The 56,696-nt window shown below is 29.4% G+C and overlaps 5 protein-coding genes across 10 annotated transcripts; 2 read left to right on the forward strand and 3 right to left on the reverse strand.

Moving 5' to 3' along the window:
- Positions 1–17,442: 17,442 nt before the first annotated feature.
- kairos lies at positions 17,443–34,114 on the forward strand. 4 transcript variants are annotated; one of them, XM_035088397.1, is made up of 6 exons: positions 17,443–17,521; positions 17,707–17,923; positions 18,728–18,838; positions 31,237–31,480; positions 31,911–32,234; positions 32,966–34,114. In XM_035088397.1, the coding sequence occupies exons 4-6, from the start codon at positions 31,253–31,255 to the stop codon at positions 33,851–33,853; spliced, it is 1,440 nt and encodes a 479-aa protein (XP_034944288.1). In that variant the 5' UTR covers positions 17,443–17,521; positions 17,707–17,923; positions 18,728–18,838; positions 31,237–31,252; the 3' UTR covers positions 33,854–34,114. The 4 variants fall into 4 exon arrangements, with proteins under 4 accessions (XP_034944288.1, XP_034944289.1, XP_034944290.1 ...); XM_035088398.1 differs by lacking the exon at positions 17,707–17,923; XM_035088399.1 differs by lacking the exon at positions 17,707–17,923 and having other exon boundaries at positions 17,450–17,574.
- On the reverse strand, positions 26,578–29,671 carry LOC118070000 (defensin-2). Its single transcript, XM_035088401.1, has 2 exons — positions 29,506–29,671; positions 26,578–27,488 (listed from the first exon to the last, which is right to left on the reverse strand). Exons 1-2 carry the CDS (start codon positions 29,609–29,611, stop codon positions 27,277–27,279), a joined length of 318 nt encoding a protein of 105 aa, XP_034944292.1. The 5' UTR covers positions 29,612–29,671; the 3' UTR covers positions 26,578–27,276.
- Positions 34,115–35,557: 1,443 nt separating the features above from the next.
- On the reverse strand, positions 35,558–37,125 carry LOC118070030 (peptidyl-prolyl cis-trans isomerase-like). The gene is made up of 3 exons (XM_035088446.1): positions 36,807–37,125; positions 36,084–36,437; positions 35,558–35,970 (listed from the first exon to the last, which is right to left on the reverse strand). The coding sequence occupies exons 1-3, from the start codon at positions 37,008–37,010 to the stop codon at positions 35,893–35,895; spliced, it is 636 nt and encodes a 211-aa protein (XP_034944337.1). The 5' UTR covers positions 37,011–37,125; the 3' UTR covers positions 35,558–35,892.
- Positions 37,126–37,148: 23 nt separating this feature from the next.
- On the forward strand, positions 37,149–44,312 carry LOC118070029 (cell division cycle and apoptosis regulator protein 1-like). 3 transcript variants are annotated; one of them, XM_035088443.1, is made up of 15 exons: positions 37,149–37,543; positions 38,061–38,185; positions 38,284–38,555; positions 38,649–38,927; positions 39,124–39,390; positions 39,466–39,691; positions 39,764–40,041; positions 40,665–40,920; positions 41,722–41,787; positions 41,884–42,084; positions 42,168–42,347; positions 42,417–42,758; positions 42,820–43,195; positions 43,259–43,605; positions 43,686–44,312. In XM_035088443.1, exons 1-15 carry the CDS (start codon positions 37,486–37,488, stop codon positions 43,971–43,973), a joined length of 3,561 nt encoding a protein of 1,186 aa, XP_034944334.1. In that variant the 5' UTR covers positions 37,149–37,485; the 3' UTR covers positions 43,974–44,312. The 3 variants fall into 3 exon arrangements, with proteins under 3 accessions (XP_034944334.1, XP_034944336.1, XP_034944335.1); XM_035088445.1 differs by having other exon boundaries at positions 39,163–39,390; XM_035088444.1 differs by having other exon boundaries at positions 39,127–39,390; positions 43,686–43,973.
- Positions 44,313–45,681: 1,369 nt separating this feature from the next.
- Positions 45,682–48,803, reverse strand: LOC118070001 (putative ankyrin repeat protein RF_0381). Its single transcript, XM_035088402.1, has 2 exons — positions 48,548–48,803; positions 45,682–48,389 (listed from the first exon to the last, which is right to left on the reverse strand). The coding sequence occupies exons 1-2, from the start codon at positions 48,591–48,593 to the stop codon at positions 45,682–45,684; spliced, it is 2,754 nt and encodes a 917-aa protein (XP_034944293.1). The 5' UTR covers positions 48,594–48,803.
- Positions 48,804–56,696: the final 7,893 nt, after the last annotated feature.

Below are 56,696 nucleotides of genomic sequence, written 5' to 3' on the forward strand. Positions count from 1 at the left end.
GTTCTTCACTCGGCGTAGAATAAACGAGGTTCTCCGAACATTTTGTGTTCTTACTCGTCTTATCTTTTTTAGCACGTTTTTTGCTATGATCATTGTCCAAATTTTCACGATTTGCCACTTTCCTTTTTTTCCTTTCATCGAAAGCAGGCTGTTCCTCATTACTTTCTTCATTGAGTTTTCGACTGATATTTATTATATGCTTTCCCTCCATGTGCGAATATCTCTTTTTTTTGTTTTTTGAGTACTCAAATCGCTTTTTGATCGTCCCCATTTCTCAATTTGAAATGGATTTGATGCTGCCTCTGGATAGAGAGAAGTATCCGGCACCGTTAGTTTTTTTTGCGTTTTTATTGTTTCAATGTCTTCCTCAGCTATTAAATATTTATTATATTCTTGTAGTGCCCTGCATACGTCACCGATTGTATTGAGTTTACGACCTTTCAAAATTCTTTCCTTATATGCTTTATTGTGGGATTCGACATACGCATTTGAAACTCGTGATATTTTGGTATCAACGAGATCAATCATAAGTCCACTCCATATTGGACAATACGGCATATAATGTGTCGTAAGATATTGTGCGAACTCTGGTGCATAATAAGGATTAGTAATTTCTTCATATTCTCCTTCTTTGACTATAATTGCTTCCTTTGCGATCGTTAGTCTCTTCCAATAATGCTCATAGAATGGTGAGTTTGCGTATATAGCTTTACTCTTGCCATGTATTTGGATGAATTGACTTTCTATCTCATCTTCTTTTTCATCTCTTTCTTTACTTTCTGATAATATTTCTTCCAAATTCATTTTCTCATTATGTTTCTTAAGATTCAAGAAGTTTAAAAGCTGCTTTCATGGAATTTTCATTTTTCGTCAAGAGAATTTCTAAAATATCTCTAAATACTACATTCATTTTTTCAATGTCTTTACAGAGCATTAATAATGCAACGCAATCTAAAATAAATAATTTAATTTTGGTTAGTTCTGGAAATTCCTTTCTTATTGTCCTTTTGACACGATGCATGGTATGAGCACAACAACTCATTAGTATTGTTATTTTTGTAGGAATAATATTTCTTGTAACATAATTATATGCAATTTCTAAATATTTCTTTACATCCATACCATTCCACTCGAACAATATCGAATTCATCAGAGCCCAACTCCAATCGGTTACGATTGCCCGTATTGGCCAAGTATTGTTTTCTCGCATACTAAATGCTTTGTATTTCTTTAAGAATACAGATATAGATGCAATATCATGCTGTGATGTTATCATCTGTGCTAGTGGAATGGTTGCTCTAGATCCTCGATATACCAAACAATAATAAAATATGGCTCCTTTTTTAATCCATTCCGGATTTCTGACATTCGCACCGGTTGAGTCTAGGTGAACAACTACCGGTTTTGATATATCTATTACATCTAATTGGGCCTTCGAGTACAATAAGATTTGTAATGGTAGTGACACTTGTCGAATAAATGGATCGGCATTTTGTGAGTCATCTATAAATGATTGAATTATATCCTCGATATCACGAGAATTCAATCTTTTACGACTTCCACATCGATCTTCTGACTTAATTTTATGCAATACATGAATATTATGTACTGACTGTGTATCGCCATCAGCAAATAGTTCTCGATTCGTTTGTTGTATCAATCCAAGTTGTACATCTCTGACAGAACGGTGTTTTATCATCGATAGAATTTCTTTCCGTCTGTCACCTCGTATTTGATTGCAAACACGTGTATCCTCGGTGTGATGTGGGTAATCCAGCTTCATGTTGGATGATACATATACTCGTAAGACATTCTCAGACAATAGGTGTATGTCAAATTTTATGAGTGCGCGATGACATGATACGATACATTTACCGTATGTGACCCACCATCCTTTGTTACGCCTTACACTACCATAATATTTTACAGGACATGAACAATAATTATCTTTTCGTAACATTTCACGAAGCACTAATCTTAATTGTGTCGCATTTATTTCTCCGTTTATAAGTATTCCTTCCGTTAATATGTCGGAACTGCCATTGTCGACATCATAAATACTTGGTTTTTTCTTTTCTGCAGACGTATTTTTCTCTTCTGTTGGGTTTACAGTTTCATCTGAAGAATTGTCTTCTGAGTCTGTTGTGCTCTGATTTTGTTGGTCATTAGAATATGAACTCTCTGAAATGCTTTCTACGTATGAAGTGACATCTGTGTCTTCTTGAAAAGCTTCATTTGTATCGTTATTATCAGCATCATTTTCCAAATGTCTGTACGGAGCTATGGAAATGTTCTCATTATCACTATCATTAAATTCGAATACTTTAAGCCTATTTATTTCACAGTTGTCGTTATTATTTATGTTTCCTGTATATTCAATTTCATTATTCTCTTGTAAATAATCGAAATGGCCTGATCTATCTGTATCTCCAACGAATAATAAATTTATATTTTCGTCAAACTTTTCATCTGCTATAGGTCCCACAAATACGTATTGATCGTTTATTATTTTCCATATGAATATGCATTTGTTATAAATTTTTGCGAATATGCCAATTTCAAAATCTGTTCCAAAAACAGCATCTTTACCCATGATTAACTGGTAATGTGTAGCGCTGAGAATTTTCTCTTCAACAGAAGTTGATTCCAAAGTGTCCTTAACATCATCAAAATTATTCATCACATAATTTACAACAACGCGACGAATTGTATGATGGTGATCTTGATCTTTATATAGCGCATATGATAATGCACGGAATAAACAATTACCATCCGGACACATCAGGATTCGATTGAATGCAGATAAAGGTAACGGTGATTAGGAATAGAGATATTCGCGAATGAATTATGCTCTAACCTCAACGATTCTTTTACATTGATATTACTATACGTTACGTCCTTACTGGTTCTTTCCAAAACAACTGGAATCTCTTAAACGTGATGAATTGAAGGGTGTATCACTTTCTCTTATTTCAGCATCAATTAATACACTCGGCGCCTTTTCGGATTCAAATCCTTGTACATCGCTGTCTATTCGATTATCAGTCAGTTCCAAATTTGTTCTTTCCAAACAACTGGAATCTCTTAAACGTGATGAATTGAAGGGTGTATCACTTTCTCTTATTTCAGCATCATTTAATACACTCGGCGCCTTTTCGGATTCAAATCCTTGTACATCGCTGTCTATTCGATTATCAGTCAGTTCCAAATTTGTTCTTTCCAAACAACTGGAATCTCTTAAACGTGATGAATTGAAGGGTGTATCACTTTCTCTTATTTCAGCATCAATTAATACACTCGGCGCCTTTTCGGATTCAAATCCTTGTACATCGCTGTCTATTCGATTATCAGTCAGTTCCAAATTTGTTCTTTCCAAACAACTGGAATCTCTTAAACGTGATGAATTGAAGGGTGTATCACTTTCTCTTATTTCAGCATCATTTAATACACCCGGCGCCTTTTCGGATTCAAATCCTTGTACATCGCTGTCTATTCGATTATCAGTCAGTTCCAAATTTGTTCTTTCCAAACAACTGGAATCTCTTAAACGTGATGAATTGAAGGGTGTATCACTTTCTCTTATTTCAGCATCATTTAATACACTCGGCGCCTTTTCGGATTCAAATCCTTGTACATCGCTGTCTATTCGATTATCAGTCAGTTCCAAATTTGTTCTTTCCAAACAACTGGAATCTCTTAAACGTGATGAATTGAAGGGTGTATCACTTTCTCTTATTTCAGCATCAATTAATACACTCGGCGCCTTTTCGGATTCAAATCCTTGTACATCGCTGTCTATTCGATTATCAGTCAGTTCCAAATTTGTTCTTTCCAAACAACTGGAATCTCTTAAACGTGATGAATTGAAGGGTGTATCACTTTCTCTTATTTCAGCATCATTTAATACACTCGGCGCCTTTTCGGATTCAAATCCTTGTACATCGCTGTCTATTCGATTATCAGTCAGTTCCAAATTTGTTCTTTCCAAACAACCGGAATCTTTTGAAAGTGATAAGTTTGTGAGAGTATCTTTTCCTTTTTTTTCATGTTGATCATTTGTTTTAAATTGGCTCGACATTTCCTGAGGTAATGATCCTTCTGCTAACTTTTGATTTCTTCTAGAAGCACTATCTTCTTTTTCATTACTGGCTGATTCTTCTTTTTCATGAAGCAGTTTTTTTACTTCTGCAGGCAATTGAACATTGTTCCACATACCTTGCAACACACTCTTCAGCTTTGGCGTGCAAGCGATTTTTTCCTTTTCGCGATCTGTTGAAGCAAATTTACACTTTATTGGAGTCGAAGAAGAACTTAAAATCAATAATTATTAATTCGCAATGTAACCGTTGATTCTTTTCTGGTTGTATAGAAACGATTACTGAATGAGAATGTTTTGCTTATCAATAGCTGAACTACTCAGCTGACAACAAAAGTGCGGAACGGTAAGCGGAATTACTGGATTACGCAAAAAGTTTGATGACCGAAAATTTTTAAACATCAGACAGAAAAAAATTTCAGATTGGGAAGCCTGGATTATTTATTTTTTATATCTACACTAGTAAAATCCCATAGGCCCAAATAGCATAGTTTGATACACTAAAAAGTAAAGATTTATTTAGAAATAATTGCGAAAACTCTTAAGTTATGCTACACAATACGGAACAGGTAATTTTTACGTTGCCCCATCTAAACTTTATTTTACTTTTTTTCAATACTGATATAAAAATTTGGTGAAAAATTAAAAAATGAAAATCAAAAGCTTTTGCTTTTAAATAATTGTACATCTTCTTTTGTCGTATTACCGAAAACAACAGGTGATTTTAATTCTAACGGAGCTAAAATTTTTTTTTTTTTCCATACTACTGTGACAGATTAGTAAATATGAAATAGAAAAATCTAAACTAAAAATTCTTGCCTTCAAATAATCGTGTGATTTCTATTATCGTATTACATAATAATGAAATGAGTACTTTTAACTCTAGTCAGGCTAAAGTTGATTTTACTATCTTTTGATACTGATGTGTCAGATTGGTGGAATTACAAGAAACGAAAAATTGAAAACAATCGATTCGCGTTCACTATTGGTTAGGAAACGCACTGATTACACCGAAAAAAAGGAGCAATAGATTATATCTAATATAAAAGCCTCAATTGTCTGTTCTCTCTATCTGCATTGTTACAATTTCATAGGACAAACAAACATAAATTATAATACTCAAACGAGAAGATTCTATCTTTCTAATGATCGAAAAGCTCCTTTTAACGTATTACGTGATTAAAATAAAGGTGCTCTTAATTCTACACAGGTTGGATTATTTATTGCTATGTAACAATACTGATGTGACAAATTTGTATAGATAATAAAAAAATATGATAGTAAAGCCTCTTCAGTCTTATATAATAAAAAAAAAAGTGAACTTTGATCTAGCCTGGCGAAAGTTATTTGTACTATTTTACGATACTACTATGATTGACAAGCATAAATAAACAATAAAATTTAATAGTCGAAAACAAAGGATATTTAGATTTGGATAATCGTGAAACCTTCTTTGTTTCATCCAATAATAAAAGCACGGGTGACTTCAGTTCTAGGCTAAAGTTCTTTTTACTATTTTTCGATATTGCTATAACCAATTGATAAAGACAAAAAATTAAATCCGTAAATCAAAAACAAAAACTGTTTGCTTTCAAATGACCGTACGGCTTCTCTTAGCGTATTACATAACAATAAGAAGGTAATTTTAACTCTTGCCGGGATATGCGGAAAAAATTTGTCGAAAGACTCGAAATAATAGCATAGATCCCGTTTTTGATCATTTTATACACATTCCATTGTTATTAACAAAAAAAATTATTGTTATTGATGTTTAGTACTTAATAATTCTTTTTTAGTTAGCGAGAAAAAATTTCCGTTCGTAGAACTACAATTAATAAAATAGATCCCGCTTAGAATTGTTGACAACAAATTCAATTATTATAAACGAAAACATTCCACTTACTTTGGACAAACAGACAGACAGACAGACAAAAATTCTAAAAATGATCATTTACGTTTTAACAGCACGCAAATAACCGTCTGAGTTTATTTTAAATTCGTTTTTAAATTCACAGAAAGACACTCTAATTTTATTTATATAGATTTATAACAAACTACAATTGTTAAAAATGAAATGCAACTGTTAAAAGCCATGAGTAGTCATCTGTGATAATATTGCGCTTAATGAGTACGAAGATTTTATTACAAAATTTAATACAATTTTATTATTAACTGTTAAAAAAGAATGTTTGTTAATACAATTATAATTCCTTGTTGTTTAATATTGTTTTCTATATAAATAAAATTAGAGTGTCTGTCTGCGATTATGAGAAAACTTCCTCAAACTAAGTTCATTACATAATAACAAAACTGTGATTTCAACTCTAGCCTGGCTAGTTTTGTTGCAACTATATTATGATACGCATAAAACAGATTAGTATGGATGTAAATCGTTCAATAATTCAATGAGACGATTCGTGCTTTCAGATAATGGAGATCTTTCCTTATAACTACTAATTATAAAAGACAGGTGTCTTCTACAATAGCCAAGCTGAAGTTATATTTACTATTTTTCAATATTGCCATGACAGATTAGTGAAAATTACAAAAAAATTTGAAAATAAAATATTCTTGCTTTCAAATAATTGTATAACTTCTTTTGTCCTATTAAATAATCATAAACAGGTAATTTTTATTCTCCCGAGGCTAGATTTGTTCTTACTACGTCCAGTTATGGATGTTACAGATAATTATGGATAATGAATGATTTCGGATTTAGAAAAGAGATTTGTGCTTTTGAAATATTGAAGGCTTTCTTCTTTACTATGAATAATTAAAAACAGGTGACTTTTATTTGTAGCAAAATTGGATTCGTTCTAACTACGTTGCGTTACGGATCTTAAATATAATTATGCAATAAAAATCAGTTCAGAATTAAGAAAAAAAATTTGTGCTTTCCAATTGTTGGAATGGTCTGTTTTCATTACTATGAATTACTGAAAACAGGTGACATTTATTGTAACTAGATTGGAGTCGTTCTCACTATGTGAAAATACTGATATGACCGATTATTATAGATGATAATAGATTAAAAATTAAAAATAAAAGCTATTTCCTTTGAAATGATCGTAAGCCTTTTAAGTCCTACTACATAATAAAAAAACAGGGGATTTTTACTGTAAATAGGCTAAATGTGTTCAAAGCAAACGACTATCGCTTTCTATTAGTCGGGAATTACGCCGATTTCACTAAAACGAGGAAGGGAAAGACTAGATCTATTATAAAAGCCTGGACTGCCTGTTCTCTCTATCTGCATTGTTAAAATTTCATAGGACAAACAATCATAAATTATAATACTCAAACGAGAAGATTCTATCTTTCAAATGATCGAAAAGCTCCTTTTAACGTATTACATCACTAAAATAAAGGTGCTCTTAATGCAAGACAGGTTGGATTATTTATTGCTATGTAACAACACTAATGTGACAAATTTGTATAGATGGTAAAAAAAAAATTCAAAATTATATACAAAAGATATTCCGATTTAAACGATTCTTAAGAACCGATGATTCTAGCTCTAGCCAGGCTCAAGTTGTTTTTACTGTTTTTTGATACTGCTATGACCAATTAGAAAAAAAAAATCAAAAGCTATTTACTTTTAAATGTCTGCGCGGCTTCTTTTGACGAAATGCATAATAAAAAAGTAGATGACATTTACTGAAGCCAGGCTAATGTTATTCATACTATTTTTGATATTACTATGACTGTCTAGTATATAATAAGGCAATTGAAAATTGAAAACTACATATTCTTGCTTTCCAATGATTGAAGATCACACCTATTGCGATGAAAAGATTAAAAACAATTAACTGATTCTACTATAAAAGCTTAAATTGTCTGTTTTTTCTATTCTCATTGAACAAATCTCTTAGGACAAATAAGCTTAGTTTCTGAGACAAATAAAAAATATTCTCGTTTTCTAAAAATCGTAAAGCCTGTTTGCGTTGCATTACATAATGAAAGAAAAGGTGATTATTACTCCAGCAAAGCTTTAGTTGTTTTTATTATTTATTGATATTGCTATATTGAAATAATAAAAATTGAAAGTAATTGAAAACTAAAGACAGATGCTGATAGATTTTGAATGATCCGAAAGCCTTATGTGTCACATTACTCAATAAAAAACGGTGCTCTTAATTCTAGCCAGGTTGAATCATTTATTGCTATATTAAATACTGATGTGACAAATTAGGGTAAATAAACAAATGCATTGTTCTCCGATCAGAAAGCACGACAATTGCACTAATGAAAAAAAAGTAATAGACTAGGAATAATAGAGAAGCCTAAAATATCGGTTCTCTTTATCAACACTCTTAAAATTATATAAGACAAACAAGCATACATTATAATACTTGAAAAGAGGGCTCTCACTTTGGACTAGCCGTAAAGTTTTCTTTGTCTTCTTAAAAATGAAGAAACAATAGGTGATTTTTATTGTAGCCAGGCTAAACTTTTTTTTTCTATTTTGCGATAGTACTATGACGGAAGAGTATGAATGAAAAACTAATTGAAAATCAAGAAGGAAAGATATTTAATATTGAATGATTCTAAAATTTCTTTTGTTTTAATAGATAACCAAAAAGCAGGTGATTTTAGCTTCAGCCAGGTTAAATTATTTTTAACCATATGACTCTACTAATCTGTCAAATTAGTATGGATAAAAATAGATTAGAAATTTAAAACGAAAGTTATTTGCTTTTCAATAATCGTAAAACCTCTTTGGTCGTATCACGTTATAAGAAAGAGAATAATTATAATTCCAGTCAGGCTTAAGATAATTCTTGCACGACTAATAGTAAAGTATAGAAAAAATCTATGTTAATATTTCATTTAAAAATAAATGATAATATTGATCTTAAGTACAACTTGACAATTAGAATTGATTTATTACAAAATTATAAAACTTTCGATCGTTTTGTTTACAAGAAATCGAGATTTATTTGTGCTATTGAGTCTAGTGTTTAACCTAACTTTTAACTCAATTTTATACATCTACTATTTCTAAACTGAACGATGAAATCTATTAATAAAGCGGACTTGATTTCTCTTAATTATTAGCTATCACTTTTAAACTTTTTAGAGATTAATCTTTGATTTCGTTGAATGCAAGAACTTTCTTGAGTTGTTCTTATTATTTTTCGATACCGTTGTAACAGATTACTAGCAAATGGCTAAAAAATAGCAATTAAGAATGAAAGATTCTTGCATTCTATTGCTTGGGAAGTACGCCTATTGCACTAAAGACGAAAAGTAATAGACCAGACATTTTTATCAGCACTGGTATAATCTCTTAGAACGATCTAGCGTAAATTAAAATATTCTAAAGGAAAGATTCTTCTTTTCTGTGCATCGTAAAAGTTTTTTGGTACATTGCATAACAAAAAGAAAAGGTTATTTTAACTAAAGTCCCGAAAATTTTGTTTGTGCTATTTATCGATATTGCTATGACCGAATAGTGAAAATTAAAAGAGAAAAATTATTGATTTCAAATGATTGTACGATTTTTTTGGTCGTCTAAAATCACGAGAATAAGGTTATTTTCATTCTACTAAAGCTACATTCGTTCAAACTGTATTACACAACAGACGTGACAAATATTCATAGATAAAAAATTATTATAGAAGCAAAAACAGATTTGTGCCCTTATGATCAAGAAGCTACCCTCATTATTATAAATAATAATAATAATCAGGTGACTTTTACTGTAGCCAGGTTAGTTTCATCCTCACTACTTAACAATTAGTTCATTTATATTTTTTTTCATACTTAAAAATCGTGATTATTTGTTTGTAATAATTATAAGTTGTAGTTCATGAGTTTTATTTCGAACTACGCAATTCGAAAGGTCAACAAAGTTGGTAAAAATATTGTTAGATCTAACGAATGAGAGAAATTAGTTGGTTTATATTTTCTTTTATATTTAAAAATCTTGATTATTTGTTTTAAATAATTATAAGTTGTAGTTCATGAGTTGTCATGAGTTTCATTACGAACGACGCAATTTCAAAGGTCAACCAAGTTGATCGATCATTACTAATTAGTTAATATTATTGTACTTACATAGTGGCACAATGAACCAGGACTCAGCGCTGAAAAACTTATCTCTTTCCCGTCATTAGCAAAATCAACAATGATCTTTGCTAATTTCTTGACATCAAAAGGTACACTCATTTTGAAATGTAATTTCTAAAATTACTGTAACCTTTGTTCAGTAAGAAACAACCCCTGTGTTCTTACCATAAAATTAATAAGAAATGTATAAAACTAAATGCTAAAATAAACTTCTACTACCAAGCACAAAAAATTAATAAAAAATGAATAAAAGAAAGTATTCAAATAATTTTTTACCACGGAATACAAAAAATTAATAATAAATGTATAAAACTGAATACGAAAACAAATTTCTACCACTAAACACAAAAAAATTAATGAGAAATGTATAAAACTAAATGCTGAAATAAACTCCTACCACGAAACACTAAAAATTGATCAAAAATAATTAAAACTAAATATTGAAATAATTTTTCACCATATAATATAAAAAATCAATAATAAGTCAATAGATCTGAAAACTAGAATACATTCCCACGACAATACACTATTTAATTTTTCGCAATCACCACGATATTATTTAATGCACTAAAACAATATCTAATACCGGAATAACTTGAACTATTGTTGTTAAAATGAGCACATAAATTTCTTAGTTGCGATCACCGTAATAGTTCAAGAGAAACTGATGATGTTTACGCATCAATACAATAATGTATAAACATAAAATTTTCCACAACCATTACTATACTTTACAACAGGCATGGGCAAACTTTTTCGAGTCGAAGTCCCCTTTGTTCCAACTTTATTGCTTGCAATAAAATTCTATTCTTTTTTTAATAATTTTATGATTAGGATACAGGATAGGAAGGTCCGGGTAAGAAAGTTACATCTCTCTGCCCGTAGGGCACCCATCTCAGAAAACAATTTAAATATAATTTACTTTCATAGGTAAAGAACGGATCGGTAGCTCAGAGGTTAAATTCTCTGGCTGTGAGTTTTGTGGCGACAGGTTCAAATCTCGCCAGTTGCTTTTTTTTTTCTTTAACTTATTTAATTATATTACAATATTTACATTTTTTTTCTATGGTAAATGATCCCCTCTATCGTGCTTCATGATAATAAAAAAAATCTTTTTTGACCATTTCTTTATAATGTCATACAGCAGAAAAATAAAAGAAAAAGTACATTGAACTTATTCACTCAAATGAAGTAGTAACAATTGTACTACAATAAATTAAAAAGGGCAGAAATATATTTATTTTTTATCCATTATCAAGACACGAATATAGGACTCAGTATTGTTATAAAGAAAATATGATAAATATTGTAATATAATTAATAAATTAAGTTAAAGAAAAAAAAAGCAACTAGCGAGATTTGAACCTGTCGCCACAAAACTCACAGCCAGAGAATTTAACCTCTGAGCTATCGATCCGTTCTTCATCTGTGAAAGTAAACTAATATTTAAATTGTTTACTGAGATGGGCTTGCCCTACGGAACAAAGAGGGAAAACTGTTTTATTATTTGTCTCACTTCTACCTACTGCGATAGATGGGACTGCTCGAAGTCCCTATTGTGTATGGGATTAAGACTGCTGGGACAATAGGGGTTCTATTGTCCCCAGCAAAAGTTAGAAAAAGTCACTTCAGGTACGAAGTCCCGGGGACTTCGAGCAGTCCCAATCGCCCATGCCTGATTTAGATATTATATATCGCGTCGTAAAGATAAAAAATAATTTAAATTGTATAAAAAGGTTTGGATCATCAGCATTGTAAATTAAACTATTTGCAGATCGTATTTTGAAGGATTGTGACTATTTTTTGAATAAACTCTTTTATTTTAAAAACTTTAAAGGATTTTCTTTAGTCCTAACAGGTGTTAGTAGCAAACATGATTAGTTGAGTTGCTAGCAGAACTAACAAATGATCAATAAGAATTATACTATATTCATTCATATAACTAAAAATTGTCTCTATTTTTTAAATAACCTTAAATCTTTTATTTCAAATAATTTAAAAAATTTTTTTTGATCCCAACAGAGGTTGATAGATAACATAGTTAGTTGAGTTGCTAGCAGATCTATCAAATGATCAATTTCATTCTACTTCATTTATTCATATATGAAATAATTGTCTTCATTCGTTAAGAAACCTTAAATCTTTTATTTCAAATACTTTGAAGTATTTTTTTTATTCCTTAAATGTGTTGGAAGTAAACACGGTAAGTTGAGTTGCTAGCAGATCGATCAAATGATCAATTTAATTTTACTTTATTTATTAATATATCGAATAACTGTCTTTATTCGTTAAGAAACCTCGAATCGTTTATGTAAAATACTTAAAAGAATTTTTTTTAGTCCTAACATGTGTTGATAGATAACATAGTTAGTTGAGTTGCTAGCAGATTTAACAGATAATCAATTTAATTTTACGATATTTATACATATATCAAATAATTGTCGCTATTTTTTAATTCACCTAAAAAATTTTATTTTACATACTTTGAAGTATTTTTAGTTATCCTTACAGGTGTTGATAGATAACATAGTTAGTTGAATCGCTAGCAGATTCAACACATGATCAATTTTAATTCTTCTATATTTATTTATGTATTGAATAATTGTCTTTATTCGTTAAGAAACCTCGGGTCTTTTATTTAAAATACTTTAAAGTATTTTTTTATTTCTTACATGTGTGAGTAGTGAACGTGGTTAGTTGAGTTGCTAGCAAATCTATCGAATGATTAATTTTAATTTTACTACATTCATTCATATATCGAATAATAGTCTCTATTTTTTAGGTAACCTTGAATCTGTTATTTTCAATGCTTTAAATTATTTCTTTATTTCTAACAATTGTTGATAGTAATGATGCTTAGATCGATAATTAATCTAACGACTAAATAACATTCATGCTTTTGTATTTTTTTGTTTTTTGGAAAACATCTTTTTATTACTTAAACTTGGCTACTTAGATGCTTCTAATTTTTTTTTGTGTTATTAAAACAGCTTTTGATAGTTAACACCGTTAGTTAAACTATTTGCAGTTCTGATAGTGTGGAAGTCTGTAATTTTACATTTTTTTGTACAATAAAGAGTTTTCTATCTGGGTAATTCCCATGACACATCTTTGTGGCCCACGTGCTGTTGATTTTTTTTTCTTTTTTACTCCTTAGCACTAACGTTAAACCACACGCCCATTTATGAAATTTCTCTTCGACTGTTACCCCCTCCATTAATTTTTCCGTATTGTCTACACCTCCAGCAAGGACCTCCTAAAGAATTTTACTAGTCAGTCTTTAACAGGTGTTGATAGTAATAATACATAGATCGGTAACAAATCGAACGAATGCATGACGTTCGTGGTCTTTCATCTTTTCATTTGTTCGAAAACATTGAATATTCTTTAATGGCTAAGATTATGCTGCTGAAATACTTTTAAATTTTTTTTGTGTTTCAAAAAAAGTTGTGATAGTTAACACTAATTTTGTATGTATTTTCTTCTTAAGTAACAAATTTTATGACCAAGTATGAAGAGGGATGATCCGTTTCGGTCATGTTTATAAAACGTCGCAGGAGTATTTAAAAAGTCATTTCTGAATCATGTATCGATTTTTGAATCGATATACGAATTTTTTATATTTTTTTTTAAATAAACAAAGTTTATGATCACGAGTAAAAGGGTTGATCCGGTCGGGTTATATAAATAAAACTCCGCAGGAATATTTAAAAAGTCATTTCTAAATTAGATATCGATTTTCGAATCGATATACGAATTTTTTATATTTTTTTTTAAATAAACAAAGTTTATGATCAAGAGTGAAGGGGTTGATCCGGTCGGGCGATATTCATGAAACTTCGCAGGAGTATTGGGAAAGTCATTTCTTAATTACATATCGATTTTCGAATCGATATACGAACTTTTTATATTTTTTTATTATTAATTAAATTTTGTGACTACGAGTAAAAGGATTAATCCGGTCAAAGTATACTTATGAAACTCCGCAGGAATATTGGAATAGTCATTTCTCAATTAGATATCGATTTTCGAATCGATATACGAATTTTTCACATTTTTTTTAAATAAACAAAATTTATGATCAAGAGTAAAGGGGTTGATCCGGTCGGGTTATATTAATGAAACTCCGCAGGAGTATTGGGAAAGTCATTTCTAAATTATATATCGATTTTCGAATCGATATACGAATTTTTATATTTTTTTTAAATAAACAAAATTAATGATCAAGAGTAAAGGGGTTGATCCGGTCAGAGAATACTTATGAAACTCCGCAGGAATATTCGAATAGTGATTTCTAAATTAGATATCGATTTTCGAATCGATATACGAATTTTTTATATTTTGTTATTATTAATTAAATTTTATGACTACGAGTAAAAGGGTTGATCCGGTCAGAGAATACTTATGAAACTCCGCAGGAATATTGGAATAGTCATTTCTTAATTAGATATCGATTTTCGAATCGATATACGAATTTTTCACATTTTTTTTAAATAAACAAAATTTATGATCAAGAGTAAAGGGGTTGATCCGGTCAGAGAATACTTATGAAACTCCGCAGGAATATTGGAATAGTCATTTCTAAATTATATATCGATTTTCGAATCGATATACGAACTTTTTATATTTTTTTATTATTAATTAAATTTTATGACTACGAGTAAAAGGGTTGATCCGGTCAGAGAATACTTATGAAACTCCGCAGGAATATTGGAATAGTCATTTCTTAATTAGATATCGATTTTCGAATCGATATACGAATTTTTCACATTTTTTTTAAATAAACAAAATTTATGATCAAGAGTAAAAGGGTTGATCCGGTCAGAGTATATTAATGAAACTCCGCAGGAGTATTGGGAAAGTCATTTCTCAATTAGATATCGATTTTCGAATCGATATACGAATTTTTTATATTTTTTTATTATTAATTAAATTTTGTGACTACGAGTAAAAGGGTTGATCCGGTCAAAGTATACTTATGAAACTCCGCAGGAATATTGGAATAGTCATTTCTAAATTATATATCGATTTTCGAATCGATATACGAATTTTTTCGGTTTTTTTTTTTCGTTTAAAAAAACGTTTACAACTTCAACTACATCAAAACGGTAAAGCTAGATATTAAGTTCTTTCATGCAAATAATTGATTTTGAGAAACAATAGCATATTTTGAATGTTCGTTATTGAAGTTAATCGATTTATCATTGATTTTATTAACATGATGAAAAAAATATTCAAAAAAATGATGACTATTTCACTGAAAAAAAAGCAGAAAAAATAGAGAACATTGTTGTAAAGACATTCATCATTGCTAGGGTAGACAATTCAAAAGAATTTAACTACATCTATCAACTGATCTCCAGAGTATTCTCCTTTTTAAGAAGTAGTATATGCACTTAATGATCAGACGCGTATAAGCTAAAAGCTGAGGTAATTCGTTCAAGTATAATAGTCCATTTTCTCATCTTTACTATTCTTTTTCTTTTTCTCTCTTTGCTTTATCTGCTCTCATTATTTTTTTTTCACTTTAAAGAATATGTGAGCTACAATTGAATGTATTAAATATTAAAAATTCTGTCTTTTAATATTTATAACTAAATGTTCAGTTATAATTGATTAATAATGAAAATTTGATGACTTTTTAGTGTTGGAATGAGATGTAGAGAAGATGGTTTTTTATTCAAACTAATATTCTCTGTAATATAAAAACGTTTTGAAAAAAATTTGCGTTTTTCAACATCTGTAAATAAAATAATACTAAAATGATACGTGTGACGTTATTTGATATTATACTTCAGATTCCGAGAGCAAGAGCATCACATGAGCAGTTTTTCTGATGTTTGAATGGTACTGTATATCATAAGACACGGTCGTTTTCATGCTGTGCAAATACGTAATTCAGTACTGAATATCGATCCATTACAAAACGCAAGCAATAGAAGCGAACATTGACCTGTCTAGAGTACTATGAATCATGAATAAATGTTTCCACCCACATGAACACTTAAAAGAAATGAAAATTATTAATCCTATAGCACGCAACTAATGAGACATAAAAAAGAAGTATTCCCAGGAAAATATTGTTTGATTAAAAATTTTTCATGCATTACTTTGCATCTAACTTTATTTTATTATAAACATCATAATATTTATCATTTTTAATGCTATTTTTTGCTACAAAAAATTATGAATATAAATTAATTTGAAGTTTGATTATCTAAATAAGATATCCAGACGAAAAATGAGCTTCGGATGAAAAAGATAATAAGCCCATAAATTAAATGAACCTTTTAAAAAAGCAAACGTAATAATGTTTGATTTGTCATTGAGTATTAATTCCGAAGAATAGCTAACAAAAGGGATCTCACTTTTGATAACTGTGTAAATGGAAAACAGTTTTTGCTCCAAAAAGATCGATAAAACGCTTCAAATATTTTATGAATTATTTTTAAGCGTCATGCTGACATTCCCGAGTTTTTTTTTTTCAATATTCGTCTTTTTTTAACAGATTTATCTTTAGATACTTTTTCGGTCCATTCACATGCATATGTATATTTTATGAAGGAATGAATGTTGCTAAATTTTTGATTTTGAAATATGAAAAATAAATAGAAAAACTCATTGTAATAATTTTCATGCAAAATTTTATTATTTTATAACACAAAAAAACCAATATTTGCTAGTTGAAATATGAGTTCAAATAAAAAACTTTTTGATTTTTATTATCAAACTATTGATCTTAGAAATTATAGACGGTAGCTCGAGGTTTCTATTACACAAAGGAGATCATTTTTATACAAAATCCTAAGACTAAAATTTTTTATTATAACGAAAGACTCCATAACCATCATTGTCTCTGTGTATAAATCATCTGAATAAAAATATTTTTTATTTCAAAAGGAAATAATTTTTTATTCGAAACAACGTATGAATGAAAAAGCTTAAAAATTATAAAGATTAATCAAAATAAAATCGTTAAATGGTTCAACAAATAATCTGGGTGTTGTGATGAGTAATAAAGAGTTTAATGCCGAATGTTATAGGCGAATAATAGAGTCGGGTGCGGTCGTAAAAAATAGTGAAGCAACACGTGAACGAAGAAACATCAGGTCACAGTAGATCAAGGCGCACCATAGTATTTTCCCGATTCCACCGGGTAGTCCAATGGAAAATTATAGAACGCAAGGAAAAGCAGCGCGGGCGTATTGGCCAACAGGATTCGGTCAATGGCGTCGACGGAACATCAGGACTGGCGCCTGCCTTCCAGTGTTGAACCGACGACCGACGTCGTATGAGTGTCGTTACGTCTCAAGCATCGCGTTCGACGTATCTTACGCTAAAGTTTAAAAGCGTGTAAATTTTTCATTTAATTAACAATTTAATTTCAATCAGATAAATTCTCTTCAGTAATTTTTAAGCAACCTATTTAATTTTTTAATCTTCTATTCCTCTTCTGCTGTCACTTGAATCGATTTTTCCTAAATTAGAAGCTTGATTGCGAAAATAATTTCCTATAATAGAATATTATTTTCCTCTAGGTCGCTTACATTATCGAAGCTTTTATACAAAGCTTCTTATACTGTGTGGATCAGGGAAAAAATTCTTATAAAATCTTTCCCAGCAACACGCTAATGTTGATGACATTCACTTTGGTGAAATCTTGAAGAAGATTGAGTTTGAGAAAAAATTACCTTATCCAATAAGTCCAAAGATAACGACATCATTTACCAGCTAAAAAAATCAGAAAATCAACAGGTGGCGTGAAATTTTATCAACACTTTTTCTGATAATAATAGAGCCTATCAACAAAACATTATTAAAAAGCTTTTTAATTGAAACTCAAGAAATAACTTGATCCACCAAGACTGACGCTAAATTGCTAAATTAATCATAGCAAGTAATTTGCGCGCAATCTAGTCGAGTCCAGCACTGTTATTGGATAAATTCTAAGATGATTGACAAACAGTTGAGCTGAAATATATTGCACTTAACTCGGATAAAACAGAGTATTTCTGAATAAGTGTTTGTAAAATAGAGTTAGTTTATACTAGTGTAGTTGTACGAACAATATAATTGAGCACGTTTTCTGTTTAAATTACAGCACGAGCCACTCAACGTATTTTTTATTGGTGTTTGAATTCTTTTTTTATAGCCATTAGACCAATATCCAAATCAATTAAAAATAAATAAACTAACGAAAATCACTTTTTCAAAATAAACAGAAAATAATTTCACAAAATTTAATGAATAATAGGAAAGATCAAAGTTCATCATCAATTCTAACACAGATACTAAATAAATCTCACAACCATTCCCTCTGTACTTCAATTTATCTTTATATTTATTATTCAATCATGTATAATGATAATATCATCATTATTTTATTTTGAGTAATATCAATGTCTAGCCTATGCACCTAATGCTTTGATGCATTTAGAATTAGCTAGGCTTCAAAAGTTTCTTGTCAATATTATCATTATTGCTACTATTTTTACCAACTCTATTATTTTGAATTCTTCAATGAAAAAATGATCTACTTTTTCTGATTTGTTCAAATAGTTATCGCACAATGCAACGGAGTGAAACGTGAATAGACAAAGCAACAACTTTTAATACTCAAGAAGCAGGAACAAAAATACAACAGTTGATAGTTAAATCTAGAAATTCAAGGTAAGCTAGAGTGTTTATCCTAACAAGTTAATTTAAAACCATGTTTTTAGTAGTCTCTGGAAATAGTTGAGTATAATTGACTCTTGGAGATGTACGTTTGTAGGCAAATTTATTTTGAATCAAGACTAAACTGCTTGATAGCTTCAACATAGTTATAAGCGCCAAATATTCGGTGAAGTGAATTGCAATGTTAACAGGTGCAATCAAGTGAATCCAAATGTATGTTTGATTTTGCCAGCCTTGACCTCTTATTTTCAAACTAGTCTATTGTAAAATGATAAGAAAGATGGGAATTTTTGTATCTATTGGTTACTCTAGTGACTTTTCTCAGATAATTCAAGCTTAAAATGTTTTTCTAAAGCATTGTTTTTGCATCATTTTTATCAAAGGGCTCAATTTGGTAGTGAAAAATAATATTGAATAAAAATATTTGATGAATATACACACTTAGAACAAGCTTCTGGCTTGTTGATGTGAGTTCAAATATTGACAAAGCTTGTTGAGTATTTATAATTGATTGATTCAATTATGTGTTCAATAGCACTTGAATCTTGTAAAAAAGCAATTTAATGCAGTCAAAAGAGCTTAATTTTACAATAATTTTATGCTTAAACGGCCTCCTATATTATCTTACATGATAAAGGCTTGGAGAATATTATATTCCAACTTTAATAAAGGATGTAAGTCTGGATCTTGAAGGTTGATTAAGTGTCTAATTATTTTATCATCAGTTTACAAATGTTATGTAACAAAACATTTTCTGGTATTGTACTCTACTTAATTATACTTAACGTAGGTTGGGGTTTTTTTTAAACTTTTCTGTGCAAAATTTCACTGATAATTGTAATGAACAACACACGGTAGAGCTATATAATATTCGACAACTGGTAACAGAAAATATTAATTAAATGCAAGATCGTGGTTAATCCCGCAAGAGACAAACCATTTAAACTTTCGAAACATTAATTAAATTTCTATGCAATTCACGAGATACTAAATAATTTACTTTAACACGTCTGCATCATGAGTTGTCACGAAGGACATCATTTCATATGCTGGAATGCATGAAAAATTTTAATCAATAGAAAAAACATTAAACAAATATGTGTTGATTAATGGAACATTTTACCGTGATTAATCATTCGATATTTGAATATTTTCAACGATATAAAATATTAAAGCAAAAATAAAAATCTATAGTTTATGTATCCAGAGGAAGTTTTATATTTAATATTAATATACCAGAGATAAATTAAATTTAGTAGTGGAGGTTTTTGCATTTAACTTCTAATTTCGAACAAATTTTATTTTATCTTGTAATTTTTTTCAGATGAAATATTCTAATAATAAATAAGTTTTACAGAATCTTGATATCCTTGATATAAAAGATTTTAAATAAATTTTCATCAAGTCAAAGCAGATATAATCTTGAGAGAAAAATAAATCTAACTGTTTAATCTTGCAAATTGTTCATTTAATAAATATACGAGTTATTTATTTATACACGTATATATGAATTGCATGGAAATTAATTTTTCATATAATCGATTCAGTCCTCATTTATTTTTATGATGGTATCAATTAATAATAAAAATAATAACCATATTTTTCATTGTAATCGTCAGCGTGTTTTTGATATTACTTAATCATCATTACATAATGATTTCAATGTATTTCATTATAATCATTTATTTTTTCAATATCATTTATTGATTAGCTCGTTTATACTTATAATATATTTAGAATTTTTATTTCACCATTTATGTGAATCTTAAAACGTTTTCTATTACATCTAAAATACAAAAAAAAATCTTAAGGAATAAATTGAAAATTTCTTTGTTCTACGACTATTCAACTCTCCTTACGTGATGTTTGAAAATTCTTTACTGAATGTCACCGTGCATATGGTGAAATATTTATTCAAGTTCTTGTGGCAGTATTTTTTATAAACTACATGTTAACATTCTTGAAATTTTATGAAACAAAATTTTAAAATTAGTATCAGTGTCTATTATCTGTGCTCCATAATAATAAAAAAAAGGCTCTATATTATTATTCTCCAATAAAAAAATTATATTTTCTATTAAAATGCAAGTATTGTGAAAGAAATAAAAATTTTTTTCTGTGTAAAAAATTGATTTTATAATTGAAAAATGGAAGCATTTTTTATAAAATTGACAATACCTACGCGTGTGTCAGTTTTATAATCAAGTTGAATAAATTTTTTTTCCGGTCAGATAGGTAAAATATATGGATCGTTGTCAAGAATAAAAAAAGAGATGCTAAGTGCTCATATAAGAAGGATATCGACCGATACTACTACGTTTAAAGGGTTTGAACTAGACTGTAATTCAAGCGAGATATTCACGGTTTAAAAGTGGGTTTTTCATACATCTCTTTTCTACATATAATAATAGATAAAGTGTCTTTCCTCGTTTCTAGAATATTAATGGAAAACTTCATGTTCCCTTTTACATACTTTTCTCATACATCCACCATTATTTAAATCCGGAAATGACATTAACATTACAAAATTGAAATCTCAGCTGATACTAGTAAGTAGAAATTACTGAATAAATTTCATTTTCATTTTATTTACTGATGAAAGCCTGTTTTTATCAATTTACTATAATTTATTTCAAATAGTCTAGAAAATAGTTACATTTATGATGACAATATTCAAGTCGAATTCCGGTAATAGAAATTAGAGAACGTCCAATGATGATAGTGTTGCTTTATTAGATTTTAACATAGAAGAACACATAGAGACCAAAGGGGTTTGTAGGTATCTAATTTCTGTCTGGTTCAATAAATAACTCATCAGTTTCACTGTAAATATATTTGCTTCAAAATCATGTATATTTGCTTCAATGTAAAATCACATTTGAATTATACAGATATTGGGTAATCTGAAAAATATGCCACGATGAACTTTGAACACTTGGATGGAAGGTCAGAAGGAAATGGTCTTTTAGAACTAGTTAAGTTTGGCATTAAGTTTCTGTGGTAAGTGTTGTAATACTGGAAAACTACAGTAATGAGAAAACTAACTTTTCAAATGTTAGCATACAAAAAAAATCAACCATTTTTTATTAAATATTTTTATTTAATTTATTTTATTGACAGTTGTATTTATTTCTGGTAAGGTTATAGAAGACTAGATGTGTACTAATAAAAAACATTCTATTGCATATTAAATCAATTACATCAAATATCCAAAAATAAAAATTTACAAAACAACCTAAAAATAATTTTGTATACAAGCATATACCTTTTTTTTTAATGTCAAGGGTAAATTACAATCTATTTTTTGAAACAACAAGTAATTCTAAAGACATTTACATGCTTTACTATTCGCTAATAGTGAGCTTTAAAGTTCACCTATTTTCCATTTTAAAATAAAAACATCTTTCAGTTTTCGTCCTATGAATTTTAATAGTACATGAGAGGAATATATAATTGCATTGACTATCAATAGTTTGAAAAGGACTCAACTATTTTCTGTCAAATAAGAAATTAGCACAGGATTGTAAATCCAACTGTAGGACTTAGCCATTAATTTTTTAGAGTGTAGATCAAATGGCTTTAATTTCTTTTACTTCTCTGTAAGTTTTATCTCTTTTGAATAAGATTACTGATGTGAATTGGTTGGGATGATTAGCAAACCTACCTAAGTATCTCGAATTAAATTTGAAAATTTCATCTTTAACTAGGTTCATGCCAAGGTTATTATAAATTGTTTCATTTGTAACAAACCAGGGAATATTGACTAAGACCAAAAGCTTTTGATTTAAATCATTGTATTATATCAATAGAGCTAGAGTAGACTAAGCTCTATAGTGAAATTCCGTTGGTAATATTAGTTTAATCATAACTTTATAAATAAATAATTGGTTCGCGAAGGAAAACAATACACGCTGAAAGAATGTTTTTATTGGATCTAAGTAAACAAAAACAAAAATAATAAATATCTCATTAGATATATTTATGTGAATTTTTTAAATAAAAGCAAATACCTTAGTTAATGACTATATCCTTATTGGAGATATTAGGATTTTCTCTGATTAGTAAAAGAAACTTTCATACAGTATTGTACAATTTTATTTATTAATGTTCTTTCGTAATTTGGAATTATTTTTTCTAAATAAATATCAATAATCAATAGAAAACAGTCATTAATTTAGATGGATAATAATACATTAATTGAAAATTTTTATCTAAAGAATATCTTTTAGATGGTAAAAGTTAATGAACCATCCCACAAGTCATTTTGATAACGCCAGGATTCAAACCTGGATTTTCCTAGCTATACTACTACTAGATCTATCAAATCCCATGCTCCTATATTTTATTAATTGTTTTTACCTTTTTTTCTGGCTATCATGACTGTTACTTTCCCTAATACCTCCACCATCCCCTTTATGACTTAGATTAATGAATTAATTAGCAATTAATAATTGCTTCATTCTGAGAGTAAGTACTTTATCTTGACATTTATTCTTTATTTTCATAAGGTCATTAAGAAGAATATTTTTCTCATCATAAGCAAAAAAACATCAAAATTTTTCCAGTAGCATCAGTACTCAATAAAATATTTTTCTAATATCAAGTACTATTCATATTTATTATACATGAAAATTCACTTGACATCAGTAGCTTAAATTCTTATCTCATAATTTAGTAAAAAATTTCTCTCAAAAATGTACTTTTCTATTTAAATTTTTTGATATACTATCGTCACTAAAATAAGCCAGGTATTGAGAAAATTTCTCACAGATGAAGTTTTAGAGGCTGAGCTGATACAGAGAAACACACTTATTACAGCTAACAGAGAATTCATGATATTGCGAAAGTTCACTGAAAGAAAAATTGACAAATAAAAATGGTACGAGATATTTCATACAATTATTTGATTCTACCATAGGGTAGTAAAGTACACTTTATTCAGTTTGTTTTCCAATTTTCTATTTCAATTATAACGAAATTCTATTACTAAGTTGATATATTCTAATGTACTACGAAATATGTTTAATAAATGAACTAATTTATGTTGTTATAAAAGCATCATTTATCACAACTAGTATTATTTCATCCTTAGTGTCAATATATATGATTGTCATTTCTGTTTCATATCTTGGTGGAGATAATATTGATAGAATTGAAAAAAATAAATTATTTACATTGACGATCACATAGTGACGCTTCATCTTCATTCCTGTCACGTTTTATCCCCTTGAGTTTTGAATCGATGGAATAATCAAACCAACCGAATAAATTTGTCTGATTCCACAAAACATTTTTCGTATTATTTCTCACACAATATCTGCAGCTATTACTATTAATCTCCTAAGATTTGCGTAATTGCGATAATTTTTTACCTCAGTATTATCTAGTGAATTAAAATAAAAACAGAATACTTTTCAGAAAAAAGATGTACTTAATATTTAATTATAAATTATTGAAAAAAACGAAATAATAAATAAATCGTAGAATGCGATATAAAAATAATTGAAGTCAATAAAAATTGTCATTTTGACGACTGTATTAAAATAGAGAATAACATCAAAAGAATACTTTAAAAACAGAGTTTGAAAAACAATGAAGCTTAATTTTCTCAAAAATGATAGAATATAGCGTTTGAAAAATAATTATATATCTATGTTTAAATGGAATAAGAATTTTACAAACTATGTAACATTTACTTTTTATTATTTTGAGATTCATCAATGTTTTCTGCTTGAGGAATTCTCATTAAAGAGTTCTTCTATCAACAATTTTTGTAGTTTTAAAACTTTAGTGTACGCTTGAAAAGTTTGCAATTATTCTTGTACTTTTAGAAGCTTTGAACTTTAAATTTCAAGGTTCATCATATATCAACAAGATAAGCTCCATTACTTTTCTAACATAACAATAATGAAACAATTTGTTTGTTGTAGATGTTTGATGTAGATTTATTCTTGACCAGAAACATTGAAGAATGAAGTAAAAAAAAGCATTTAAAAAAAGTTACTTCTATTAATTCAATTTAAACGTTCAACATTTAAATATTTTCTTTAACAATAAAAAAAAATTTGCTCTCCAATCATTATTTTAATTAATTTATGAAAAAAAGTGAATGAAAATGTTACTTTGTAATTATTTAAAAAAAACTTTACAATTTTCAACAAGTTCATTTTTATTCGTTAAAAAGTTATATTAATTCATGAATTTTATTTCTTGTCAATATATTGTTACTATAAATAACTTCAACTTCACAAAAAATATCTCTGGCAGTCATTTTAACAACCTCGCTAACAAAAAATATCGTTGAATTAAATTGATTTTTTTTCTGTAAATGAAAAAATTGCTTTCACATCAAAAAAAATATTTCTTTTTTTACATACTATTACGGAAAGTTATTCCCAATTATATTACCTAGTTAGATACTTCAAACTACATAAAATGAAATTTAAATAAATAATCCAAAGATATAATAAATAGACAGTATATCCTACGTACGTACGACGTTGGACATAAATAATATCAAAAGTATAAAATAAAAACTAAAACTTCACTATAATTTCAATATGCAGAGCTTGAAAAAAAAAATAATGAAGTATTACTTGAACTCAAATTATGAATCCAGTGAAAAAGATAGCTTTTGTAACTTGTATTTCTCTAAAAATAAAAATTACATATAATTTCAATAAAAAGCAAGTAAAGTTGTAGATGTAAGAACAATAAAGCATTGCAAGGAGAATAAAAGAGAAATGTCGAACAAGGAAAAAAAATATAGGGTTTTAAAAAGGTACTAGGAAGTTTTTAAAATATATTTAACTCTCTGTGGGCAGCTGATGACTCTGCTAATATTGAAGATGACTTCTCAAGATCCAGTTTCCTATTTCAATGTTTTCTTTTCATACTTTCATTTTTCATTCTCGATTATGACTGACGTCATGTCCGGATGACGCGAATAGACACCAAGCTCATCCAAGCTCTCTCGTCAGCCAAGTCTATCGATCGTCGTAATTTTATTTGGTGCAAAACGACATCCGACTGTCAGTGATAGATAAAATGTAGCGAAATACTTTTTTTCCTATGCACTAAATACTTTTATACGCAAGAAAAAACTGACAAAATTTATTTACCATTCGCAAAACAATATTTGATTGTATGAAATCAATCATCAATGTTCCTTCATACTCTTCGTTATAATTACATTATTGATGTGAGATTGTATCTGCTCCATCTCTCTGATTTGAAATAATATACCATGTAATGCCAATTCACGAACAATTCGATATGTGGATTTCTATCAATACTATAAATTCTCTGACGTCAAGGTTCTATATATTACTGCTTCAATATCGAATTTATCAACGTGTAATTAATGATTCTCAGAATTTTATTCCAAATTCTTAAAGAATACTAGATAATTTAATTTGGACTCTTTTTTTTTATTAAATGAGTTTATTTATTGACTTCGAATAAAACGTAACTTAAATAAATGAAAATTTATGGATATTCTTGTTTGTAAATTAAGTATTGATTATTTCTATTTATCAAATAAATTTAAATTTTTCGGTTGAATAAAAATATAAACTTAGATAAATAAACTATAATTCATTTTTTAAAAAGAATATTAAATTATTAATATTCATTTGAAATATTACTTCAGAGAATTTTTATGTTAAAAGTTGGTTAATCCTAAAAGGAGAAAAAATAAAAATAATTAATTTTCATGAATAATTGTATCTTTATTTGTATTATATTTTATGTATTATTTTCATTATTATATAACTGTTCGTTTATTATTACAATATTAATTTCAAATAACACACTTTTACCAACAAGTAGATTATTGAAATTCGCACTTTAATTGATTGATCATATCTATGACAATACCCATCATTAACGTTCAAAATCAAAGTTAACTGCTTGTACAGTTATGAAAAATTTACATAAATTTATGTAGCATCATAAATATTAAAATGCAATTATCAGAGAATTTTGAAAGCTATTTGATCAAATTTTTCTTTATTTTTAGAAGAATAATATTTTTCTCTTCAATTACCTCATTTTCAATGTCATTCGGGAAAAACCATAAGAGTAAATAACGTCAATAATATTGAATTTCTGTTTATCAGTTGGATATAAATGATTGATTTTCGATTAATCCATTTTACTGTTGACTTGATCAATTAAACTATCTTTACACAGAGTAATATCATAGACCACACTGCATGCATACTTGGCCAAACTGTGGGCAATGTTGATAATCTGATTATAAAACATGGTTCATACAAAGTCAAGTACTTTGATGGCTCAGGTTAAAATTTAATCGAAGAGTGTAGTAGACTGTTAAATATTAATCTAATAATTTGACTTGGCAGTCGATAGTGTTAATGAAATTTACAATTTGGTGCTACTTTGGTATCGATATTAGTAATGTTGGTAAATTATTTTCCCCACCAACGTCCACGACAGTGACAGACACCATTCTGACAGGTGCCACCCTTTTTTCCAGTTGCAATGCACCGCATGGCACAAACACTATGATTTGGAGTAGCCCATTGAGATTGGAATGAAAATAGATCACAGCTGAATCGTCGTGGCCGTGGTCGTGCTACATCAGAGTCAGAATCTTCGACAACATTGTCTGGATTGATTCCTGAAATAGATAAATAATCAGTATTAATAATTTACATTTAAAAATAAGAAGCCAATCTTGTAATTTTCTTTTGATTAAATGTATTTAAAAAAATTTGAACAACTTTTCAGTATTAATTATCTTCTTCTTTCGGCTTTGACGTATTCATTTATAGATGAAACATTCATTAATTTAACGTTAAGTAATAAAAATTTTCTCTTTGTTGTTTTATTTCGATGAGAGCTACACAGCTAGTGTGTGTTAAGAGGATAACTTTGATCATTTTTCAATTAGAAAAAATTATTAATAAAACAGTGAGCATTGTCGTCCAACAAATGAATCAATATAATTTTGAACGTGAATAAATGAGTAAATTTTGCTTTGAAACAATTTTTACATTATTTAAAATTACTCAACAATTCATTATTTATTGATTTTTTAATATTTTTTGTTGTTCAATAGTTAGTCTGTTTGCTTTTATTATTTAACAAGGGTTGTAAAATATTCATTTACAAGAAAAACTTGGAAGAAAAAAGGTAAAAAAATAAGTTTGACATGTAAAGGTTGTCATAAAGTTATTTATCTATTAATTATAAATATCAGTAACTTTTACTGAAAGGAAAATCAATACATTTTTACTCAGCTTTTTCCAATTAAGATAAAATAATTAACTCGTACAAGCTAAAAACTACCAAGTGATTTGTAAAGATTAGAAAGATTTATAAACTGGGTTTTCAGCTTCATAAAGTCCTTAACAATTTCGGGCTTATCCTAGTTAACTAGTTAAGTTTCATACACGTTAACTTAAATGTCTGCGTTATAGAAATTATACAGTTAGAATTTTATTTTCAATGCACTGAATACAAAGTGCAAAGTAATTGATTTTTATTCACAAAATTACTTGATGATATCTAAAAGAGCTTTCAACTATTTATTTCTATAGAATACTGATATTTGTGTAGTCTATTTCATTTACTAGTTCAATTAAAAAAATGTGTTCTAATTTAATTCAATCCAGAAACAGTACGTGAAATACTATGGTCAAAAGTAAGAGAAATGTAATGAGATCTTCCTCAGTAAATATTTGCTACAATCATCAAATAAATATATCTTTTGATAAATTTTGATGGTAATCCCCTGGATGTATTGATCACGCAATTTATTTAATATAAATAAATTGATTTATGATATCTAAATAAATATTTCAAACTGACAAACATTTATTTATTAATAATAAATTTATCAACTATTAATTCACGTGATTAATGATGATCCAAGCTATCTACGAATTATGAAACAATGAAAAATCCTGTGTTCATTATTTTGCAATATTTGTGAAACAAAAACATCATCTAAAATTCTTAAAAATTTTTTTTTTACTAAAAAAAATATTAATGAATAATGTTTGCTTTTTTTTTTAAAAAAAAGAAAAGTTTCAGCAAATATTCATTGGTTAATGTGGAAAAAAAAACTAAAAATATGAAGCAAAAATATTTCAAGCTATACAACTAGATTCTTCATAAAAAAAGCCGATAGGTGAAATATTTTAGCTTCTCGGGAAAAAAGCTTTATTTAGTATTAAAACGAAAGAAAAAAAAAATAAATAATCCAACTTCGTCTCTGGAATTAGATAAAATTATTTAAACTTCAGGAAAATAATTAGATTTAATAAAAACAATAATATTAATAATTTAAATTTTACGTCGTTCTATTTAGAATAAAAAATTCCTTCAACTGTCCTCTTAATTACAGAAACATCAGATCATAAAAATATTTCATTTCTCGAAAGAGAATTCTCATGTTCCAGAAAATAGTAGATATTAAGGAAATAACTCAACTACAGAAGTGGGTTATAAATAAAATTAACTACACAAATTTTTGTTTAATAAACATAAATGTTGAATTTAGTAATTCACTAGTTGAAAAAATTATTTTTATCTAATTCTAATATTTGCTATAATACATATATATTTTTTGAACAATTATTAATATTGATTACCTGTATTTTTTTAGGATTATCATTAATATTAAAACTTACCATCATCATCAATGAGATCACCTTGGTAGAGATCATCAGATAATGCAGCAGCAGAGATGTAAACGACAACACAAGAGAAAATGAAAAGTTTAGCGAATAAATGCATATTTGCATAAACAATATTAGACAATCAGTTCGCAAATTCACCGTTAAATATTGATAAAATTCCTAGAAGTTGGCTTTTATACTCATTAGCCAGGAAAAGATTATCTCAATCCTGTGCATGCTATGGTTTCCGGCATTAAAACAGGATTCGATTGCAGGAAAATTGAGAGGTTTAACGAGGAAGGAAACATAAACCGCGTGTCCTGTGGTTCACTTGTGTTCGCATTGAATCTATAAATTTGTCCGGAGATTGAAGATCCGTTGCATCGGATACCGTTCAAGGACACATGATCGTTCTGATAAGAAGCTGTGTTAAGTGAACTATAATATAGCTAAAAATAATTATATTCTAATTAAAATAAATAATACAAAAAAGCAAGCAAGTTATTTAGATTAATTTTCTATTTATTCTGATGTATTTAAATAAAACAAGATTTTTTACTTGACACTTAATAAAGAAAGAACAGAATAGGGGAATTTAATATAATACATTGAGAAATAAAGCCAACAATTTCGACTGAAATGGCTCTAAGAAATATGTCAATGTTAATATTAAGTACTGAAAGTTTAAAAATTGAATAAAAATACATTTTTTTAATGCTAATAAATTTTGAAATTGAGCTGAAATATTTATTAGTTGTTGAATTTGACCTAATTCGAAAGAATTAATTATCAATAGCTGACAATGAGATAAAATTCATTTTTATTCTGATAGCTGATAAAAAATTTCAATAGATAGTATTCTAGATTTAATTTTGTTGTTTATGAACAACAATTCAACTTTTTAGGAAATTATTTTTTTTTTTAAATTTAAAATCCAGAATTGAATGTACTTATTTGAAATTTTTTGATTACAAATTTGTCAATGGAAATAATTATGAATCTTATAAGAGAAATAATATGAAAGTAATATCCATTAAATTGACACGACTTTATTACATGTTTTCCAGTGAAAACTCCATTTTCATTCTTCCAAAACTGTTAAACTTGTAAAAAGGTTTGATAAAATATACTCTATATACTTTAAATGAAATTTTACTTTAATATAAACTCTTGAATTTATCCAATATTAATATTTGGTCCAACAAGTTCATCATATTGATCATCAAGCTGTTCTTTTCTAGAATTTACTCATAAATTCATTAGAAATAGAATCGAACGAAACAGTTGATTGAATTAATCTGCATTTATTTTAATAAATCAATCCATTAATCGACCTTTAAAAAATTACTATTTTAAGTCATATTTATCTCAACCATGCCAATTAGAAAAAAAAACAATACAAAAAAGTAAATATCACAATTTATTTTCTACTTTGCACAAGGCTAAAAAAATTATAGAAAAAATATAGGTCTTTGAGTTTTTCATGCCCTGCAGAAGATAAAACATTCTTTCAAAAGAGTCAATTCTCTTTTCTCAAAGTTATTGGATGAAAAGCAATAATCCTCGTTCTCATCTAGTTTCAGTAGAATATTAATTTTCCATAAAAGCTCTTCAAAGACATTTATGATCTTCTTACAGCCTAACATCTCATCAAATTCAAATTTATCTTGAGACTTTTCAACACAATCTCTCGAGCAAAGTACACTATCAGTCTACATGTATTTTTACCACTATCTGTTTCAGAGGACTCTTAACAATAATGAGGAAGCAATTGTATTCACAGAGTAGTGGTGGTGAACCGCAAATAATAGTGGAAGAGAGTACTATTGGCGAAGAGGAAGCTGAACGAAAGAGAGATGAATCTCCACCTCGTTGTTTGGATCCGGATTCTCCGTCTCTCAATCCTTATTTACTATCACCATGGCGAGAGACACGTAAACATTCCTTACCAACTCCCCAATGTACTTCAGGAATTACTGCATCTCAGGTAAGAAAGAAAAATAAGAAGAAAGCTCTTTCAAGAAATCGTGAAATCGAGTCTCCAATAGTAAAGATAACTTTGATTTACAGATTATTCCATGAACAATTCAATGAAAAAAAATTCAATTTTAATTAATATTATAAGTCTCTTATCTTTTCCAATAGTTTACCTTATAGAGAAATGAATATTGGATTCTTTTATCTTGCTGGAATAATTGGAAAATTTTTTTAAAACAATCTATTAGACAAAAATGAATTAACTTTTTACAACAGCTTGTTAATTAATTCCATCTTAGTGTTGTTTAATTATTATTTATACGTATAATTGATAATGAATTCTGATCAAAAAGTCCTTGAGAAGTTTTCCTTGAAGTATAAAGAATCCTGGAAGAGCGAGGAATTAATTATTGATTAATTATTTCCCTGGGACAAAATAGGTAAGACGTCTGAGTGAACGAGGAGGTGAAGGTTCTGGGCCATCCCCTAGAGAAGCTGCTTTCTTAGCAACACTATCCCAAGCACCAGCACCCCAACCAGGCGGACGAAGACATTCAGTTGTAACTATTTCTAAAGTTCCAACGACTTTATTTGGCCGTAATCGTCGTGAATCAATTGCTGCGTTTCCATTGGGAGCAACTCGAATTTTACCAATTCGACGTGATTCATCCTCTGGATTGGGAGGTCCTCCAAGCAACTCTGGTAGTACTCATAATCTTCAGTTAGATATTATGGATGATATAGCAGAGATAAAAGCCCGAAAGGTAAAGAATGAATCAAACTTTTTTAATATATTAAATTTAGGAGACAAAAAAGGACAGATTTTTTGCTGATAATAAGAAAAGAAGTTATAAAAATTTTTTTAATTAAATTTCTCTAATTTGAAAAAGAAAAAATGTTACATTTTATAACTTTTGTAAAAAACAAAAAAAATCTGTAGCAAAACAAATGATATTTTTTTTAATGGAATTAATGAAATTGGAGTAAAAAGAAAGAAGCTGGACCAGTTTAGAGAAAAAGAAATCTCATTCTTGAACTAAATGCAGTGGAATTTCAACAGCAGTTTTTAGTTTAAAAAATACTTGAAATAATTCAACATTTTTGAAAGAATCTCTTTTTTTCAGTCAAACTAGTCTCGTTAAACTTTCAATGGGTTGAGTGAGCCAAAAAATGAAACTTATTATACTGTACATCTGGATAAAGACAGTTTCAACTCACCACAGTAAATTTCAAGTCATCTCTATACTTGAATATCTCTTTCACAAATCTAGTGACTTTATTTTATACAAATCTGACAAAATATTTAATTTTTCATAAAAAAATTACTTCAATGTCATAAATAAACTTCTTGAATATTTTAGCAAAAAATCTACAGTGATTCGTTCAGCTTTGTTTAAAAATAAACCTAAGTAAAATGATATATTCTACCAAATAATATATTAAAGCTCTAATTTTTTATTTTTAAAGGTCTATTTGAAACGTTCTTCTTTATTAGGTTCGTTTGAAGATGTGGAAGACACCGTCACGTGAACGAATATGCGAAGTTCAACCATTAGAAGGCAATAGTTCATCTCAGAAATACACTCAACAACATCGTCGATTCTCTGACTTTGCTGCATTATCTTCAATACCAAGCCCTAGCTCTTTATTAAGAAGACGTGCTTCAGAGTATCCAAAACCATCAACGTCCTCATCAACTAGTGGAACTTCACCAGGAATCATTTGCTCTAATACTGATCTTATTTCTATCCTCAGCTCGTTGACATCTTCAGCTACAGAAATTAATAGATGTGGTGAAGAGAAAGTGACGCGAGACGACAATAAGAGTACGAAGAATGTTGAACATAAACGACGACAATTAAAGGATTTTCGATCTAATAGTTTTGACGTATCTATTCTACATGGAACAGGGAATAAACAAATTCGTAGCTTAATAAAAAATGCCAATAAAAATGAACCAGCATTCAGTTGGTTTGTTAATCGCCATAAACCAATGTCAAAAAAACAAAAAGGTATGGATATAACTCTGTCTTCATTAAGTGAGAAGCTTGACAAATTAAATGTTATAAAAGCTGTGAAAGAAACTTTTGTTAAATCAACATCACCTCCGAAAGAATCTTCAAGGCATAAAGTTGTATGGGATGACGCAAGTGGTACTAAAGTTGATGCTCAAATACTTGGAAGTGCTATAGAAGAGTTTTTAACATCACAAAGGAACAGCGACATCGATATAACAAGATCTAAGTCTAGTAGTAAGTCTGCAACTTCTCCAATACAGCAGAAATCTGGGAAAATCAGCAGCTGGTTTTCTGGAAGCAACGAAGGGGAAGAGACAACAGAAGCATCAATTTGTTCATCTTTAAAAGACCTTTTTGTTAAATAAATGTATTGAGCAAATTTTGGTGAAGAAACCGTCACTTATTTTGTACAATTTAATTTACTGATTGAATAAAAAATCAAATTCAATAACCTGCTACACATTAAAGACTATTCTAAAAGAAAGTCTTCGCTGGTCGAAGACATTAAATGAATTTTAATCATTTGGAGGCATTATTTTTTATTCCAAATCACTATCATAAAGAGAGTTTCAAAATAATAATAATGGAAATTATTAATTAAAAAAATATAAATATATATATATATACCAAAGGATAGTTTTAGAGTTTTAAAATATTTCAAATACTGAACTGTTTCATTGATGATTAAATATTAAACAGATTATATCAAGCTTTTAATTTCACGATGAAACAATTCACAATGTAATATTATTTATAGTTCTATAGACATCGAGATGAATAATTATTTATGAAAAAAACTTGAGTTAAAAAAGAGAAACTATTTTGTTATTGATTTATATAAAATTGAACAAAGAAAAAAATTATTTATCGAAGTTAACAAATCTTACTATCAATGTTAGAATAGATGATACCTATATGACATTTGAAAGTGTGAAAATTACTAAAAAAAATGATTTAAAGACCATCAATTAAATCTATAAACCGAATTATTTGAAAATATACAAGATAACTTTAATTATTATTATTAGATAATTGCATTAATTATAATCGCATGATTGTAATTAGTAAATATCTAAAATTAAACATTAATGTAATTTATTGTTTTTTTATTGACTTATATATCATCATTGTTGTATATTTATTTATGGTAACAGTTTTCTCATTAATATAATTATTATTGATGAAAAACAAATTGAATTTGAATGTCACTGATACATTAAAACAGTTGCATGAGAATGTTAGTAAGTTAGATTTTCTGCAATGACACATTTATCATCATATTAAAGTGTAAATAGATTTGACACTGTATGTACTTTGAATGTTCCTAAGCGACATGTAAAATAATTGTGAAGGCTATTACCTAATACATTTCGATGTCACATGTCGTAATACTAGAATAAGACCTGCCTTAATACCTTGATGGGATAACGACTGGAAACTGCAGAATATTTAATAGTTTGTCATAACACGGATGACTGCAATCACACCTTGATAATAATTTCAAACGATACATGTGATCAAAACTCCAGAAATTATCCTGTCAAATCTCCTTTAAATAACTTTTCGGAGTTTATACTACATTCTCCGATCCTCGAAACAATAACGAAACCTGTGAAACATCCTACTGTAATGTTTTTGTTCTGGAAGACTATTAACATGATGTTATATAAAATAAATTGTAAATGTTAACTTGATTGTCTGCTATCATCGTTTCTATTCATTTAACATGAATAAAACCCTTCATTGCCTTCAATACTGAATTGAAGGAAAATATGTTAAGTTCTTTTTCTTTATTCAATGAGGTTGTTAATGAAATACACCATATTATTTCTGAAAACAATTTATTGAGTAGAAATAGTCGACAATGATTGAAGATACACTCTTCAGTTGTATAGAACGGAATGATGTAATTTTATAAATACACTTTTTGAATAGAAAATACATCAATCATGAAGAAAAAATGAAAAAAGTACAAATTAAATGCAGAAATGATTAAAATATCTAGACAAAGGATTGATGAATCTTAATTAATATCGATGAAGAGTGTAACTGAAAATTAAATATCAAGGTTTGCTCAAAAAAGGTATTTACTGAGCAACAGAAGGATATCTAATACAAGAAACTGTATTTTTCATAATGAAGTTTTTTTGATATTAATTATTGACATACTGACATGCAGTAAGGATTACTTTTAATTTTTTAATAAGATTATTAAATTGATGGAAAGCACGTGACATTTTACGTAGTATTTATGTTGTTGAAATTTTTATCTGTAGCTTTGAGACAAATAATTATTGGAAGCAGTAGTAAAAACGTAGAACATTCGGTCATTGAATGTGTTATAGGAATTATAAGAAGGTACTCAATGTCTACATGAAGTGCAGTCAGTAGTTTTTAAAGTAATTTACTGATCTAGTTGACCACAATCAGCAATCATGACCTTTTTAGATGTTTTGCCGCTCTGAGAGCCATAAGATTCCAACTGAAATAAAAAAAAAAATTTATTTTTAACAATCCTTTATCGATTAACAATAACGACTACCTTATTTAGCAGGAGCTAAAATAAAATTTGTTAAAAATACAATAGATAATTACCCTTCTTACGACGTCCATTCCTTCGACAACTTTGCCAAAGACCACGTGCTTGCCATCAAGCCAACCTGTCTTGACGTAAGTAATGAAGAATTGACTTCCGTTAGTGCCAACACCAGCGTTAGCCATAGATAAAACACCAGGTTCGTTATGCTTCAGATCAAAGTTCTCATCTTCGAATTTATGTCCATAAATGGATTTTCCGCCAGTGCCATTGTGATTTGTGAAGTCTCCTCCTTGGCACATGAAATTTGGGATGATTCTATGGAAGGTGCTGCCCTTATAACCAAATCCTTTTTCTCCAGTACATAACGCTCGGAAATTTTCAGCAGTTTTAGGTACTACATCGCTTCTCAACTAAAAAGGAAAATTAATATTCTAAATTTCATTTAACTAATGAACATTAAATACGTAATCACGCGGTGTACTTATACACAATAAATGGAATTTTCCACGCGTGACGCAAATACGTGAGTCGGTGAAAATAATATTTCATGTCAGTACAGCCAAAAATGGAAAATATCAATAAAAATAAAATAAATAGTTGATAATGTGAGATTATAATGATAAACAAAGAAGTTATAATCATAATAAAGACTAATATGATAAAATAGTAAGTTAAATATAGTTAATGGCGCCAGTGATGACTAACATTGCGAACCGGTCGTGTGAGTATTTACTCATAAAATGGTATTAAAATATTAATTATCAATCATTATTATTTACCTCCATAACAATACGACCAACTTTCTGTCCATCGACAGTTATATCGAAGAAAGTACGCGGTAAACCCATTTTTTCAGCTACTGCAGCAAAATTTCGCACGAATGAAGCGTTAGACGGTCGACTACGGCGGGCGGTAACTCCCAAATGGCTGAAACTACTGAAGGTCGAATCAATTGACAACCGGCAGATCGATGCCAACGCCATTTTCAGTCAGATCTCGTGTAAAAAGACCGTCAAGTTTGCTGATAAAAAAAGCTATTCAGTGCTATTTTGTCAGAAATGATTAATAAATTATTTAATTAGGCTTATAAGTTCGTAAAATGTTGCGTAATCTTTTTTTACAACGAAGTTCAAAAATAATATATTTTTTGAGCATCAACGTGGTTGTGAATTCAACCAATGAGTTTTAATCTAGAGGACAACGTTAATCAACTTCCGGTCTATTCCAGAAGTGACGTAGTTCATGGAAAAAATTTTTGGCAACGGAAAAACTAAAGTCCCGGCCATATATCCGTGACTCTAGACATTTGAGTAGTTTCACAACCATATAATTATTAATTTGTCGAATATTGTATGCAAGCCAATATGGTGCCCAAGTGAAGGACGCTTTGTGTGGTGTTATATTTATAATATTTAGTTGATCTGTAATTAAAGTCGAACAAATATCTACCTCAAAATCATGAGTAACCTGTCGCCATTTGGTGGAGGAAAAAATCCACCGTGGGTTAGGAATGCTGGTAATTACTAATTATCATTATTTTGTATTTTCATTCATTTATTTTGAAGCTCATTTGCGCAATAAAGTATTACGATGTTTAAATATTTATAAATAAAAGTCAGGAAGAAGGGTTTGTTGTAAGAACCATAAAACATTATTTATTTTTCTATAATTATTCTCAATTTCTACTATCGAAGCACGCTATACTAGTTGATAAGATATTATCATTCATATGAGTTAATAAAATATTATCCAAGACTAAAAAAATGATCAATTCTTCATTAAATAGCTTAATTATTCATGTTTGTAGAACATAATACATAACTCTTTATTTATTTCAATATACTTGAAGCATTCATAATTTAAAAACATGTAATTAAAGATCTAGATGGTGTAATAATAGATAACTGAATGTACATGAGATAAGGAAAAGTTGTTTAGCAATAGAAAAAAAGATAAGAAAATCATTGAATCATGAATTGTATGTTTTATAAAATTATAAAAATTACAAGTTAAATACAATTTATATCTTTCAGGCCAGGGTATTCAGAATATTCAACAACAAATGTTGGGCCAAATGGGAAACATAGGAGGACAGCCTATGGTTCAATATCAGCAACAGACTCAGCAAGTTTATCAGCAGAGTCTAGGTTTACAGCAGGTAATTAATATAAATATCGATTAATAAATAATTTACTTACTTTGTATTATGCAATATCAATCAATAATACAATTCTAATAAAGTCTTCTTTATTTCAGCCAAACATAACAATGGCGTCAATGGCAACCCTTGGATCTAATCTTCCAACGAGTATTACAGGTCAATTATATCCTCAAGTTGCTACAGTATCTTATCCAACACCTAGAACTTTAAACACCAATGCCTTTCAACAATCGGTTACGGGTGTATCTCAACAAGTTCAGCAGAATGTTCCTTCATCATCCACAAAACAAAGAGTTTTTACTGGAACTGTTACTAAAGTCCATGACAATTTTGGCTTCGTTGATGAAGACGTATTTTTCCAAACCAGGTATGTAATGAATAATTATAGCTAATTACAATAATAGTTTTAATTTATTTACTGTGAAAAAATGACAGAATTAAGATAAGTATTGAATTCCAGCGCATGTGTGAAAGGCTCGAATCCAATAATCGGAGATCGTGTGCTCGTTGAAGCATCTTATAATCCCTCTATGCCGTTTAAGTGGAATGCCACGAGGATACAAGTGCTCCCGATGGGAAACAGTAACAACAATAATAACAATAATAATAATAGTAGTAGTAATAGTAGTAATAATGCCAGCTCTCAACAATCTGCTCAACAATTAAATCGTCAACAAAACAATCGACAATCGGGAACCTATAATGCCGTACCACCACCCACTGACAATACAAGTAATAGGTACTTATGTTTTAATAATGTTACAAAAGATTATCTGTTATTTATTGGAATTTTTTATTATCACATTCGTAATTGTTTTCCTGGAATACATCGACCTAATTAATCACAAACATATTCTAGCATGTTCATGCATCAGAAGATTGAAACATTTTTTTATGTGTTAATTGTTGATATTTTAAAACATTCGATATTACAGTAGATTCATAAGTAATAATCCTCCAACTAATGCTGCAAGCAATCGGAATAAGGCAGTTCGAGTAAGAGAGAGATCACCACGAGAACGTAGAAATGAAGATGATGAAATTGAACGAAAACGCCGCCGAGAGGAAAGAATTAGGGAACGTGAGAAGAAAGAAGAACGAAGTCCATCACGAACTCGACGGAGTAAGTCTCCGAGGCCTCGTCGTCGTACAAGAGTCGTACCGCGTTATATGGTACAAATACCAAAGATAGCACTTGATTTGTGAGTAGTATTTATTTTACCAAAATTATACCTAAATAATTACAGATTTCTACAAAATTAATGATAATATTTTAGGCCAGAAGCAGATGTGTTAGAAGTTCGAAGACGTTATCAAAATATGTACATTCCTAGTGATTTCTTTTCTACAAATTTCCGATGGGTGGATGCGTTTCCGCCTCACATGCCGTTCACTTTAAACAAACCATGCACTTTTCACGTTATGCACAAAGACGTAGATCCGTGTATTGAAAATAATGCCGTTCTAGAACCACCAGATGCTGATTATTTGTTTTCAGCAAAAGTATGTATGCATATAAAGCATCAATCAATTGTCTGGTGCAATTATTAATGAATTTAATATACTTTACTCTAGGTAATGTTGATCTCAATGCCTGCTATGGAAGAAATATACAAACGGTGCTGTGGAGTTACCGAGGACAGAGATCCCGATCGTGATTATGTCCATCCAACCCGATTAATTAATTTTCTAGTAGGATTAAGAGGCAAAAACGAAACAATGGCAATTGGAGGACCATGGAGTCCTTCTTTAGACGGTGCCAATCCTGAAAAAGATCCGTCCGTGCTTATTAAAACCGCTGTCAGAACCTGCAAAGCACTTACAGGCATTGATTTATCACACTGCACGCAGTGGTAAGACTTTTTATCATAGCAATTATCCGATTATTTAAAAAATTATCGATACTTGAAATTTTACACACTAGAGTTTCGGCAAATCTGATAAATTAAATTTTGCAAATTCTTGTCTTACCGTCACTTGCATCAAACGATTTCAATGCACTAGATTGTGTGCTCTTCGTTAGCTGCCAAACTGAGAGTAGATACGTGGCTTTTTATATTTCTCTATATATATACATATATTATATCTAAAAAACGGATTATACAGTGGCTGTTGCAGTTATACCCGATAGACTAATTTTGTAGCTCATTGCTGAGAGAGGTACGTATTAAAATATTATTTGAATCCTGATTGGAGAGTCGCGGACTGGATCAAATCAACTTAAAAAATCAAAACATACCGAAGGAATGAACGATATTTCAGGGTATCGCCAGCATTGTCTCTTCCTCTTTTTTTTCGTCACTGTGACTCATTAATATGTGCTTGCTGAAGATATTGAAATGTTCTGTGCGTCGCTTTTTCTGCAGTGCGTGGGCTTAAGAGCAAGCAAATACAAATGAATTTAGCATATAAGGCGAGGCTAAATGCGGCATAAAGCTGAGTTGACGTTTCGATATTGTTTTTCCTTGCGGCACAGGTATCGCTTCCTGGAGCTCTACTACAGACGTGCTGAAACTACCCACAAGTCAGGCCGAGTGGTGCCTTCTCGTGTTGAAACCGTCATACTATTTCTCCCAGATGTTTGGAGCTGTGTGCCTACCAAGCTGGAATGGGATAGTCTACATCTCAACTATAAGAAACAACTGGAGCGAAAGCTGCTGCGTGCTGCATCTAACCCCGACGATTCGGATGCTGCCAATGACGCTGATGAGGCTACCGTCGCTGATCAAAAGGCACTGCCCACATCATCCCATATTTACTTCTACCTTCTTATACCTTATATTTATTATTATACCCTTAGATTACATTATCGTCGAGCTGTTTCTCCCGTGACTAAACTGATTTTTTAGTAGGCAGCGTTTACTTATCGATCTTTTAAGCTCTACTTTTTCCCTTTTTTAACTTGATATACTATTTTTTTATTTTATTTTTTTGCTTCAGATACATTTTTTACTGAAAAACAGCACAATACGATTCAGATAAAAAAAAATATAAAGTCATCTTATGCAAGCTTTTTTTCGTAAAATATATATTCATTGTTGAAAAACTTATTTTTAAAAAGAAATGAATAGAAAGATCGATAGATGAATGCAGCAAAGAGCCCTTAGCCCAAGGCAGTCTCATTGCATTAACAAGCTAAGTGGGCAAGCACAGCTCGGAGCACAGCCGAGCTTTTTTATTTCCCACCACCCTCATGCTCAATGTTTGAATCATTTTAAAACTTTCATTTTGACCTCTATTTTGTATTTTCTACGTTATTGATATTACTTATTACTTATTCATTACTTACCAACTACACCGACACCAGAGCCAGGACACTAAGAGAGTCTAGGAGAATTATATTATTACTATTAAGTCATTATTCTTGAGGGTCAACGTTAATACTGATCTATGTGTCTTGTAATACTGTGAGAGAGTAGAGAAAGAATGAAGAACAGGGGTTGGTTACGATTGGTTATAAGGGTTGCTTATGTTTGTAGTTTTTAAAATTGTATTTTTAATTCATTTTAATGACAATTATTTTCTGTTTTCAGGATGACATATCTCCTGAGAAGAAAGATCCTACACATTATTCTGAATTGGATCCTAAATCTATGAATGTAAGTTCTGTGATAATTTATTCAACAACTCCATTAGCTTAGTACCTATTAATTTTCTTACATTTTAATCCTCAATTTTATTTTTTTTTTATTCAGGTTAATGAATTGCGCCAAGAGTTGGCAGCACGAAATCTAAGTTCAAAAGGGCTCAAGTCGCAATTATTTGCACGACTAATGAAAGCCATAAAGTCAGAACAAGCTAAAGAAGAAGGTCGTCAAGATGAGATCGACGATAATGAGGAAGAAGTTGTTACACCTCTCAAAGAAGATCTGAAAGATGAAAAAAAAAGTAAAGAGGTGAGAAAGTCAAATTATGCTTATAATTATCTTATTTTTATGACCTCATACATAAATGATAAAATAAAAAATTATATGTGCAGTATGATGAGGAGAAGAAAAAAAATATGGAACGTGAAAGAGCACTTTTGGAGAAACGTTATGCATTACCAGAGTCTTCGCATATTATTGTTCATCCTTCAAGAGTGGCTAAAAGTGGAAAGTTTGATTGTACTGTTATGTCACTCAGTGTTCTATTAGACTACCGTCCAGAAGATACAAAAGTAATTATATTTAATTAATGGTATTCATATATTTACACATACATTTGATTAATTAATGTTATTATTCAGGAACATTCATTCGAAGTATCTTTATTTGCTGAACTATTCAATGAAATGCTCATGCGAGATTTCGGTTTTCGTATTTATCGTTCTCTCTGTGGTCTGCCTGAAAAATCTAAAGATAAAGAAGAAGACAAGAAGAAAGATAAAAAAGACGAAAGAAGGGATGATAAGAAAGATGACAAGGAAAAAAGGAAGGACGATGATAAGAAATGTGCAAAGAAAGATGATAAGAAAAAAGAAAACAGTAAAGATAAGAAGGATGATAAAGATGCGAAGGGTAAAACTGAAGATCGTGATAAGGAAAGAGAAAAGGAAGAAGATGAGGATGACGACGACGATGAATCTGAGGTAAGGAAACTAGTGAATATTAATCTTTTATGATTATTATAATGATGAATAATTTATATAGGATGAAGATTCGATAAAAGATGGGAAACGTGATAGAGATAAGGATGGAAAAAAGAAGAAAGTTAAATTATATACTTACGATCCGTATCTGCTCTTATCATTTGTATATTTTGATCAAACACATTGCGGATATATTTTTGATAAAGACATTGAAGAGCTTATTTATACACTGGGACTCAATTTATCTCGTGCACAAGTTCGTAAACTTGTGCAAAAAGTTGTAACACGTGATTCACTTCATTATCGTAAGTTAACAGATAAGGCAAAGGAAGATGATAGCATCAAGGAAAATAAAAAAGACGATGAAGATCCTGATAAAGGCGATGGTTCATCCAAAGCTGAAGAAGATGAGGAAGTTTTAAAATCTTTAGCACTTGGTAAGATATTCTTATATATTATTGTTGTTTATTTTAAAGTTAATGTTCAAACATTTTTTATAGGTAATAAAAAATTACTGCCTGTATTCGTGGGAAGTGGACCACCATCAAAGCGAGCACGACGTGAAGATAGTGAGGGTACTGAACAAAATAATACCGAAATGGTTCCAGAAGGTTTTGTTATGTATAAAGGATCACTTCTTGATTTAGAAAAATTAGTTAGTCAATTAAAACGATCAGAAAAAGCGCGTTTAGACACTGAAACAAAAATGATGGAAATTCAACATGAATTAAATGCTGTAAATGATAAATCACATAAACAATCTAGTACTATTAAGGATATATCTGATGACTTGAAGATATATAAAGACAAACTACGGAATACAGAGGAAAAATTAAAAAAAGTTTCGGTAATTATTGGTTTATTTTATGGTACTTTTTCATGTTTTTTGATTCGATCATTCATTAGTAATTTATTTTTATTCTACAGTCGGAATCTCATTCATTTCTAACCGCATTGAAAAATGTATATCATACAACGTCCAAAGCAATACAAGCCGAAATCAAGAAAGTAGAAGTAGTAGAAATTCAAGATGAGAAGACGACAGAAGTAAATGGAGCGCAGGAATGCAAGTCAAAGAGTGATAGCAGATGGAGTGATAGTAAAAATTCAATTAAAAAAGAAAGTAATGATGGTGATAAAGATAAAAAATATGATACTAAAACTGCAATCAAAAAAGAACCAGCAGACGTTGAAAAAGATAAAGATAAAAAATAATCGTTTACATATTTTTTACTATTCGTATTTTAAAGTCATGAAGTCACCACTCTATCTGCAATGTAGTAAAAAATGTGTGCTTAGAAACACTTTAATCTACAATTTTTACTTATTAAACTTGTAATGATTATTTAATTAATTTAGTGGAGTTTAACTTTGAAATATGAATAAATTAAGTTATAAATTTTAATTTAGATATATATATATATATATATACATATATATGTAGCAATACTTTTTTAAAAGTATCATTGAAGACAATTATTTCATTCACAACTGTTTTACAGTAAGGTTGCATAATATAACAATTTGTTATTTAATCCGTTATGTTTGTTTTTTACCATCATCATCAGTCAATTCGATAAAAAAGAATAAAAGTATAAAATAATTAATCTACTATAAATTTTGTGTATTAAAAATGAATTAAATAAATAATGTAGGACACTGGTTTATAAAAAAAAATCTCAAAATAAATGTAACTATATAATCGGTTCGTTTCATAAATTTAATATACAGTCCTCTAAAATTATTCCATTATAAAAAAATAAAATAATTAGTTGATTCAATTAAGTGTCTAATGTTTCGTTGGACTAATCAAAATAATGTTTGGTTATTAAAATAATTGAAAAAAATTCATACTGAAGACACATCTTTAATAAATTACTCTGAAAAAATTTTTTTATCTAATTTCTAACAAAAGCAATACGTGATGCATAAAATTATTCTCAATATTAATAAAAAGATTATTATATTATAACGCAATGTTAGCCTTATCCGACTTCCTATCTGACTGTCATTAGTGTGTGCGATAGACAAGAGCCATAATCAATATCATATTTTTCTCCATCTTTATGCATATATTATTTATTTATAAATAATATTTCTATATTGATTGAATGTTTTACTCTGTTGTCTACTTATGAACAATCAATGATGACATCAAAAAATTGTTCGATACATAAATTAACCATGCACATATGAGGAAATGTTTAATTCCTTTAGAAGTCTTTATTTCTATCTGATTTTAGAGGAATTTCTGATATATAGGGCCTGGAATTTTTGTCACTATCCAGGTTGGATGAAAAGTTAGCTGGTATTCAACCATAAAAACATAAAAATAAAGGTATCTTATTATAAGAACAGAACAATAAAGAGGTATTCCTCACTATATCAAGGAGGGACGTATAAATAAGTCCAGAAGTCTAAAGTCCCAAATAGGGCAAAGCCACGAAAACTTATTGACCTAAATAGGTGATAATTACAAAAAAGTTGAAATCTCCAACCAGTATTATCATGAACAATGTAGCATAGTAGTTCAAGATATCTCAAATTAATTAGAATTCTGATACTCAAGAACATCGTTCCACTTTGCATGCAAAAATCAAGATTTTTCATGAAAAACGAGTTTTGGTATGCTCATATCTGATCAAATCAGTATTATGAGATAGTACAGATCTTATATCAAATATATATTAAAATGTAATTTTTCGACCAAATCTTGTCCGATCAAATTATTAGATGATTAAATGATATACTTTTTAGAAGAGGTGGCAATTTGTTGAGAAATCCATGGCAAGAAATTGATAATATCAATATAAGCATTACACGATCTTTCAACTTTATCAACATGATATAACATTAAAAAAAGTAAAACAACTCCAAATGTGAGTGTAAAAGAATATTATAATTTGAGTCTATTACATATATACTATTTTATCAAAACGACTGGTTTTAGTACTTGGAGGAAAATATTTAGATCAGAATTATTTAAATATTGAAAGATTTCATGCATGCAATCTGATGGCAATCTTCTAAGAATATTTGATTTTAAAAATCTTTGAATTTTCTTATATAAATTACAGCGCCGTTGAATATCACGTAAATGACATTTTAGAAAATTCCCATAAATAGGAAATACTACCGATAGCTCATCTGATTTTATGATATTCGCTATATTTTCGTTGCGACTATAATTCACTGCTTTATGCGGACTCTTCTTCAAGAAATCGTAATACGTTATATCACTCTGATCAATATTAATATTCATTAAATCAACCTCTTTGTGATAATCACGTTCATAAAGTTGGATCTTTTGTAAATCGTATTGGTTATTCATTTTATTGAATTTGTCCAAAGTCTTTGCGCGAACCCACATCCCCATTTCTTTCATCTTAATCACGTGCTCTATGAATGGTTTAATTTTTTGGTATTGGACAGTATTACATTCTTTTAAGAGAGTATCAATGACTGTATTATGTTCTTTGTCCTCAATATTAATATCAGCACCGATTTTTAGGAGCAATTTGTGGATATCACAGGACCAATAACCATATTCTTCAATAACGTGATGTAGAGGTGTTTTACCAGATTTATTAACACAATTCACTGATACATCCACCTCAATAAGGATGTCAAGAAGATTTCCAAAACCTTCTATATCGTAGTAGATATCTTCTTTAATCATGCATGCGTAATAGAATACAGTTCTTCCATCTCTATCTCTCATACTAGAATCAGCTCCATTTTTTATTAAATATTTCACAGCCTCTACCTTTTTAGTCCAACAAGCATGATGAAGTGGAGTCCTCATATGATTGCCAACTGCATTAACATCAGCCTGATAGTTTACAAAAACTTGCATGGATTCGAAACATGGTACACATCTATTTTCTCTAGACATTATTAGATCTAGAGGAGTATTTCCTTCAGAATCTTTAATATTAATATCAGCCTTCGCTTTTAAAAACGTTTTAAGAGTCCGATCATCAGTATTAAGAGCTGCATAGTGAAGGGCTGTTCTTCCACGTTTATCTTTGGCATCAATATCATTTATATAATTTAGAATAGATTCAACAATTTCTATTGAAATTTTAGGTAATTTTGCTGCTGAATGTAAAACAGTTTTTCCATCTGCATCTTGCAAATTCACATTAGCTCCATTTTTTAATAGAAGGTCAACCATATGGTACTGTTTGAATTTGACTGCCTCGTGCAATGCTGTGTTATCAAAGTTGTTCTTCATATCAATGTTTGGATTCTTTGTCAATATTGTTTTAACAATATTGTCATCATTCTGTTGAATTGCCAAGTGAAGTGCAGTATCACCGTAGCTATTAACTGCATTGATATCAACATTACTATCCAAAATATCTTGAATAAAATTATCTGCTCGTCCACTCCTAGAAGCCAAATGAAGTACATTATCACCATTGTTATTTTTAATAGCTGAATCAGCGTTACATTCTAATAGAGCTTGTACCAACTCACTATTCTTATACGCCACAGCATGATGAAGAGGAGTATTTCCTTGCAAATCTTGGAAATTAATGTTTGTTTCTTTTTTTAACAAAGCATTAATAATTTTTAAATACGTTTCTTTAGCAGCAGCTTTAACTCCAAAACTAGAGGTGAAAGTTGTCCGTCCGATTGTATGAAGTGGAGTTTCTTTACATGAATTAACAATATTAGCGTCTACATTATTATCAAGAAAAACTTTTATCATATCTAAATTTACTTGTTTAGCTGCCAAATAAAATGGCATGAGACAGTTTATATTCTTGAGTTTATAATCAGCACCTTTTTTTAGAAAAAAATTGACAACTTCCACATTTCCATTAAAAACAGCATTATGAAATGGAGTTTGATCATCTCTACTTTTCTTGTTAAGTTTTGCTTGATCATTAGGAAGACTGTCTAATATTTTCAAACTATTTTTTTCAACTGTAAAATGATGTAGTACTTGATGGTAATTATCTAAGATATTAACATTCGCACCATTACCGATAAGAATATCCACATCAGACATTTCTAAACCAACAGCAACATGAAGAGGTGTCCAGCCTGCTTTAATTCTTGCATTTATATTAAATTTTAAATTTAAAAGAACTTCAATCGCTTCCATATCTTCAGCTATTATTGCACGACATAAAAGTACACCACTATCATCATCTAGATAGAATGCAAATCGTCGATATGAGTTATTTGTATCGATAATCTCTAATTTCATTTGAAGTATCGTTGTATATTCATCTTTTATAGCTTTTTCACATAAATAACGACAATCACTTTTTTTTCTTGTGATAATATGTTTGATACGATTCTCAATAATATTCTCTAGTTGATTTTCCAAATTTGAATCATCACTTTCAGTAATTGATTTTTTTAACAATATTTCTTTAACTCTGACAGTAGAATTGAGAGAAAAATAATCGTCAGATTCTGAACTGTTGTAGTTCCATAGTAGAAGTCCAAAATGAGTAGGATGTTCAAGCTTTAATGGAATCATCTTCTCAATTGTGGATTTTTCTGTTTCTGCTGTTATAAGAATCTTTTTCTGATCATCTTTCCACAAGTAAGACAAATGGAATCTTTTTACTTTAACATTGACATCAGAAAAGGAGTTATCGTGGGTTGAAGCTGTAAATAAATATTTACAGACTTGATTATTACTGCAATAATTCCATCATAAAAAATGTAATTTCATAAATAATTCAAAAGATCGTGACACTTAGCCAATATCTGATTCATATTTCTTGTAATGATTTTAGAGATTAATTCTTTATGAGTAATGATACCTTTTTGATTGTTCGAATCACCATGTGTATGAGACATGATTGACATGTGCTTGATGAAATAGTCAGAAGTACAAAAATATTAAATATTAATCCGTTCTTTCTTTCAATTTTTGTGTTATACGTTGTGTCCATAGACTTTGTTTACAAGTGCGCATCCACGATTGTTGTAGCTTCCATTCATTATTGCGTAATACTTTTTCTCAAGGACATCCCTCCCCATGAAAAATACAATGAATTATGTATATAAATGTAATTGATGTATAAATATGGACAATAAAAATTGAAATCATATATATCATTTAAACAATTTGTCAATTTGTGAAAATAAAAATATTACATTATTTTTTGATGTAGATATTTATTACCCCATTGAAAATTAGAGACTATATTTGCACTACAGAGCAATCCAAAACTCCTGTTAGTAAATGGCACAATGACGTACATGTAGAGCACGAATCAACATCAGCTATATAATATAGTAAAAGCGTTCTGTATGATTTAGAAATAATGCATGTTTTAGTAACTACTACAAAAAGTATTCAAACATTCTATAATTTTATGGACAATGTATTCTTAAAAATGAGCAGCTAAAATCACTCTCGAACAGACGAGAAACATTATCTTATCTTTTCTGAGAAGATGACGAAAAGTTTTTAAAGCAAGGTACTTCACTAGATATTATTTAATCGAGTCGAAATTGCTCAAAGAATTATTTCATTTTCATGAGGTATTTTTACCAAAGCTTCTGGGTGCCCCACCTCTTAAGAGAAACCTTTTTTTGTAAAAGTATTTCTCGATTGATATTATTCAATTGTGTAAAACGAGATATCACAATGTTGAATACAATACCATCATTTTCAGTTAGCGGAGGTTCTAATTCCAGATACAATGTCAAACATTGATCATATTGAAGATCGCTCAAGAACATCATTGCATTTTGCATGCAAAAATCAAGATCTAGAACTTGCTAAAAGTTTGGTAAGAAACGGCGAAAATTCGAATGCTGTTGATGACCAAATAAACACTCCTGTGTTCATGGTTGAACTCCACTTATTACTGCTTGAATACATAATACTGATGTAGCAGTTGAATATCTTTCAGAAAATCATGCTGATTCCAATGCTATGGATCGGATAGGTTATACACACTTCTACTGGATTTTCTTTGTAATAGTAATAGCACAGCTTTGCGTATAGCGCAATTATTCGTACAATATCATACGAATATTGAAGCTCGAAGTTATAACGATCAAACTCGTTACAATTATCTATTACGTCACAACTAAATTCTTTTTAAATAATCATGCTAATCCTTTTGCAATTAATGACAATAGTTGTTCATCTCTCGACGTTGTTTGTGATGTAAAGAATGATGTAATTGTTACGAGTAGATAAGTAAGGCCGGTTCTGGATCACTCTGCAATACCGGCCGAGCCAAAAAGTGGGTTCTGATCCGTACTAATTACCGACCGCGATAACTTTGACGATAAGTTACTGACTTACTGACCGTAATAAGTTTCTCGACAGTGATAATATCGATGACTGACCGTTCTCGATAAGTCATCTTTGGCGATAATACCGATTGCGATAACTTTTTTGGCGATAAATTATCGGCAGCGATTGATTGTGATTTTTTTTTTTTTACCGACCTCGATAAATTATCTTCAATGATAATACTGATTTCTTTCCAACTGCGATTAAAATTTCACTATCAGCAAAAATAATTGATTTTCAAAGTTTTGTCAATGTATTAATATTCTCTCAAATTTGCGCTATTGACTATCGGGTTTTTCTGAAAATAAATGAATGAAAACATTAATTTTTTCGTGTACACAATTTATTTATAGCAAAAAAAAAAATTTGATTAATACATGAATAATATAATCATAATTATAATATATATATATTTTTTACAATATTTGATGTTAGTTTTCTCATTTACGCACTTAAAGGTTTATACTCTATTATTCGATCATGTAAGATACAACAATACAAACAATAGGCTGATGTGTTAGCAGGAAAAGCTTTTGATGATTCAAATTCCAGTCGAACATCAACTGGTCCTGATTTCAAGGATTCATTTTGTTTAGAACAATCAATTACAACGAGTGGTGCTATATCTACAAATTTTTTTTTCGTGAGTAGAGGTTCTGCTTCTTTATCATGATATGATGTTTGAAAATTTCTATACATATCATATAATAAGGTAAATTGATTGTGACTTATGTCGAGATTCATGTTGCCATATGGATAGCATTGTGAATTGAGGAAAAGTTTTACATCCCTTAAATCACAATGATCGAAATGACTTGCATCTTTTGTAGCATCATTTTTGCGTGCAGTTTGAAATCCTAATATAACATACAACTTCTACCAAATAGTGTCCGTGGTGTTATTTGTGGTCCATCAAATTGTGGAAAGACAAATACTCATTCAGCACTTATTGTACATCTAAATGGCCTACGATTTAAAAATATTTATTTGTATTCAAAATCATTCAACCAACCTAAATATCAGTTGTTAAAAAAAATAATTGAACCAATTAAAGGTATTAAATTTTATGCTTTTAATGAGCATGAGGGAGTGGTAAAACCGGATGAAGCAAAACCCAACTCAATTATGATTTTCGATGACGTAGCATGCGAAAAACAAGATAATATGCGAACCTATTTTTTTATGGGACGACATAGAGAGATTAACTGCTTTTATCTTCGTCAAACTTATGCACGAATTCCTAAACATTTGGTGCGTGACAATACAAACTTTCTTGTACTTTTCAGGCAAGATGACATGAATCTAAAACACATTTACGATGATCATGTAAATACTGACATGGCGTATTCTCATTTTCGAGATATATGTGCAATGTGCTGGAATAATGATAAATATGGCTTCTCGGTAATTGATAAAAACAGTGATCTTAATAATGAGCGATATAGAAGAGGATTTGATTGATTCATAAGTATAAATTCATCGTGAATACATTAAATTGTACATTATGTATGTGATTGTCAAAGTGTCAACATGAAAACTACGAGGCTGCAACAAGAAAAAAAAATATTGCATCAAATAGCGAAAGTTAGTGATGCAATACGCCAAAAGCATAAGTTGATTAAACTTGGAAGAGATATGACTCAACAAACCATGAGTAAAATATTTAAACCTATGGTGACTCCTCTTAAACAATTAGCTGATAAAACACTTATTAAAGAGGGACTTCAAGAAATGGAAATAAAAAAAGAAAAACCTAAAGAAGAAGTTGAAAGCAAACAAGAAAGCCTTACACCTGATTATGAAATAACTGATGATAAATCCTATACAACAGCAACAATAACCCATCAAAGTACTCCTATTAAAGACATACCTGTAGTAAGGTATTTGAAGATGTTCGATTCTAAGCTCTTGTCCAAAGAATTAGATACAAAGTATGATATACGAAAGTTAAAGGGTAATCGACTGATGATAGGTGATTCTGAAGTCAGGTTCGACAATAATCTTATTTATATTAGTGATAAAAAATACAATACTACTTCTGGTCTATTGGAATTATTATTTATGAATTCACCTGATCAATCGAAAATAACAAAAGAAGATGAAAACATGTATGGCAGAATTATCAGTATGACAAACGCCTATCGAAAGCATTATCTTCCTGACAGAAGTATCAGAGCAGATAAGAATTTGAAAAAATTCACCGACATAATCAGTAAATATATACCAAAAAGTGAAGAAAGTTTACCACAATATATGATTAAACATAAACAAAATCATCCTACCGATTATATTTATTGGGATGATCCCAATAGCTTGTAGATCGACTTCGTTTACTTATTGCATCTCAAACTGCTGGAAATTTCAGTCATACTAACGAAATTTTATCAATTTTAGAGGAATTGCGTGAAGCTAAAATCTTTTTTTAATCTGATGTATTTTACACAGCTACTTATTCTTTGAAGAACTTTTGAAGTGAGAGGTTTAAAAATGAGTGTTGACGTTTTTGGACGACAATTAGCGAAAGATATTGTGAAAAGTGCTGTTCGTGGGCCTTCTGGTGAAGGATTCAAATTAACTGTGGATCAACAGTTTGACATGGATAATAAGAGATTGTGTAATCTCGCTGAACGAGTAGATTTGAATGATGCAAACTCATCAGGAGTAATTGAAAAAAAGATTACAATTTTAAAAAAATTTATCGAAATAGAATCACGTCTGTTACGCGAAACTGTAGCAAATTCAAGAAGAATTGTTGAAGAAAATAGAGAAAGAATCAAAATCATTAATGTTCGAGTAGAGCAACATATTGAATCATCACAAGAACATCGTAAACGTCTGAAAGAAGAATTGAATAAAACAATTGAACTGCATGAGTCAGATCGATTACGTTTACTGAAAGAAGCAAATCGTAAACAAGCTGAAAGCGTTAAACAATTGGAAGAAAATATTCGGAAATATCTTGATCAGCAGCATCATAAACAAGGAGAAAAAAATAATAACTGAAGAGCTGCATAGACCGGTTAAAAGAAATTATCAACGACAATATGTTGATATACGTGGGCTTGATGAAACTTGGCAAGCTGATCTAGTCGACATGACAGCATATAAATCTTATAATAAAGGTCATCAGCATTTATTGACTGTTATTGATATTTTTTCAAATTACGCTTGGGCTGTGCCCACAAAATCTAAAAATGGTAAAGATGTAGCCCATGCAATGAAATCGATTCTATTACAAAAAAGAGTGCCAAAATTTTTGCATGTTGATAGAGGAAAAGAATTTTACAATAAAGAATTTGAAGCACTTATGAAACAATAAAATATCAAAATGTATTTCACATTTAGTAATTCTAAGGCATCTGTATGTGAACGATTTAATCGCACGTTAAAAAGTCAAATGTGGAAACAATTCACGTTGCGAGGTAATTACAAATGGATAGACATCATATAACAATAGCAAACATAGAACCATCAAAATGAAACCGATTGATGTTACTTCAGCCAATGAGAAACAATTACGTCATACACTGAGAAAAAATTCTTATAATTTTTATGATAAATTTAAGAAAAAATTACGGTGCTTTCTCGTAATGCGGACATAAGTGACAGGCAAAGGAAAAAGTACTATAAGCCCACGAAAAAAATACGCTGTGGCACCGTAAAATTTACTTCCACGGCAAAAAGTAAAAATTTCGTTGTGGCACCGTAAAATTTCAGTCTACAGTACAAGTAAAAAATTCGGTGTGGTACCGTAAAATTTATGTTGCTTATTTTTTTTTTTTTTTTTTTATTAATAAATATTTTTATAAAAAAAAAAATCAATAAAGTAGTCATAAAAAAGTTAGGAATGAAAATTAAATCAATAATGTCTAATAATTTTTTTGTTACATTTTTATCTTTTAATTAGAAATTTTTTTTCATACATTTTTTACAAACATGAATACGTCTAAAAAATCTTAATTACTATATCTTAATTATTAATCGTTTTTTATTTGGGGTTTCTACAATACTTGTTTGATGAAAATTATATATTTGGTTACTATCTAATACTTCAAACGAATAATTGTTACTACATACTAAATAACATTCTGTATGTTCGTCTAAAAATACTTCTAATAATTTTTTTACAATGAGATAAAATCTTAATTCATTTTCTATAATAATTTCTTTCAGGACATAAAAATTAGGGCCTTCTTCACCTGGAATAACAATGACAGAATCACTTTTCAATTCTTCACCTCCTATTTCTATTTTATTAGTTGTTTTAACTATATCGTCTGAATTTTTTATAAATTGAGGTAATAATGGGCAAATAGTTCTATATTCTATTAAATGATGTGCTGAGATTTTTTTTATTGATTTTATATCATAAAAAATGTCTTTTAAAGATCGTTTCATTAAAAATCTGTAACTCTGACAAAGTTGATGCCTGATGGCAATAGTTTTACATACATTTACTCTACTTATTGAAGCACGAGAGATTATTTTACCTTCTCTATGTTTTGCTTCAAATCGCATTGTTGATATTTTCCACAAAGGTCCACACGACTGTAAAACTCGAGGATAGTGCACCAGAAGATGATGTTTTGGCTTCATTGAATCCGGAAAAAATTTAATTAATAAATTCAAATATTCTTTTATTTTGAAAGATAATACTAAATGCATATCACAATTAAGGTCATAACTAGTAAGAATATTAATGATTGCACGTAACAATAAAACTAATTCCCAAATTTCGACGATCTTACTCTTTCGAAGACTTTCAGATAACTGACTGGTCTAGACCTGTCAAAACAACGATCTTCTAGTTGAAAATGCAATAGAGGATAGGCAAAAGATATAAAAATTCTCTTTGTCAAACTGCACTACGATTTGAAGATCCCATGTGTGTAGCAGAGATCGGCCTGACCCTGTCAAAATAAATTTTTTTTTGTTTGAAAGTCATAAAACTTAGGTATTCAAAGTATTAACCGAGATCTTAACATGCTGCCTAAGGTAAAAAGATATGCATCATAACAACTCTGGAACAATGATTAAAAATATATCGATGGAAATGAAATTTATTTATGTGAAATAATAAATATAAATTTTAATAACTAATTCTTTTTTTTATTAATTTGAATGAATTGTCAGAACGTTATTAGCATACATGCAATGGTATATTAATATTGTGTATATTACGTTATTGAATTAATGATAAAAATGATAGAAATTTTATACTTACAGACTTGGTTAACCATCATGTAATAAAAATATTTATTATACACAACACTCGTAATTTCCAAAACAACTCGATTACACCCGAACATCATCGAATTCTAAATTGAGTGAAAAATTACTTTTTCGCTCAGTAAAAATTACTATGTGGCACCGTAAAAATTCTTTTGTGTACTAGGACATCTTGATGAAGACCAAGTAAATTTTTCTCGAAGCAACAGGAAATTTTACCAGCAAAAAAAATTTACTGTGCTGTACAGTAAAAACTTCTAAGACGTTACGTAAAAATTCTTAGATAAATATTAAAAAATACTATGTGAAATGTATTTTTTATATCTTCAATTCGTAAATTCTATAGCGACTTGTTACTTATGTCCGGTTTACCGGCGACAGACCCGTAATTTTTATAAGAAATTTTTCTCAGTGTACTATCTACAATAATAAACTTGAAGTTCAACAAAAAATGAAAAAGACTAAATTTAAGGTTGGTGACAAAGTGCGCATAAGTAAATATAAGCATGTCTTTGAGAAGGGATACACCCCTAATTGGACGACTGAAATCTCCAATGTAAGTCAAGTATTGAACACTGATCCAGTAACCTAAAAACTTGTCGACTATCGAGATCAACCGATTGAAGGAGGTTTTTATCAAGATGAATTGACTAAGGTTCAATACCCTGATATTTATTTGGTAGAAAAAGTTCTGAAAAAACATAGTAATCAAACTTTTGTCAAGTGGTTAGGATTCGATAAAACACACAATAGCTGGATTAACATAAAAGATTTATAATGTCTCTAACTGATGAGTTAGAAATACTGACTGCCAAAATGTCTTTAGCTGAAGAGCTAGAAACAATGGCTGACAACATGTATAGTGATGCTCAAAAATTATCATGTTATACAAAAGATGAAGCTGCTAATATTAAATGGATACCTTTAACTCATGAAGAACAACAACAAATTAAAAGAGAAGAAAAAATAATTAAAAGTCTTGATAAAATCAATAAACGAATGTTAAAAGAAATTTAAAAAAATAAGACCAATAAGAATGAAGATGATTTTGTCATATTATTTGTAGAAGATGAATTCAATACAAACTAATGTAAATAATTTATAATATTTTTCTTTCTTACAAATTATTTTTTATTCATAAACCTCATATTTTCAATAATTTATTTACACTATTTAATGTAAATTATAACCCAAAGGTAGTGTATCAGTTGTTTGTGCTAAAAGAACTCTTTTATTGTCTTCCCAACTTAATGCTAATTTTTGTCTACTAATTGTATGTACTTCATGTTTCTTGCTGACTATATGATATTCCGTTTTACATAATTTTTCATGATTAAGTAAGCATTTTTTGTAATCATCAAATGTTATAGATTTTATTGTTGCAGTTCTGACAACCTTTGCTTTACTATATTTGTCTTCTTTATTTT

This window comes from Chelonus insularis, unplaced genomic scaffold, assembly GCF_013357705.1.
Source record: "Chelonus insularis isolate UGA/USDA-ARS -01 unplaced genomic scaffold, ASM1335770v1 contig_4_pilon, whole genome shotgun sequence".
NCBI lineage: Eukaryota > Metazoa > Arthropoda > Insecta > Hymenoptera > Braconidae > Chelonus > Chelonus insularis.

Excerpts from the sequence above, each read along its gene's own strand:
- kairos (XM_035088397.1), top strand. The coding sequence starts at position 31,253 with ATGAGGAAGCAATTGTATTCACAGAGTAGTGGTGGTGAACCGCAAATA. Across the intron at positions 31,481-31,910 it reads CAGGAATTACTGCATCTCAG|GTAAGACGTCTGAGTGAACG; the intron begins GTAAGAAAGAAA and ends GGGACAAAATAG. Across the intron at positions 32,235-32,965 it reads CAGAGATAAAAGCCCGAAAG|GTTCGTTTGAAGATGTGGAA; the intron begins GTAAAGAATGAA and ends CTTCTTTATTAG.
- LOC118070029 (XM_035088443.1), top strand. The coding sequence starts at position 37,486 with ATGAGTAACCTGTCGCCATTTGGTGGAGGAAAAAATCCACCGTGGGTT. Across the intron at positions 39,692-39,763 it reads ATTATTTGTTTTCAGCAAAA|GTAATGTTGATCTCAATGCC; the intron begins GTATGTATGCAT and ends ACTTTACTCTAG. Across the intron at positions 40,921-41,721 it reads CTACCGTCGCTGATCAAAAG|GATGACATATCTCCTGAGAA; the intron begins GCACTGCCCACA and ends TTCTGTTTTCAG.
- LOC118070030 (XM_035088446.1), bottom strand. The coding sequence starts at position 37,010 with ATGGCGTTGGCATCGATCTGCCGGTTGTCAATTGATTCGACCTTCAGT. Across the intron at positions 36,438-36,806 it reads TTGGTCGTATTGTTATGGAG|TTGAGAAGCGATGTAGTACC; the intron begins GTAAATAATAAT and ends TTTCCTTTTTAG. Across the intron at positions 35,971-36,083 it reads GAATGGACGTCGTAAGAAGG|TTGGAATCTTATGGCTCTCA; the intron begins GTAATTATCTAT and ends TTTTTATTTCAG.
- LOC118070001 (XM_035088402.1), bottom strand. The coding sequence starts at position 48,593 with ATGTCAATCATGTCTCATACACATGGTGATTCGAACAATCAAAAAG. Across the intron at positions 48,390-48,547 it reads TGATTCGAACAATCAAAAAG|CTTCAACCCACGATAACTCC; the intron begins GTATCATTACTC and ends ATTTATTTACAG.
- LOC118070000 (XM_035088401.1), bottom strand. The coding sequence starts at position 29,611 with ATGCATTTATTCGCTAAACTTTTCATTTTCTCTTGTGTTGTCGTTTAC. Across the intron at positions 27,489-29,505 it reads TGATCTCATTGATGATGATG|GAATCAATCCAGACAATGTT; the intron begins GTAAGTTTTAAT and ends TATCTATTTCAG.